The sequence below is a fragment of the Pygocentrus nattereri genome, chromosome 2, assembly GCF_015220715.1.
Source record: "Pygocentrus nattereri isolate fPygNat1 chromosome 2, fPygNat1.pri, whole genome shotgun sequence".
Taxonomy (NCBI): Eukaryota; Metazoa; Chordata; class Actinopteri; order Characiformes; family Serrasalmidae; genus Pygocentrus; species Pygocentrus nattereri.
The window spans coordinates 47,930,850-48,002,750 of NC_051212.1; the positions used below are offsets into that span (position 1 = coordinate 47,930,850).

The 71,901-nt window shown below is 40.7% G+C and overlaps 4 protein-coding genes across 6 annotated transcripts in view; 3 read left to right on the forward strand and 1 right to left on the reverse strand.

Moving 5' to 3' along the window:
• Positions 1-4,953, forward strand: part of znf622 (zinc finger protein 622) — an 11,000-nt gene extending 6,047 nt beyond the window's left edge. For both annotated transcript variants that reach the window (XM_017700278.2, XM_017700279.2), the window contains exons 4-7: positions 141-303; positions 1,591-1,703; positions 2,809-2,952; positions 4,475-4,953. In XM_017700278.2, coding sequence (XP_017555767.1) covers positions 141-303; positions 1,591-1,703; positions 2,809-2,952; positions 4,475-4,608 — 554 coding nt within the window. In that variant the 3' untranslated portion in view covers positions 4,609-4,953. The remainder of the gene's footprint in view (positions 1-140; positions 304-1,590; positions 1,704-2,808; positions 2,953-4,474) is intronic.
• A 1,238-nt stretch (positions 4,954-6,191) lies between these two features.
• d2hgdh (D-2-hydroxyglutarate dehydrogenase) lies at positions 6,192-19,569 on the forward strand. The gene is made up of 10 exons (XM_017700280.2): positions 6,192-6,588; positions 8,211-8,522; positions 9,745-9,802; positions 9,878-10,017; positions 13,001-13,194; positions 13,634-13,802; positions 13,968-14,111; positions 17,383-17,525; positions 17,766-17,931; positions 18,966-19,569. Exons 2-10 carry the CDS (start codon positions 8,213-8,215, stop codon positions 19,226-19,228), a joined length of 1,587 nt encoding a protein of 528 aa, XP_017555769.1. The 5' UTR covers positions 6,192-6,588; positions 8,211-8,212; the 3' UTR covers positions 19,229-19,569.
• A 54-nt stretch (positions 19,570-19,623) lies between these two features.
• On the reverse strand, positions 19,624-34,245 carry acvr1l (activin A receptor, type 1 like). 2 transcript variants are annotated; one of them, XM_017700281.2, is made up of 11 exons: positions 34,108-34,245; positions 31,712-31,788; positions 30,051-30,130; positions 29,483-29,734; positions 28,857-29,068; positions 27,604-27,703; positions 27,316-27,462; positions 26,020-26,295; positions 25,285-25,482; positions 24,973-25,103; positions 19,624-24,383 (listed from the first exon to the last, which is right to left on the reverse strand). In XM_017700281.2, the coding sequence occupies exons 3-11, from the start codon at positions 30,115-30,117 to the stop codon at positions 24,249-24,251; spliced, it is 1,518 nt and encodes a 505-aa protein (XP_017555770.1). In that variant the 5' UTR covers positions 30,118-30,130; positions 31,712-31,788; positions 34,108-34,245; the 3' UTR covers positions 19,624-24,248. The 2 variants fall into 2 exon arrangements, with proteins under 2 accessions (XP_017555770.1, XP_037401074.1); XM_037545177.1 differs by lacking the exon at positions 34,108-34,245 and adding an exon at positions 33,873-34,053.
• A 1,657-nt stretch (positions 34,246-35,902) lies between these two features.
• otomp (otolith matrix protein) lies at positions 35,903-51,281 on the forward strand. The gene is made up of 10 exons (XM_017700207.2): positions 35,903-35,985; positions 37,343-37,473; positions 37,956-38,092; positions 38,381-38,483; positions 39,653-39,838; positions 40,424-40,598; positions 42,458-42,525; positions 44,555-44,739; positions 47,787-47,958; positions 50,359-51,281. Exons 2-10 carry the CDS (start codon positions 37,392-37,394, stop codon positions 50,367-50,369), a joined length of 1,119 nt encoding a protein of 372 aa, XP_017555696.1. The 5' UTR covers positions 35,903-35,985; positions 37,343-37,391; the 3' UTR covers positions 50,370-51,281.
• The last annotated feature ends 20,620 nt before the right edge of the window (positions 51,282-71,901 follow it).

The following is a 71,901-nucleotide window of genomic DNA, read 5'->3' on the forward strand; positions in this document are numbered from 1 at the left end:
GAAAACTATAGATTATATTGATGGATGGTGGACTTGAGTGATGCTCAACTCCTCCCCACCAGCTGTTGTTCATTGATACCCATGTTTGAATAACTTGGCTGGAGGATTCCTGCCTAATTCATTATATTTTCTCTTTGTAGGAGAGAAGGTCGGTTTTGGGAAAGTGTGTTTATGGTGTAACGAAAAAGGCAAATCATTCTACTCCACCGAGGCAGTGCAGGCGCACATGAACGACAAGAGCCACTGCAAACTCTACACCGACGGAGATGCAGCGCTGGAGTTCGCGGATTTCTACGACTTCAGGTGCCCAGAAGAGTTTAACACCCAAACGTTTGCTCTGGAGAGATACAGTAACCCAAAATTAGCACATTAACATGGTCCAGATGAGTTGTTTCACAGTGTGTTCTACGTTGTATTGAGACCCGTCGTGAAGATGGGTTTTAAAACATTTGGAATTAATTGGCTCTCGCACTGAATGTATGAGAGGAATCTTTACTTGAAGTAAATTTAGTCTAGAAATTCTTATTAAGACATAATTTTAACAAAACATACAGAACAATGTGCATCTAAGGAAGCACTCTGAGGAAAAATACATGTTTCAAAAAAAAAAATATATATGTTAAATTACTTTTTAATTTAGCTTCCATTCTTTTCAGGATACCTTTCATTCAACAAATCTGCAGGGATTTTCTAAGTTCAGTCTTAAAAGTTGGTTGCATTTTCTGCTTCTCACCATCCACAATCCAAGTAATTCAGGACACTAACTTTACAACTAACATAACGTTACATTATGACCACCACCTTGTTTCTATGCTCATTGTCCATCTTATCTCTAGTCCTTCATCAGTGCCCACAGGACGCTTTTGGCTGGATATTTTTGGTTGGTGGACTATTCTCAGCAGTGACACGGAGGTGTTTAAAAACTCCAGCACCTCTGCTGTGTCTGATCCACTCAGGCCAGCACAACACACACTAACACACCACCACCCCATCAGTGTCACTGCGGTGTTGAGAATGACCCACCACCCAACTAATACGTGCTCTGAGGTGGTCCTGACCACTGAAGAACAGGGTAAAAGGGGGCTAACAAAGTATCAGAGAAGCAGATGGACTACAGTCTGTAACTGTAGAACTTCAAAGTTCATCTGTAGAGTAAGTGGAGCTGATAAAATGGACAGTGAGTGTAGAAACAAGGAGGTGGTCATAACGTTATGCTTGTTTGGTGTGTGTCACAATTATCAGCACCTTTGAATGCAGTACTTGTAGCACTACCTGTGCTACCACACTGGGTTGTCTCCTGTAATGCTTCATGAGATTCAAGAATACAGAGCGAGGAATTTGAGACCAGGCCTAGGCAGAGAATCCCTCTTTTGTTTTTCCTTGCTCAGGCTATCACAGTGCTGGAATCGTAAGTTGGTGACCTGGTTAGTGACCAACTTGATGCTCTGGTAGAACATGGTGCTACCTTAACTGAACCCAAAATGAGCTCTGTGATATAAGACTCTAGTTTTGTAGAACAGGAAAGATTTATTAGTGGTATGAGTAATGCAGCTTGTTCTGAGACGGCTCTGTATTTGTGTTGGTGATTAGGAGCAGCTACCCAGACGCGAAAGAGGGAGACGTTGAGATGAAGGACGGAGAGCTGCCTGAAGGGAAGACGGTGGAGTTTGATGATGAAACACTAGAGCTCACGCTGCCCTCAGGTAAAACATGGGCTCTCATAAAAACGTATGGTTTTTTTAGCACTTGAGTAAATGTTGTACTGTTTGAGGATCTGTTTATAACTCATTTAAAAGCATTAAAATCATCTTGTTTCTACGCTCACTGTCCATTTTATCAGCTCCACTGACCATATAGGAGCATTTCGTAGTTCCAGACAGTTACAGACTGTAGTCCGTCTGTTTCTTTGTTACCCTGTTCTTCAGTGGTAGGACCCCCACAGAGCTGGTATTAGTTGAGTGGTGGGTCATTCTCAACACCGCAGTGACACTGACATGCTGGTGGTGTGTTAGTGTGTGTTGTGCTGGTCTGAGTGGATCAGACACAGCGGTGCTGCTGGACTGAAAACCAAAAATATCCAGCCAACAGCGTCCTGTGTCCACAGATGAAGGACTAGAGGATGACCAGCACAAACTGTGCAGCAGCAGATGAGCTATCGTCTCTGGCATTACATCTACCAGCTGGACCAACAAGATGGGAGTGTCTAATAGAGCGGACAGTGAGCGGACACAGTGTTTAAAAACAGATGGACTACAGTCTGTAACTGTAGAACTACAAAGTGCAGCTATACAGTAAGTGGAGCTGATAAAATGGACAAATGTAGAAATAAGGAGGTGGTTTCGTGCTATGGCTGGTCAGGGTAGGTACACTTGTATGCAAATGTCAGATCACACAGTTTGTTCATTTTTTAGGTGAAAAGTAAATTGACAAATCTTCAGCAAACAAACTTGAAGTGCCCATATTATAATTCTTTAACTACTGCTCTTGTGTATTAGTGACTAAAGGAACCTGCATTTTACATTTTTGCCATTTTTATTTAGTTACTAATTCCTTGTTTCATTTCATTGGCTTGTTGGTGACATTTGCTCTGTATGTTACATAGTAGTTAAGCAGTTTTTGGACCTGATCCTTTTGTACTTCTACTCAAGTGTTGATGTGTTTTTATTTTTTGTTTTGTTTTTTTTTTTGGGAAGGTACGTGTCACCTTAGTGCCCAGTACTTTTACCTGACTATTGATTTTAAGCAGCTCTACACATCTCTGATTTTATCATGCCTGGTTTCTGTTCTCAAGCTTGTTTCTGTTTGCAGGGGCCAAGATCGGCCATCGTTCACTGATGCGCTACTATAAGCAGCGTTTCGGGGCGCAGAGGGCCGTGGCTGTGGCCCACAACCAGCGGGCGGTGGGGCGAGTCCTGAAACAGTACCGGGCCCTGGGCTGGGGAGGAGAATCTGGTAAGAAACTCGATGCTTGGCTGAGGACATCATGATGAGGACACCACTTTGCCCAGTCTCACAAGGCCCTCTGATCTCGTAATGAGAAGATCTGGAGACGGGCAGGAGAAAACGAGTGGGAACGTACACGTATTAGGGTGGGAACAAACTGAGTGGGGAAATTTCTAAACCGGTCATAGAGCTCAACGTAGGTGGTGATGATGAGCTTGTCTGTCGTTAGCTCGTGGACGTAACGTGTGTTAGCTTTGGCTAAAAAGTCTCTCAAAAAAAGTCTAGAGTGTAGACGTGCGTCATGTGTGCAGAAAGAACATTAAATGAGAAAACCAAAAACATCTTGCATAAAGGGCAGTCGTGGGCTGGAGCTTAGGGAGCCAGCCTTGACACCGGTAGGTCGTCGGTTCGATCCCCTGAGCCGACAGAATGTGGCTGAGGTGTCCTTGAGCAAGACACCTAACCCCCAACTGCTCCCCGGGTGCTGTGGATAGGGCTGCTCACTGCCCCCCAGTGTGTATGTGGTGTTTCGCTTGCTCCACCTGTGTTATCTTGTGATAACTTTAACAGGTTGTCTCTGGATGTGATTTCTCATTACAAGACCACATCTGGCCCAGCAAAACTACACTTCACCTAAAACATGTAGACGGGACTAACAGTGAATGGAGCTAATATAGTTAGTGTGGTTCGCTTGCCCAGAGCTCACTGACGCCCACAGATGTTTTGGTTATTAGAAGAAGTAGCGCATTGGGAGATTTTGGGCAAATCACCTGCTATTTTTTTATTATAGCTAAAAATGTTTAGCTTTACTGCTTGGCTAAGACCCATTTAAAGATGTACTTGATTATTTGGACCGCTGTAGAAAATGTTCTGGCTCGTATTGGACGTAGTGCTTCTCTGCTGTTACATTTTTTTTTAGGGGAAATCTGTTCAGTACCTTTTCAGTAGTTTAGACTGACCGAATCAGAGTGGTTTGATGTGAAATGGTTCATCATATGGAACCTTGCAGACTCTGATTCTTCACAGTGGTGGTCATAGGAACCAGGAGTCACGGTATCTACGCTACTCAGCTCAAGTTTTTACATGTTGATGGTAAAATAGTGGTAAATTTGAAAAGTTTTCTTTGGGGACTGTTTTGCCTCACAACAGCCTCCATGCACCTCGCCGCTATGAATGAATTAAAAAAATATGTGCTTCAGACCAAAACTGCGTCTCAGAGGTGTCGTGAAACAGTGTCGCCGGGATCCGGCAACGAATTTCACAGCATTTTGTCTAATAGCTTTAAGTGAAGGAAGTTTCAGAGGCATTAAGCTCTTCAGACGTCTGGTTCCTATCACCACCACTGTTGAACGGTTCTGACTCCGTTTCTCTAGAACAGAGCAGTTCACACCAAACGGCTCTGGACGATTCTTACATCTTGATGAGTTAATTATGCAGAAATTTTGAATTCTGCTTTATTGTGTAACACAAACATCTGCTTCTTACTTGTTAACGTAGCTCTTTAAAGGTCCTGTTGCTTTGTGTATTTCAGGTAAAGGCTTTGTGAGCCAGCAGCAGAAGGACATGCAGTACGTGCAGAGGATGAAGTCCAAGTGGATGTTAAAGATGGGCGTGAACAACAACGTCACCAAGCAGGCCCACTTCAGAGCCCAAGTCATGTTCTGAAGACCTCCTTAAAGAACCCCACAGACGTGAAACCTGTATAACCCACAGGGTTTGGGCTCATCTGCTCCAGTTCTGTTGAAGGACCTCCTGAAGTTCTACATCGGGGCGAACTCTGATCACACTGAGGTGGAAATGCTGCTGCTGAAGATATAATGAGGACTTTGAGATTAAAATGGCTTTGATAAATGGAGAATGTACCAGTGATATTGTAAATCATAACCCTAATGATGTTCATGAAGTACAGCAGGTACAAAGTTAGAGAACAGCTTGTTGGCCAGCTGTTCCCAGACTAGATCATATGAACAGGAAACTGCTTCTGATTAAACGCTGGATCGAGGATTTTCTCAGTTTGTCTGCATATTTAAGTTTTTAAGATGTAAACAGTCATCCAGTGTGGGTTTGGTGTGAAATGCTCCTTTCTAGAGCAGCTTTGTCAGAACTGTTCACAGGGGTGGTGGTAGGAACCAGACGTCTGAAGAGCTTAATGCCCCTAAAAGCTCCCTCACAGGAGGTTATTCGTTTTTCAGTTTTTGAATAATTTGGGAACACCTGTCGCTCTTTACATTGTATTTACATTTCATGAATAATGGACCAAAAGAAACGGTCCAAAATTACTTGGAAAGACGTCTGGTTCCATTGACTTACATTATAAGTAAGGTAGGCTTCTTCTTTCTCCTGTAAAGTTACTATTTTGGAGGTATGAGGTTTTGTTCCAACATGTTCATAATAGTTTTGAAAAAGGATTTTGGCCTAAATCACATTTCTAAAAGCCGTGCATGATGAAGGAATACGGCTTGTATTTGTATTTGTGCAGATTAACTGCGCTCTAAACTGCGCTTAGAGAAAATGTACCACTTTTCTAATGAAGCTTAACTAATAAAACAGAATTTTGATCCGATTCTATTGTTTCTATTGTTGTTTGATGCTTTTATGCAAAAAGACTAATGAAGTGATGATAATGAAGCCAAATGACTTCAGCCAGTTAGAGGAGAACTCCACCAAATATTTAAAGTTTGCCTTATTCAGTGGTCGAGATGTAAGTCCTTTAGAGTGGTTTGTTGCTAAAAGGCTTTAGAGACTCAGATTTCTTTACTGTGGTGGTGATGGGAACCAGGGGACACCATATCTACCACACAAATACAGCCATTTCATTTACTGTCCAGAACCACCAGCTTGAGCCTACATGGGTTTAATGTTGATGATGGTAATAGTGGAATATCTTTAAATTGATTCAGGCCAAAATGTTACCACAAAACCCGGACTGAGTGTTCACAACCGTTTTGTGTAAAAAAACTTTGTGAGGGAGCTTTTAGAGGTGGGTATCTGGTTCCTGTCACCAACACTGTAAACAATTCACGCTCTTTGAGTTTCTTTAGAACAGAGCATTTTCGCACCAAACCACTCTTGAGTATTATATTATTATATAGTAAATTTCGAAAAGGCGGTGGAGTTCCCCTTTAAACGAGGTTGGTCCGCTACGGCAGGTGGCGATGTTCACGTTCAGTAACAAAAAGAGCGCGTTAAAGAAGAAACATTGCTTGTGTTCCAATTGTCGGTAAATTCCTTGCTACACTAGTTAGGGTACACTTCACCGCGGTTCACTACTGCAGCCAGGCCGCATGTCGTCTTCCTTGTGGGCCGCCAGCTAGCGTTAGTCATCTGGGCTACGGTAAACATTACACGAAAACGACAGGCCGCGTTTTATATTCCGCAACAATGGCCTTAAACACTTTTAAAAACGCACAACACCGAAATCGCAGCTTTCGTTTCTGAACCAGTGCGGGTCATTTCGGTAACGCTGAGCCCAAAATTCGGTCAAGTTCACTGGCGCACTAGCTAAACGCCCTAGTTAGAACACACGTGTGTGAATTGGAACGCAGCCACTGGTTTGTTGTCAGAGTGCCGGAGGAGCCTCGGGGTCTCGGCGGCGGAGGCTGGCGGTCAGTGTGTGTCCAAGATAATGGAAGATCAGTTTTGACAGTAAGTCACTCGCTCTTCACACCCCGATACGGTTCTCGTCAGAGCTAAAGTCCGTTTCTTATTCGCCTGATTCGTTATTAATTACTACACTCTTAAAAATGGTTCTTCAAGGGTTTAGTAAAGGGAATGGTTCTGTTTATAGAGTTCAGAACCATTTCATGCTTAAATGGCTATTTGCACGGGGAAGTGGTTCTTCAGTTTGACGGACAATGTGTTGTACATGGTTCTATATAGAACCTTTTACGAAAGCGTATATGCATTTTGGCACTGTATAGAACCTACTGCACATTCCCAATCTCAGTATACAGGGTTTACAGGACTGTCTTTTTAAAAGACTATATATATATATATATATATACACACACACACACACACACACACACACACACACACACACATCCAAATCACTGAATTCAGGTGTTCCAATCACTTCCATGGCCACAGGTGTATAAAGCCGAGCCCCTAGGCCTGCAGACTGCTTCTACAGACATTAGTGAAAGAATGGGTCGCTCTCAGGAGCTCAGTGAATTCCAGCATGGTACCGTGATCAGATGCCACCTGTGCAACAAGTCCAGTCGTGAAATTTCCTCACTACTAAATATTCCACAGTCAACTGTCAGTGGTATTATAACAAAGTGGAAGCGATTGGGAACGACAGCAACTCAGCCACGAAGTGGTCGGCCACGTAAAATGACAGAGCGGGGTCAGCAGATGCTGAGGGGCACAGAGCGCAGAGGTCACCAACTTTCTGCAGAGTCAGTCACTACAGACCTCCAAACTTTATGTGGCCTTCAGATTAACTCAAGAACAGCGTAGAGCGCTTCATGGAATGGGTTTCCATGACCGAGCAGCTGCATCCAAGCCTTACATCACCAAGCGCCGTGCAAAGCGTGGAATGCAGTGGTGTAAAGCGCCACCACTGGACTCTAGAGCTGTGGAGACGAGTTCTCTGGAGTGACGAATCACACTTCTACGTCTGGGAATCTGATGGACGAGTCTGGGTTTGGTGGTTGCCAGGAGAACGGTACTTGTTTGACTGTATTGTGCCAAGTGTAAAGTTTGGTGGAGGGGGGATCATGGTGAGGGGTTGATTTTCAGCAGTTGGGCTCGGCCCCTTAGTTCCAGTGAAAGGAACTCTTAAAGCTCCAGCACCAAGAGATTTTGGACAATTTCATGCTCCCAACTTTGTGGGAACAGTTTAGGGATGGCCCCTTCCTGTTCCAACATGACTGCGCTCCAGTGCACAAATCAAGGTCCATAAAGACGTGGATGAGCGAGTTTGGTGTGGAAGACCTTGACTGGCCTGCGCAGAGTCCTGACCTCAACCCGATAGAACACCTTTGGGATGAATTAGAGTGCAGACTGTGAGCCAGACCTTCTCGTCCAACATCAGTGTCTGACCTCACAAATGTGCTCCTGGAAGAACATCTCAAAAATTCCTGTAAAAACACATCACAAACACATACAGGAATTCTGGAATACTGTGGAATATACTTTAGTAGAAAATGAAATTTTCCTGTAGAATTGTACTCAGTTTCATGTGACTGAGTGAATTGATGTGTAAGACATTTGTGTCTTAAATGTATCTCCTGACCTGATTTCTTCACCTTCATCCCTCACAGTCATGGCCATCTTTGAGAGATTCACTCGACTGAAGTCTGCGTCCAGATTTCTGCAGTACACCACAGCTCTGTGTCCAGCACACTCATGGGCACCTACGAGAGGACCACTGCTGCGGCCAGCAGGGTGGATCCAGCATAGATGTGTCCATGGTGAAAGATCTGAGGCCTCAAGTGCTGCACCCCCTCGGAGGCCTTTTTCTCAGGTGACCCCAGCTGACCTGGACTTCTTCAGACAGCTGCTGCCAGGGAGGGCCATCACGGACCCAGACGTGCTGGAGTCCAGCAATGTCGACTGGCTGAAGTCAGTGAAAGGTGGGTCTGAGTGTGTCTGTGTGACGTTAAAAGAGAACAGGGTTATCTATTAATAATAATATGCTTAGCACTCCTACCAGTATGTACTTAAAACTGCACTATGTCTGTTTTGGGGATTTGGAGACATCTCTGGTGGATTTGTGTAATTGCACATAACATTTAGTACTGTGGATTGTGCTTCGGCCCCCTTCCCCAAGTGGATGAATCTGATGATTGCGAGGATGCTAAAAGAGATCTCAGTCAAAACAGGACCGAAGCGATATATATCAATATAATGTTCATTTTGCATTTGAGGCCTAAACACAGAGCTAAAACCTCTTTTTGAGCCTATGCCTGTGACATCACCATGTAAAACAGTATTGTTTTATGGAAAGTTCCCAATCCGACGACTCTGACTTTAAAATGGTCATTGCAAGCTTTTAGCGCATGCACACCATGATTTAGCGTGTCTTTTTCTATCTTGACTCAGAAATGCTACTTCTTTCAAATATTTATAAAACCGTCTTGCATCTTGAAATCGTTTAAAAAAAAAAAAAAGCCCCTTTCGCACTTAAAAAAGGTTTCTGAGATTGTATGACATACGATTTCCATTTTTATAGATGGGTGTTGGTTGCATTGCTAACAAAATAATAATAGCAGCCATCTGGTGGCCTGAGTTTTGTCTGGTAACTGGTGGGGTATAAGCTTTCATTACTTGTTAGGTAGATTAGCTTCATAGATCCAGTGCAAACTAAATAAAGAGGCCAACTTCCGACACCAAACACGTTTGGACTGGTACACATGCGTTTGGTGTAAGTGGGCAGTTGTGCTGAGCGATCAAAATTCAAAAGTTCTGCATCATTAAATGGTTAAAGATGTAAACAAAGTCATCCGAAAGTCATTGAAATTCTACAGAAAACAGAATTGCTCACAGTGGTGGTGATAGGAACCAGACGTCTGAGGAATTTAATGTCTTTAAAGGCTCAATCACAGAAAGTTATACAGTTGCCTGACGTCCGATATGATGTGAGTTTTTGGACCATGAATGACATTACATAGAAAAACACCCAGGTATAGGTTCACTGGCTATTTTGGATAATAAATAAAAGGCATTTACATGGTTGATGAATACAATGGCTGTGGTGTGGTTGTCTATCACAAATACCTGATTCTTGTCACCTTTGCTTACATCTCAAGGAATGAATTATGCAGGATGAAATAGTTTTTTTTAATTTATGTACAGGTAACAGTGAAGTTCTGTTAAGGCCCAAAACTACAGACGAGGTCTCTCGGATCCTCAGGTATTATTTGCTTTGCTGTTTTTTCCATAAACACTAGCTGTCAGTTGTATTTCAGTTTGGTTGTACTCACTCCAGCTACTGTAACCAGCGGAACCTGGCAGTGAGTCCTCAGGGTGGTAACACCGGGCTGGTAGGAGGCAGCGTTCCTGTGTTTGATGAGATCATCCTGTCCACCGCCCTCATGAACCAGATCCTGACCTTCGACAGCATCTCTGGTATGTCTCTATGTTTATGCTTCACTTTCATCAACGATGCAAATCACCTCCATTTACTTTATATTTTTAACCCAATTTTTTCCCAATTTAGTCGTTCCTGCTTGCTAGATCCTCCTCTACCACATGGTCCTGCCAAGCTAGGAGGGTGAAGGCTAGCATGTGCTTTCTTCAAGTCATGTCAAGCCAGACACCACATCCTTTTAAACATCATTAGCTCATCATGCTTGGTGGAGAATGATAACTGCTTATTCTCTCATCTGAGCTAGCAGATATCTATCTATCTACATTACTCTGAGTGATGGGGGTAGGGGTGAGCATCCTCTCTTGGACAGACGGCTGAGGCATTTGGGGTTCAAACGAGTGCTTAGATAGTTGCACCATGACATTTTAATTAGCAGTCGGGGCTGAAAGCGTAATGCACAATAACAACAGACCTAATGTTGTTTTTAAAAATAAAATTTTTCAGCCAGTGCTATATCTACTGGTAAATATTTGTATGCATTTTGAATACATTATTTTTAATATTTTCAACACTGATTTACATACCATGGCCATAGAAACATGAAGAAAACACTTACTGTGCCTCATTGGCCACTAGCAAATTTACACAAACTTAAAGCTGCACTGTGTAAGACTTGGGGATTTGGAGACCCCTCTGGTGGAAATGTGTAATTGCACGCATTGTACAGAACAACGCTTCCACAAGCAGATGAGACTTGATGATTGCGCAGGTGTTGAAAGCATATTCAACGAGAGCTTGGTCAAAACTTGGTGAAGGACTTTCTTCCAAGGAAGTGAGTGAATTATCTACTACCTTCATCACGTCTTCATCAGTATAATGCTGGTATTGCATTCGAGACCTAAACAACGAGCCAGACCTTCTTTTTGAGCCTGAGCATGTGGCGTTTATACGTAAAGATGTATGACATATTTGGAAAAAGATTTCATTTATTATTCCAGGCGTTACAGGTCGATTCGCAGCACATCACGTTAGCGTTTTTTTGTCTCCTGATGTAGTAATGCTACACCATTCAACAATCTTCGTAGTACTGCTTTAAGAATTTGCATAAACTGAAGAATTCTTTCTTAAAAGTAGCGTAATTCCCAAGAGAACAAACTGGCTTCACTACACTGCCATTCAGACAATCCTTTACACTTCCACTTGTCTCCATTAAAAATGAACCCATGTCAATAACAGTAAACTGAACGCTTGCCAAGCAGTGTAGTTTGGTAGCGTTAGGCTTTAGTTAGCAAAATAACGAGCAAAGGTTACTCTAGGAACACAATACAGTTTGTGAGTATATTGAGTTTTTTTACGATAGGTCTAAGTCTGGCTCAGCCAATCAGATTTTAGAACTGGATTTGTTTTACAATATGAATTGTTCAACAGTGGTGGACGAAGTACACGAATCATGTACTTGAGTTAAAGTAGGTAAAATATCACTCCAGTGAAAAAAGTTCCTCCCTTTAGACCTCCACTTGAGTAAAAGTACTAAAGTATTTGCCTTCAAATGTACTTAAGTATAAAGTAAAAGTACTAAAAGAGTAATTCTGGCTCTGATGTCCTGTTATCATTTTTATATGAACTCATTTCAGGTGAAAGTCCTCCAGCGTCTCTCTTGGTAAACCAGTCTTTTAATAGAACATCATTAATTAGTGATACTGATGTCTATTAAAATGATCAGAAGCACAAAACACTGAAGGTAAACAGTTTCCATCAGGGAGAACCGAGTGGCTCTGAAATCACTTTTTACACACAAGCAAAGTTTCAGTTTCAGATTTATTTACAACTTAGTTCCAAGTTTAAGTTGAATAAAAACTGGCTTTAAACTCAGGATCACAGATGAGCTCCTTTACTATGTTGATCTGTAGGCGTCTGTTCATAAACATAAACCAGCCCAAACTCATTTACTATAAAATGAAATGGTGTTTGTAGAAATTCAGAAAAAAGCCGCGTCAGTCTCGACTGCATATGTGGACATATTTCTATATTGTGCTCTATTTACACAAAGTTAGGTTAGTTCATCATTTATGTTGAACAGACTCTCCCAAAGTTTTACGCTGCTGCGCTGACATTGAACCGTGTGCTGCACTGGGTCGGTATGACCAACAGGTCAAAACAAGCTCAAAACAAAGTGACCGCCGGGCCCTAATTGGTGCTCTGGCTTTGCGCTTCTTTCGTTTTGTTGACGTTTTCGTTTCGTTTTTATACACACAGAAACCAAAAGGAACGACAGATTTCACAAAATATAGCAGAGTAAAAAGTAAGATATTTGACTTTGAAATGTAGTGGAGTGAAAGTAAAAAGTCGCTCAAAATAGAAAAACTTCAGTTTTTCTTTACTGTCTTTACTGTCCACCACTGTCAGTATCCACTATGAAACTGCTATGGAAGATCTAGTGTGACTTACGGTTCTTCAGAGTTTAATGAAAGAGTTCTGTGAAAAATCAAATTCACCCAATTTTCCACTTAACCCAGATACTGTTGATCAGCCAATGCATGCCATTATTGCTAACAATACACTAGAAGTCAAACTCCTCTCAACTTCACATCCAGGTCTTGGTTAATGTTGTGCAGACTTGCCAAAGTGGTTTAGAGCACAGTATGACTTCAGCAATGACAGTGGCCTATAAATATGAACAATACTCCACTGCTATGGGCAACCATTTCAATTTCTGGTATATTTACAAATCAGGACTGATCTTGGATCAGGTTCCTCCATATTTAAGATGGTCATCATCACAAATACTGATTCTAGATCAGCGTACCTACTCCTTAATACAGAACCTGTTGTCTGAGGTGGCTGCCTGCAGTTTTGTTCATTTTTATAGGTCACAGCAAGTCGTACTCAGGCCTAAACCACATCGACAAGTCTGCATGACCTTAATGAAGACCTGGGTGCAGTTGGAGCAGGTTGAAGTTTGGGAAAGTACTTGGGCTATTTGGGTGACTGAACTGTTGCGTTGCCTGTGTGCTTTAATAGGTATTCTGACCTGTCAGGCTGGCTGCGTGTTGGAGAGCCTGTCTCAGTATCTGGAGGAGCAAGACTTCATCATGCCACTGGACCTCGGGGCAAAGGGCAGCTGCCACATCGGGGGGAACGTGTCCACCAACGCAGGTGGCCTTCGGCTTCTGCGCTACGGCTCCCTCAGAGGCACAGTTCTGGGCCTGGAAGTGGTGAGAGATGCAGACAAGACATGACTGAAGTTAACTCAACCCCCACTTAACCTAACCCCAACCCCTTGGTGTGGCAGATAGGGCTGCCCCCACTGCTCTGGCCAAGTGTGCTCACTGCCACCTAGTGTATGTGCGTTCGCTACTGTGTATGTGGGTGTTTCACTGCACAGGCGGCTTACATTCATCCATTACTCAAACACAGTGTGGTGTATGACAGTATGCTTAAAATTCCTTAACATTTCATTGGGAAATTTAGTAATATTAATTAGGCTAATTATAATAATAAACAGTTGATTTCAGCTGTTAGGCTGCTAACTCACCCTGCTTGCTGACACACCATTTTAGCCCCATATCAAACAACCCACCGACACCTGGAGGTTGGGAACCTCTGCCCTGGACCAGAATGTCCATTAATAACACTGCTATGTCCTGTCTCTAGGTGCTGGCTGATGGCAGGGTATTGAACTGTCTGGCTACATTACGTAAGGACAACACTGGCTATGACCTGAAGCAGCTCTTCATCGGTTCTGAGGGAACACTTGGGGTCATCACTGCTGTGTCCATCCTGTGCCCTCGCAAACCAAAATCGGTCAACGTAGCCTTTTTAGGTGCTTTATCCTCTCGATGTCTCACTGAAGCATTCGGTTCTTTGTTGCAAAGGATGCTCCAATATGTATTTTTTAATATATATATTAGGAATTCCAGCATATCTTCGAGAACATTACATGTAATGCCATTCCATGAGATGTTGCAGTACTTCTTGGTTCCTGCAGGGTGCTCCAGCTTCCAGAACCTGTTGGAGACGTTTCAGGCCTGCAGGGGGATGCTGGGAGAAATCCTCTCTGCTTTTGAGTTCCTGGACGCTTCCTGCATGAACCTGCTGGAGAAACATCTCAAGCTCACCAACCCCATCACTGGTACAGGAGTAAAGCGAAAGCTCATGTTACATAATTAATGGGCTTATGATACTATTATGCTTTATACAGTTTTTTTCTCTTTTGTTGCAACGAAACAATAGAAGATGTGTCGCCCCCTGTGCTTCCCATAGTGTATCTGTAGTGTAGTCCGTCATAATTCTGAACATTAAAGAAAATTATAAAGTGCTTTTGTTTTTAAGTAAATTACGTGAAGCCTTTGTTTATTCATAATTCACATTGATAACCAAACTGTGTAACTACTCTACTCTTATCACAAACAGCGCCGAACGTTGATCATTACAGCCACAGCTAGGGCTGAAAGTTTGATCATTTTTATATCAAAATTCGTAATTAGAGCTACAATTTTCTTTAATTATTGCCTAAAGTCTTTAAAAAAACGTGGCTCTTCAAGGTTCTTAAAGATGGTTCTTTCATAAAGACAGTCATTCTACAAAGAATGTGAACACTCAGACCCATTTGCACGTTCTTTGCATGGTGAAATGGTTCTTCAGATTGGAGAATGTGTTGTATGCGGTTCTGTATAGCATCAAAAAGGGTTGGTACTGTTACTTTGTTGCTTGATGTCAAGCTTATAACAACAGAAGAACATTTTGGTCCTACAGAGAACTCTTTTCAAAAAGGTTCTCTATAGAACCATATACATCACATTCTCTGTCAATCTGAAGAACCATTTCACCACACAGAGAACTTTCTATGCATGCAACTGGGTTGCTGAGTCCTACATAGAACCATTGTCTTTATTAAAGGACCCTTGGAGAACCGTCTTTATTATGTGGGTACATTAGCAAAAACATTGTTTTAAGTTTTAAGAGGGGAAACAGAACCTACTTCGTGAACTGCCTGTAGGTGAGTTAGACCAATCAGAGGCAACAACACCTCCATGTGTTATGACATCACAACCACAACTTACTGGCAGTTTGATACACTACGTTCAGGGGTCGCGCCTCAGAATCTCAATTTAAAAAAAAACAAAAAAAAATCAATAGCAATACTTGTCGGAAAAATCTCAGACATTTTCCAGAAATCGTTCAGCCCTAGCTACAGCTGGGTTTTCACACAGGACATAAATGAGAAAAAGTTGTTTACAAATTGAGAAAAAAACCTATGACAACGCTAATTTCTACTAGCTCCTCTATAGGATATCTGATAATATGTTAGCACTAAGCTAACACTGGAGCACATAAACGTTTTGTGGTCATTGTAGATTAAACACCGATATCTGAAACTTGTAAAATACAGCAAACAGCCACTTTATTAGGTACACCCTGCTAGTAAAAGGTTGGACCCCCTTTTGCCTTCAGAACTGCCTTAATTCTTCATGGCAGGCTTTCAACAAGGTGTTGGAAACGTTCCTCAGAGATTCTGGTTGGTTATTTGAGTTCCTGTTGCCTTTCTATCATCTGGAACCAGTCTGCCCATTCTCCTCTGATCTCTCACATCAACAAGGCATTTTCGTCCACACAACTGACCGCTCACTGGATATTTCCTCTTATTTGGACCGTTCTCTGTAAACCCTAGAGATGGTTGTGTGTGAAAATCCCAGTAGATCAGCAGTTTCTGAAATACTCAGACCAGCCCGTCTGGCACCAACAACCACGCCACGTTCAAAGCCCCTTAAATCCCCTTTCTTCCCCGTTCTGATGCTCGGTCTGCACTTCAGCAAGTTGTCTTGACCACCTCTACATGCCTAAATGCATTGATTTGCAGCCATGTGTTTGGCTGATTGGCTATTTGTGTTAACAAGCAATTGGACAGGTGTACCTAATAAAGTGGCCGGTGAGTGTATATCTCATGTTTTATTTGAACATCATGTAACAGATGTTAACATATATTCTACCTTTACCGTTTTGCAGTGAATTCTTCAGTAAAGAGTCCTGGCTGATCTGACGAAACAGCTGTTTAACAATTAATATAGCAAGGAAAACACTAAAATCTATGGTATTTACTGTATTTACATACTTACTGAATTTACCATAATGCAGAATAATGCAAGGAAACCTGGTTACACTTGTATTCAGTCATTGACATATCTAGAACTGTGAAATCGCTCCCACCTATTGTAAATCAAAACTGCTTGATTCCACTGTCTAATTATGTTGGCAGTTAATCTAATGTACAAGACCTTCAGTTTAGCCTCTGGGGTTCCAACCAATGGGGAAGTTTGCTTGGCTGTCTACCAAGATACCACAAAGAAAAAAATTCTGATTAGATAATTTACTGTAGGGCATTTCAAATGACCTCTGTTCCCAAGCCAAAGCGTAACAGTCAAATAAGACTATCACTACAATACTAGAAGCTGATTCAATTAAATAAATACAAGCTGCACTATAGACATGCATTTCTGAGTTCCCAGAGATCAGTAGGCTTGCTCTGAAAGCCTGGAAGGCCCCGAGGGGTCCACATTGCTTATATGTAAGGCTAGACAGCTAAGACTGGACAAATATTCACGCAACTGCCCTTTCGCTTCCTTCCTTGCATCGTTCTACATTATGGTAAATACAGTCTCATTCCTGGTTCTGTACATTTTAGTGTTTTCCTTGCTCTATTATATCAATTTCAGTACAGCAAGGACTTGTTAATCAGCTGTTTAGTCAGATCAGCCAACCAGCTGATACAGGTATTCAGTTTTTACTGTCCAGTCAAAACTAAGATATTGTCACTTTCAATTCCAGACATCTTTCTTCAGTAGCTTTCGAATCGTGAGCAACAAAAAGATTAATGTGTAAGTTATCATTATTAGCAACCAAGACAGAGCATTTATCTGTCCATCTGAAATTGATAGGACACATGTACTTCTGTAGACGTGGTGTAACTGCTCTGAGAGCTAAACGACCGCCTGTATTGCAAGTGGCAATCTTCGGGGTCCAAGCACTGTGCACCTAATGGAGCCAATAGAACACATTGTTTTTTAGAATTACCTTCTTTTATAATACATGTACTCACTTCTGTACACACTGACAGTCTGACCTTGCAACTTTTTATTAACCACTAAAACACCTATAAAACAGTACAGTATTTGAACATGATGTTGTTGAACTCAATGAACTGATAAACCCACATCAATTACCTCTGTATTTCAGTCTCAGAACATAGAAGAATTTCATGTTAAATCACTAAAAAACTGACCTAGGAACACTGCTGCTGGACTCTGCTGAAGGTGGTTCCTGAAATTGCCACCTTTTTCGTTGCTCATGAGTTTTTGCATGTGTGAGGAAAACGAATGGGATTCATAACAGGTTTTGTTTTTCAGAGAGTCCCTTCTACATCGTCATTGAGACGGCTGGATCCAATGCTGCCCACGACGAAGAGAAACTTCACAACTTCTTAGAAAAAGTCATGACGTCGTCGCTGGTTACGGACGGCACGGTTGCGACAGAAGAGGCAAAAATAAAGGTAATGTCTCTAATTCTGAGCTGGTGAGTCAATATTACAGTCCAGTTTGGAAGTTTGGAAGCAACACTAACTTTGTAAAAATAAAAGAAAAGAAACAATGAAGTTGATAAGCTAAAACACCATTCTGTTTTTTTATTAATTAAGCTAAATAAGTATTTATTATTATTATTAATTATTTGTATGTATTTTGTATTAGACTGTGGCGCTTATCGAGATTTCCTTCTGTCCGACTGACTGCAGGCCCTTTGGTCTATGAGGGAGAGGATCACCGAGGCTCTGAGGCACGATGGATACACCTACAAGTACGACATCTCCCTGTCTGTGGAGAAGATCTATGACTTGGTCACTCACATGAGGGAACGTCTGGGAGACAGGGCGCAAAATGTGGTCGGCTATGGACACATCGGTATGATTACTTCTCTATTGCTTTCATGCAGTTCCGTAGATCTAACGTCAGAGAATGTGTAGTGAGGAGAATTGCCACTATATAATGTCTTCTAGGTTTGATGCTAGAAGGTTCTCATGAGCAAGTCCACAATTAATGTGTTCCTATGGAGCTTTTGTGCAAAATGATAATTTAGAGACGCTTCATCACAGACCCCCCCATCACTCAGCGCGATGCCAGTCAGCGTAACAGATCTGGTGGTGGGCACTTTCCTCCAAGCTTGTTCGGCTGTCCAGTGACATCGTGTTGACATCGTCGAGAGGAAGCCTGTGCTAGCCTTTGCCCTGCCAGTAGTGCTGATAGTATCGTGTGACTGGGGGAGTCCTAACTAGTGGGTCGAATTGGAAATGACTAAACGGGGGCAAAATCCCAAAATTCAGCAAAATTTATGCGGAACAGCATAAAATATTTCACTGCCGTTACATTTTTGAGTGCTTTTGAATTCCATTTAGGGAATGTGTAACAGTGTTTGATGAGGTCATTGAGGTCGAACTGCTTCGGTTAGCCACTGAGCTGACCAGCTCACCAACCAGCCACCACTCCATGGAAAACTTTGAAGATCAAATAATGTCAAATATTTTGCAACTTTGGTGTATAGAAAGTCCCGGAAATATTAGGGTATTCCAAATGTTTAGCCCACAGTGTGAACTTTAAATTTTGAAAACGGCCCAATAAACGGCTGTAATAAAACTGGATCCATAACTAGTGAAGACAGGTCACTATTATTATTATTATTATTAACAGAAACCACATACGTAAGTCTTTTTTTTAGATTACTTAAGAACTGTGTGTGATTTGAGGAAAATGTGTGATCATGTAGGCATGCAGTTTGATGAGCTACAGGCTTCCGTTGCTAGTTAGCTACATAAGCCTCATAGCTCCAGTGCCAAACTAAAGAAAGTAAGGTTACTTTACGTGTCCATATTATTTTCTTGCCAAACTGCCATGTTAAAGTCAATGAAACCATCATAACTGGCATCTCTGGCTTCCTTCAGGCGATGGCAACCTTCACTTGAACATCACCTCACCCTCCAAAGACCCGGCCCTACTGGCTGCCATTGAGCCGTACGTGTACGAGTGGACGTCGCAGTACCAGGGCAGCATCAGCGCGGAGCACGGCCTGGGCCTGAAGAAGAGGAACTACATCTACTACAGCAAGACCCCTGAAGCAGTGACCCTCATGGGCAACATCAAGGCCATGCTGGACCCCAAAGGGATTCTAAACCCCTATAAGACGCTGCCGGACGACATTTGCTGAGCCTCTGAGAGCTTTTACAAATGGTTTGAGAAGCGTTTTTCTCACGTTCAATTGTAAACGTTGACGCGTCTGGTTCTCATCCCGATCCTCCACTGGTGCACGATTTGATAAACGTCTCTCTGCTGCTTTAGTGGATGGAATGCAAATGAAGAATTGAAGCACTGCTGACTGCAGAGAGCAGATGTTTTGTAATGATGGACTCCAAATGGCTTTGAATAATTCTGATTGTAAATCATGAAATGTGAGAGAGATGAACTCGCTGGATGTAACATTTCCTATTAAAACCATCCTGACATTATCCCTAATGTAGCACTGCAGTCACAATAAACATCACTTACAGAGCCTGGAGTTCATTATTTCTCCAAATAATCATTTAACAACAGCCACAGTGGGAATTACAGAAGCCGTTTTATTGACCCAGCATGACATTTTATTGTAACTCGTCATTTAAATACACTGGATTCCATTGAACAAGTTCCTTTCCTATGAATTTATTTTAATCCATGTAGGCAATGAAGCCAATTATTTTGGTAACAGTGGGCATTTCTTTTTTTCTGGCATGTAAAAATCTGCATAAATTCAAACAAGGTCCTTAAAAGAAACACAGCTAAACATAAATGCGCATCTTAAAAATAAAATAATAACATTGCTGGGGGAAAAAAAAACATAAGCACCAAACTCGCCTTCTACCGTGATATTTTTTTCTTCTTTCTAAACTGCGTAACAAGTATTGCTGAACGAAAAAAGGATTCGGACACCCTTTAACACTGGAGAGGTGGTCTGGAAAGCACGTTTGCAGATTCTGCCCACCATCCGATTTCAAGTATTTGCCATCTTAAGTCTCCTGACGGGCTTAAAGGGACACTTCTCTTTTTTTTTTGTTAAAATGTCTGCATATATAAATGATTGAGACGCAAACAGAGTCATTCAGAGTGGTTTGGTGTGAAATGCTACGTTCTGGAGAAACTTGGAGAATCAGAATTGCTCACAGTGGTGGTGATAGGAACCAGACGTCTGAATCCGTTTAAAAGCTCTATCACAGAGTACATACGCTGCCTAAAGTCTAAAATGTTATTTTTATAGTTAAAAAAAAAGATTTCAGCTATTTTTTTTTTATTCCTTCATTTCAGAGGGGTAAGTTTTTTTCAAATGTATTACTATTTTACCATCATCATTACATAGAAAAGCTCAGAAGGCCCTGTAGGTCATTTTGAGTAGTAAATAAAGTGAGTGTATTTGTATTGTAGGCATTCTGACCCCTGGTTCCTATCACCACCACTGTAAAGATCTCAGACATTCAGATCTGATTTTTAATGTGGCCTGTATTTCACTGCAGGCTGAACAGATCACTATCCTGAAAAAGGTCACCCAACACAGATTCCTCTGCAGTCATTGGCTCATAGGCTTTTGAACGGGCTCCTTACACCTTAGACCTGAAACTTACTTCACACAAGGACGCAAACACAAACGTCAACGCATTGCAAATGCTTGGTCCTGTACACTCACTGCGCGTTCTTACGTTGCTGTGGAGGTTAAAACACTCAGTACTGAAGGGGGCGATAGAGTACAGATCAGAGACAGATCTGTTATTCCAGCAGCCTCAACAACTAAACGTGGACAATAGAGGAGAGTGAGCTGCTTTACCTCTTCTCTCAGACTGGAAATACGATAGTTAATCAGATTTTTATGCCGTCTTTGTTTGGGACTTAAGTGGTCGTCTGCTGTGGCAGTTGAGAAGCACGCTGGTGATACAAGACCGCTCAGTCAGGCTTGGGTGCCATTATAGCGCCCCCTTGCTGTGACGCTTGCACTGTGTTATGAAATGTGTCGAGACACATTTTTGAATGCGACCATGAGTGAAACCCCGTCTGTGTAGCTCAAAGCGTCTGCGTCCTTGTGTGAAGTGTTTCAGGCCTTATGAAACATTTGCACAAATTAGGATGTTTCATGTAAATCATATGTAAATGAGCTGCTGGTAGGCCGGCGCTTGATTTCACGCACCAATGCAGATTTTCATTTGCGCTAAAATCTCTGCTTGTTTCAGACGTAGCGACTTCGCGCATCACTAAAGACGGGGCATTCTGTTAAACGCAGCTTTGATCACTAAGGGCCAGTGTGTCTTTTTTGTCGCTCACACTGTCACACAAAAACAAACTTGTCTCACATATGAATAAAAAGATCGGAGACCGGATTCACGAAAGCTTCAAGAAAAAAAAACGAAGATGCTTACGACCAACACTTCCTAAGTTCATAAGAACGTTTTTAAATTCTCGAAAAACAGCAAGTTCTCAAACGTTTTCTTAAGAAAATCATTGTTTTCTTATGCAGGCTATGTTGCATTTTAACGTACCATAAGCGACGTGAGATACGTTCTGACATTGTATTAAATGTTATTTGCATTGTTTAGTTTAATCTGCTCCGAGGAGCAAAACGGGGAGAAAACATCAAATCAAGTGCTTAAAAAATTTTTGCAAACCAAGAACAGGAGATAATGGTGGACGAAACAGCCAACAGGAGAAAAATCCTCATCGGAAATATAATCGTGGGGTGACGGACAGGAGGAGCAAAGACAGCATCCGTGATCAATTTAGATGCCGACTTATCAGCTCTTGTAGCCGAGTGCGAGTCGTAAGATTAAGAAAAAATTTAAGAACATAAGGTTCATAAGAAAACAAGATAATAAGATCATTCTTAAGAAGTTATTTGAAGAACAACAATTTCTCCTAACCTTTTTCTTAAGAATGAGAAATATTTTGTGAAACCAGCCCCTGAAGCCAAGCCACAGTATCCCTACAATAAACCACTTTACATCAAACCACTCAATGACTTTGCCTCAATGACTGAATCACGTGGACATTTTGAAAATGCGGTGGAGTTCCCCTTTAATAATGAGCTGAATCAGGACAGTAAACACCCTCACGTACGCTGGGGTGGGCAAAACCTGAAGCCGCTCCTGCTTTATAAGTCACTGTTTAGCTTCGTTTCGTGCGGAGGAAGACAAACGCTTCAGGGTCCTCGCAGTTCCATCAAACTGTTCAGTCCAAAGACGGATCATTCTCACAGTGCGGGTGAGCGGAAGTCGTTTTGAAGGGGAACTCCACCTGGTTTCCAACATTCCTAAAATTTCTGCATAATTAAATGGAGAGTGGTCTGATGTGAAATGACGCGTTTTGGACAAACTAGACTCAGAAATGTTCACAGTGGTGGTGACAGGAACCAGACATCCACCTCTAAATGCTCCCTCACTGAAAGTCATTACGTGAAATGGTTATGAAGACACTGCCTGATGTCCGAGACACTGTTTTCGGATATTTTTGAGACAGGATTCATGCCAAACGTGTCTTAACAGTTGTACATAGAACACGATAAGAACAACATAACATGACAGCATTATAAACACAACACAAACTCAGAAGACACATGTAGGTTCATCTGCCATCAGATAAAATGGCTATATTATTGAACGATGCCTTCTGGTTCCTATCACTACCACTGTAAAGGAATCTTGAGTGGGTCAGTTTCTCTGCAATGCACCATTCCACATTAAACCGCTCTGAATTATGCAGAAATTAAGCAAAAAGAAAGAAAATGAGTGGAACTCCCCCCCATATGCATAAAACGTGCTTGAGAAAAGTAATAAAACCAGACCAGGTGCGCCTTAACTTGGCAAAGCGAGGAAGCCTTATCCGAGCTACGTTACACTTTTAGTAATCCTATCTTTAAATACAATATATTACATTCTATTACGGTCACAGTTTACAATGCAGTGTCTAGCAGTATTCCTTCTTCTTTGTCCTCATTCATTATAAATACATCAGTGTCTTGGTGCCCACATCTAGAGCCCAAAAGCTTCTCAAACGAGACGAAATCTGCCTCCTCAACAGCCTCCAAACTCCGTCTTTTATAAAGCAGATCCTAACCAATACATGTTTCAGTTGCGCTTATTCTGCTTACTATGCAATTCAAGAGCAAAAAGCACTGGGGACACAAAACGACTACAACGTACATGATGGTGCATGTGCGTCAATGCTGACAGAAAAAGGCGTAAAGGTTAACCTACAAAGATTTGCATTAGAGCAATATGACAAAGGACGCCCAAAAAACGCAGCCTAGTAATGCAGGACTGACCGAGCAGCAAAATGATTGTCACTTAAGTTTTAGTGTGACTGCCCAGCGCAAGGGCTGTGCGAAAGATAAAGAAAGATGAAAAGAGCGCAAGAAAGGCTTTAGTGCCAGTTTGGCTTCAGTCACAGGCAAAAACTACAGCAGGGCACTAAATGCTGAACCGAACCAACATTGACCGCACTCGGCCAACGATAAGATGACGGAAAACATGAAAAAGTGTCTTTAGTGTTTCAAAGAAGGATGTTTCGCCAGGCTTACTTTCTTTCCAAAATCTACTGTGGTAGTGTGGCAGCCTGGAGGTTACCAGGATTAGTGTCTTCGAATCTATCCAGTGTTGTCTGTTCACTCTTGTGTGGTGAGACTGTCTGGAAAAATTACGTTTAAAAACGTTATCAAGAGTCCAAAAGTCCAGAATGCTGATCCAGGATCAGCTCCCCTATGACCAAGTAGTCTAATTTGAACAGCAGAACTTGATCACACTGCACTGGCTCGCCATTATGGGTAGCGACTGTGAGGCGTGTTGATGCATAATATCTTTACGCTGGCCGGGGCATCTGTAGTCTCTGAGACCAGGTACAAACCAGCCTCAGTGCAAATGTTGAGGTTTCAGTCCAATACGGCCAACAAAAATGGCTTCACTTGTATTCCACGGCCGCTGTCTGGTCTGATGCTGTCAGTCAAAGTCATAGAAGAAAGGGAGATGTAAAACATCTGGATCCAGAGAATGATCAGAAGGTCTTGGAGAAGAGCAAAGGTGCAGATCCAGGATCAGTGTTTCCTACAGAGGTGATGGGGGAGCTGTTCCTAGACCAGCATGATGAACATCCAGGGCCAGAATACAGACACCATTGTTAGGATCTGTGTGGTCCTGCTAGAAGGGCTCTGTTCCTGGGGCTCAGCAGTCCGGCTTGCCCTTCTCCAAGGAGCTGTGGATTTTGTCTAGAGTCTTTTTGATGCGCAGGGCTGTGAGGCGAGCCGACGGGTTCTGGTACCAACACTCCTTCATCAGCTTGACCAGAGCAGACAGCGTCTATGAGACACAAGCAAATATACAGGCTCTGTGAGGTTCTAACCAGTGTAACGCTGGGTTCGTAAGTTGGTGGTAGAAGGATGGCGGCAAATCAGATATTCAATTGTTCTCAATGGAGCTGTGAGGGAAAATTCGGCTAGTACCAACATTCAGATTTCCCAACACAGCAGTTTATAAAGAATATAGTGTGTATCCTAACACACTGTTAGAAATAGAGGTTCTGTGCAGGTACATTTTTCGTTTGTCAAGGTACAAACAAGGTAAATGTGTCCAGCAAGTTACAGCAGTGGTTTTAAGGTCCAGTTGTGTACCTTAAATAAGTTTCTCCTAGGTGAAAAGAACATATTTGTACCTTTTCATCATCTAATGTTTTAAAACAGAACAGTAAAATAAAAAGGCTGGAGGCGAGACGGTGGGTGTGGAGTTGATACAACTTAGAAAATATAATTTCAATAGATTATGGTACAATTATGTTTCCTGGCTAAAGGTACTGAGATGCATCATTGAGGGTACCACACCAGTGAAAAGAGAGGAACTGCCCCAAAGACAGTTTATACCTTTATTACTGAGAGTTTAAAGTGATACATACAGGATCAGAGAACCAGCGGTTGGGGATGAATGGTCTCTGCTGCTCCACACACACCACTTTACGCATATCCTCAAAGCTGGGGTCATTAGGTACCAGGTCATAGAATGGAGGCTTGTAGTCCTCCACGATCCCTACAACAGACATTGGACGGTTAATGACTAAATGAGTTCAATCACCAAAAGCCATATATTGCCAAAGCCCTGAAAATGAACAGGGTGAGGGGGTGAGCCTTTTCAATATTTTCACCAAGTGACAAGCAGCTTTAAAAGGTATACATCCCACCCAAATGCCTGTTTGTTTTATGGAGCTGACCGTTGCTATAAGTGCGCCGGGCGATCTCCCACAGCACCAGACCAAAGGCCCAGATGTCCACCCTCTTGTAGGCATCGAAGCAGTCCGTCTGAATGGACTCATCCAGCACCTCGGGGGCCATGTAGCGCTTGGTGCCCACTTTGGGGTTGTTCCCCACATTCAGCTGATTGTCTGCCTGAGAGTGAGTGACCGCCAGGCCTGGAAAGAAGAAGAGAAGTTTGAGAAACGAATGAAAGGACTGGATAAGGGCGAAAAATGTACGGGCACTGGCCAAGAGCCTCAATAAAAAGTTAACATGTTACAATGGTAGCATGATATTTTATCAGTGTCTCCCTCGCCTTCCACATACACGTGATCATAATCCATCAATGTAAAAGTCTGGAAAATGTATCCACAGTCTCTACAGAACAGACAGATCAATACTGTACAAAGAAAAAACATCTAGACCAGGGCCCAAACCTATAAGGACGATAGCAGCCAATATTGGCTATTTACTGATAATTGGTGATTTTACAAATTTGAAGAAATACAACAGTTTAGAACTGATACCTGTGTCTGCCAGTACGGCACAGTTTAACTAAATCTATTGGAGTATATATAAACATAAAATAACATAAGCTGATTCAGAATGTTTGACTGACATTGGCTAAAATCCTCAAAATCGTCAGGCACTAATGAAATTCAGATTGTTTTTATTTAAAAATGTCAAAGCGCTGGGCAAGTGGGGCCACTAACCGAGATCAGCGATGCAGCAGCGCAGGTCCTTCTTCACCAGGATGTTCTTGCTCTTCAGGTCGCGGTGGGCGATGGCCGGTTTACCCTCAGTGCCGAAAATCTCAGTGTGCAGGTGAACGAGGCCGCTGGCCACCGACGCCGCCATCTGCAGGCCGTCAGACATGTCCACGGCCACCCGCTGTAGGTAATCGTACAGCGAACCGTTCTCGTGGTAATGCGTGATGAGCCACAGCTGAGTGCTGGAGTTCCGCGAGGTCATGTCTGAGGCCATGAACCCTGAGTGTGGGACATTTACAGGACATGTTAAAATGTTAAACGCTTTACTGTCACTGTTTTAGGAATTTTTTAAAAGGGGCATTCTGGTCAAAATGAGAAATGTAACCACTGCTGCATCGTCCTACTCACCTCCTACAGTGGTGCCACAACAGCCCTGGGGTGAAATTTTCACATTTAAAAACTAGGAAAACCCACTTTTCATGATGTATGTTGAAATGAAAAACAACACATCTTTGGGGTGGATTTTTGGGATGTTTAAAAGATTTTTTCCTGCTAGATTGTTAAAGCAAGTGAAAGCAAGACAGGTAACGCTACTGCTAAGAAGTTGAACATCAAGTGTGTGTGTGTGTGTGTTAGCCGCTACGTCAGCACATTTCTTTATCGCTATGTGGGGTATTCCTAATATTTGTAGGACATATCTGCGAGTTTGCATAATGCATGCTGTGTGTTCTTCTACGACTGCTGTGTCTCACCTCGTCCCTCCGCTGTGTGTGCATCACTCACTGGAGTCTTACTGCTCATCATAATGCACAGATCTGATTGGCTGAGTAGTGTCACATGTGATATTTACACCACATGCGATTGGTCTGTGAGTCTCCCGGGCCACTAAAGTGTTACCATAAAGGCTAGAAAAGTTACGCCGAGGAAAATAGGACCACCCCGTCAAAATTAAATAATTCTCCATAGTTTATCAGTTATAGGTCCAGGTCTGCATAGGACAGCATCTGGGTCCGGTCTCCATTAGTGACCTCTGATATATGCCATGAAAATATTTCTGGCCTAAAACTGCATTTTTTAAACTTTAGACTTTTAAAATAATACTTTCAAATCTAGTCCAGCCTTAGCACTTTTAGTTTTAGCACACAACCTGAGTTGGCAGCAATTCTCCACTTAATACATTTTTTATTCTGTGCTTGGCCTGATCTATGAACTGTGCCCTGGAAACTTGATTTATTTCACCCACAATTTATGAGACACTGTGAAAGAGTAGAAAAAAGAAAAAAGGAAAATGTGCCTCACCTAATATGTTTTCATGCCGCAGTAGAACAGTGTTGTAGATCTCGGTTTCCCGAAACCAGGACTTCTCGTCTCTGGAGGAGAAGATTTTCACAGCCACATTCTCTCCCTGCCACTGTCCCCTCCACACCTCCCCGTATCGCCCTTTCCCTGGGAAAAGAAGAGAAAACAACACTGTTCATATAAAAATCAGAGAGAAAGCCTCTGACTCTAAAAGAAGCAGCTGATATTAGTGGTTGTGTATTCGGATCTAGATTTGAGATGAGAGCAACAGGAGTCTGCCCCACTTACCGACACACTCCACCAGGCTGATCTGACGGGCCACCGTCCTCTGCACCAAGAACGGCAGTCCAGACCCACTGCCAGACGTGCAGGAGTGATCAAGCAGATCCTACAAATCAAAAATGACAATACTATCGTTACAAGTCAAGAAAACAAATGAAAGGCACGGCAAGTAACACGTTTATGCCTTCATGCCAAAAGGTTGTATAAATTATAAATAGAACAGAATTAAATATTATACAATAATTATTTAACATGTCTTGAAAATGAGTGTATTCACAATAACCTTTTAGTTATGGTTTCACTATTAACGATATATTAAAGTCTGACTTATTAATGTAAAACAAACACTTTTAAAAAAAATACAGAGAGAGGTCAAAAAATACAATCTACCGCTACTGTAACTGCAGTTCATCAACCAATACATAAAACAGAGAAAAGTATGAACAAAATTCAGGCGTGAAAATGGCTGTATGACCCTTTTTACCTGTGCAATGTTTATGTACTTTCGTCCATTGTTGTAGATTGTCTAGGGCTGCCGAGAAGTGCATTTTACAGGATTTAAATACTTGGCATTTCCAAACGAGTACCCTGAACGCTCATTCTCAAAATCACCCTTAAATCCAAGTTTGAACCTTTTTTTAGTCGTTTATCTGATGAAACAGATATGTTTATATATTTAAAAGTTTTTAAAATACATGGATCCTCTTGGTGTGGTAGTTGTAGAGCAGCTCCTACGCTGTACTATGAACATCAGCTCACTTAAAATGATCACACAAGTGATTTATTAGACATATATCCTGAGGAAAACAGCACAGTTTGTTGCAATCTGAACGCGAGGCATTCAACCTAATCAGCTATAACTTACAAGAAAAAAGAAAAGATGCTTGGTGTCTAATTCAAGCAAATCGGCAGTTTCCAAAAACCTACCTTCTGGAGATATTTAAAATTCCCTGTAGCTAATGTAGCCTATTGTTTTTTATATATATATATATATATATATATATATATATATATATATATATATATATATATATATATATATAAAAAAGTATTTTTGAATAGTTTAAGTATCCAGTGTAAAAATGAAATAGAACACAGCTGGCCCACAGATTTGTTGAACACTTTAATACGGCCCTTTTAGTGGTTGAGTTTCACACCGCTGGTTTAAGGTAGGCAGAGCTTCCATTACTTTTAGCTATATTATCCTTGTGGCTGTAGTAAAAACTTTAGACACCAAACATGGAAGGCTAATCTCGTACCGCCAAGGTGCTGTCTCCCACGTTGGGAGCGATGAGGCCGTCGATGGCGCCCTGCTCCGGATCAAACTCGTGCAGTCTCTCCAAGCGGCCTGGGTGGAGCCTGCGGCAGACCAACACTGCCAGAGTGGCCAGCAGGGCCAACACTACAAAGGGTCCCAACACAAAAAGCACCAGGGTCTCCACACGGTAGCGCACAGGCTCACCCTCTGGACCTGATCACAGAAGCAAATGTAGTCAACTGGAGATTTTCTCAAGAGTACAATGTTCAATCTCTGGGATTTTCAAAAATGTATTGCTATCTACGCCAATACCGGCACTTAAACGTGGTACTGGTATCGGCAAAGGGTACCTTAACACCGTGGTGGTGTAGGTTGACAAGCAGTAGCAAAAATGTTCATGGCAAAACTGTGGTTTTCGTTGGGGTCAGAAGCACAACTGACATTACAAAATACTCTTCTGCACATTGCATGCAATTACAAATGTTCACCAGAGAGGTCGCCAAATCCCCGACACTAACTACTATATGAATTATTTGCTGCATCTGCATGGACTGGATTCCTATTAGAGCAAATTAAGGACATGCTTAGCTTGAGAAGACCATATTCTCGCACTCAAGTGATTCTTACTCTTGGGCAGCAGCTGCAGCAGTGACTCCACTGTGGCATTGAGGTTGCACATTGGCTGAGAGCAGCACTCCACTACATGACTGGCCGAGGGGGCAGCCGAGCAGGTCATCCGCCTGCTCTCTGGGCCAACCAAACACCCGCGCCGGAACGAGGGTACATCATTGCTAACGGTCACGGAGGCATAGCACTGGTCTCCCTTACACTGCTGAGACATGCAGTCGCTGCCCACGCACACACAGTCAATGGACCCATCTGGACACACAAACAAACACAGAAGAAACAAAGCAATTAATATAGGAAGAGGAACCGAATTGGATGACGCAAATACTTATAGATAAGTGTCTTCCTGCCAGATAATTGAGGCTGTTTTCTTCCTCGTTCCTGCTTCCATTTCCCTGGTTTACAGATTAGAAAGCAAAGCTGAGAAAGCCTCTAAGATACGCCTCAAGTTTTTGTTTTAATACTCTGTGTGAGGTTCTTGTGAGGCATCTGTGGGCAAATGGTAAAATACTCTACAGAAGGCACCAATTCATAGCTATGTTATGCAGTGCATGCAGTAAATACTTACCTTCAGCTAAAGTCTGCAACGCCTGGAGCAGCAGGAGGAAAAAGACTCGGGTGCAGCAATGACCCATTTGGTTCACTGCACTAGAAACGAGAGACGAAGAGTTAGAAATGCACATGCTTAGCCTAGATCCACAACCTGCGAGGGGACTGTCTGCTGAACTCAAGTGCACTGTGAGACATCCACGAACAAACGTAACTGTTAACGTCCATCTGAAATCAAAATGAACTCATATTAAACATGACTAAGCAATATCAAAACTAAGTATTATCTAAACTGCTGATTATCCGATTGTTAACACCTTTAAAGGTCAGCGGCGAGTAACGTTTGTTTATTTATATTTGTTTTTATTAACACTTAGAGGGCCGCAGTAAATAATGTGTGTTTATTTGAGCTCGAGCAGTATCTGTCGTCAGCACAGAGCTACTGCGTTGACAGCTAACTGCAATTTTTAGATGAAAATTGGTTTTAAAAAGTCAGACAGTAAATCATAATTTTTGATATGCAAATTAGCTTTTCAGAAATGTTACACATCATGGGAAACCTGAGATATTAACCACCAGAGGGCAGTGAAGAGCCTGCATGTGACGTTTTGGTCAGAGTTTCTAATTTATTTGGCCTAAGAAGGAAACATAGAAAGACTGCAGCCAGTCACTTGGATTAGCGCAATCCGATATCCTCTAAACTCGTGTCCATTTTAGCATCATTTAGCTAGAACCAAGCGTTTTCTGTGCTGTCTGGCATGTTTGACTGCTAAGTAAGCTGTAGTTAGCTTTGCCAAACACTACAGTCCCAAACGCCGCAGAACAGGTTCTATTCTGGCTTTCTGTCACTCCAACCAGTCACAGGACTTTTGCTCTCTCAGACGTTTTACAACACTCACAACACTGGAATACTTCGAGACTGTTTAAAGGTATTAAAAATGGATTTGCTTTTCATCATGCATTTGCTTTATTAGGTCAGGTAAGGATGCACTGGTGTGAAAATGATAAGTTGGGGTAGATAATTGGATTAGATAATCGATTTAAGTCCATATTTCATTTCAATTAGTGATGAGCACCCAGTAGATAATGATTCACATGCCATTAGTAATAAACATCAATCAGATGGTAGTGCAGACTGAGGATCTGAACCAAGTTTCAGGCTGTTTGGACAGAGCCAGCACAGGCTGGTACCCAGGCACAGTCTCCATGGCGACCAGGAAGCAAAGGGCCTGCTGTCGAATAACATCAAAGCGGACCGTAGTGGAGCAGTGCGTCACAAAAAGACAGAAATGGCTGATTGGGGGGGCACCATTAAGCTTTTATGTGGATAGATTTTATCATTCACTCAGATCACAGCGCAATTATTGTCCCAGTCACTCGCCAAATTGATTCCTTACACATTAGAGCCAAGTGGACTGTAATTCCTGGTGGTTTCTCAGTACGTCGGAACAAAAGCCTGAATATTTTTGGCTGGTGAGGAAGACGGACCTGCAACGTGGTCATGCTTATGAAACTGTAAAACCATCTGGGAACAATTTAAAGCACTTAAATTCTTAACACCTGGACCCACTTTTGATGCTTATTCAGTGACCGATGCTCGTGCTGAGAAGCAAATTCGGATGGCGGGGAAACAACACCTGTGCATGCAAAGATAACAAGATAATAAGCAGATCATCTTACTGGTACAAATCCTGATGTGACTCTCAACGCCTTTATATATCTGCATAACCGCCAGTCCTCGCCAGTACAGTCATCGTCTGAAACAGAAAGGTAGAGAAACGTTACTGGAGCTTCTTTCCCATGAATGTTCATCCAAATGGTCACTGCAGATGATGGTCGGGTCCCTTTGGGTGATAAAACAGCAGTCATGATTGAACTGAACCATTATTCTGCATAGTTTAATGATTAAGATGTACACAAAGGCATTCTAAGATTAGATTAGAAGTGACCCATATTAGTCCCATACCAGGGAAATTTCACCTCCGCATTTAACCCATCCATGAAGTGAAACACCACATAAACACTAGTGAGCACACACACACACACTAGGGGGCAGTGAGCACACTTGCCTGGAGCAGTGGGCAGCCCAATCCGCAGCGCCCAGGGAGCAGTTGGGGGTTAGGTGTCTTGCTCAGGGAAACCTCAGTCATGTGCTGTCAGCTCTGGGGATCGAACCATCGACCTTCCGGTCACGAGGCTGATTCCCTAACCTCCAGCCCATGACTGCCCCCGTACATACAATGTACTGTGTGCAGTACATTGTAATGGATTGAACATACAATGGTGAATGCGACCCCTGGTTCCCATCACCACCATGGAAAACTATAAATGTCTGCAAGTTTGTTTTTTATTTTCTACACAGATCCATCACATATCAAAGCAATGTGAACGATTCTGTTTAGAAATCAAAATTTTGAAAAATGGGTGGAATTCCCCTTTAAAAGTACTTGAGTCACACAGCTTTAACTTTGTTACTTAAGCCAAATCTTAATGGCCACAAATGATCCTGAGCTGATTTTACAAACGTTATCTTACTTAATCTAACCAGCAGACAAGTAATAGGCCGTAGGGTCATAAGGGTCACTCTACCTAATGAAGAACTACTAACTATAAATCTATCTAGAAAACAAACAAATAAACAAACAAACAAAAAGGAATAAAAGGACTCCTGCAACATGGTTACCGATACAGTGAACAGTTAGACGCTAAACAGTAGGCACTTTAAAAAAGACGGTCCTTCAAAGGTTCTTTCATGAAGGCAATGGTTCCATTTCTATATAGAACCATTTCATGCTTAAGTGTTTTTATGCAGGACGCAATGGTTCTTCAGATTGATGGAGCATGTGTTGTAGATGGTTCTATATAGAACCTTTTTGAAAACAGTTCTTTATAACACCAAAAAGGGTTAAAGCTTGTAAAAGTAGAGGAACCCTTTTTGGTGCGATACAGAGGTTCTATATAGAGCCATATATTCTCCATCAATCTGAAAAACCATCAATGCACGGTATCACTTAAGCATGAAATGATTCCACATAGAACTCAAGGTACTAAGCATTTTCTTTAATAAAGAACCACTAAAGAACCACCCTTTTTAAGAGTGCACATGAAATGGTTCTATATATAACAGATGGTACTAAATATAACCACTGTCCTTACTAAAGAACACTTGAAGAACCATTTTTACCCTCAATCATGAAATGGTTCTATATAGTGCTTGTGGTACAAAACAGAAACACTGCCTTTACTAAAGAACCGTTGAAGAACCAGAAGACCATGCAAAAAATAAAAATGCAGGAAATGGTTCTTATATAGAACTGAAGGTACTAAATAAATCCACTGTCTTTACTTTAGAACCCTTCAAGAACCATCATTTTTTAAGAGCATACATTTAAGCATGAAACAGTTCTATATAGAACTAAAAGGTGCTAAACAGAACCATTATCTTGACTAAAGAACCCTTGAAGAACCATCTTTTTTAATAGTGTATATTTAAGCATAAAATGGTTCTATACAGAACTCAAGATACTAAACAGATTAATTGTTTTTCATAGAGAACCCGTGAAGAACCATCTTTTTTAAGCATGTACACTTAAGTTAAGCACGAAATGGTTCTATGTAGAACTCGTGGTTCTGAACAGAACCTCTGCATTTACTAAAAACCCTAAGAGGATCTTTTTTAAGTGTAACAGTCTTTAATTTATGAATTCGTGGCTAAAAGTCACCAAAACCTCTCGGAAAGCCAAGTTATCTAGCTAGAGAAGTTAACGTTAGCTGGCGCCGCTAATCGGTCGCTGATAATGAGCGGCCCCGTTAATAAAGCTCGTTAATATCTGGGTCTCACCTCCAACACTGCCGGCTAACCCACCTCGAAGTCCAGCCCAGACACTAAACAGCCGGTAAACATCTCACCACAGCTCGGTAGCCAACTCTACTAGCCAGCTCTACTAAACCAGCCGTCGCCCTACACAGACTTAGCTAGCGTTAGCTAGCCTAGCCTACAGCTAACTGCACCCCAGTCCTGACTAGCTGCTGCCCACATTACTGCAAAAACAACAAACCCTCGAGTTTATTCTTACCTCAGCTAGTGGAACAGACACATTCTGCCCCACATTTTGTGAGGTCTGAGCCTTTTTGCGGAAAGGTTGGAGCTGCTTTGGCAGTTAGCAGATGGAGCGCCACCCACGGACACTGGACGGAGATGAGGGACAAAGACGTCACCGTAAACAACTTTAACGGAGGAGAGCATTGTGGGTATTGTAGTTTGCCAAAGTATAAGCTGCGTGAAGGAGAAACGCAAGTTTTTTTTTTGTTTGTTTTTTTTTTTTTGTTTGTTTCACCAAAGTTGAACTTCAGCAAACTGTCAAAAGTTCTAGCTAATTCAACAGCTGAAATGAAAGAGTCTGCGTTCCAGTGTAAAGCGGGTGGTATTAGGTTCGTTTATATGACGTACTGGTTCCTCCAGTTTATATTTGAGGTAAAGAAAACAAGGGGGAATCAAAATGGTTGTTGTAGCTCAATAACTAGCTAGCATTTATTGTGATCTTACAGTTTTTGCCTGTTTTACCTGTTAGCTAATTAGCTAATCGGCTACAACAAAAGCAAAACTGATAGAATGCATAAGATGCTAATGAGCATCGATCATGTGATCTTTCAGTTTTACCAGTTTTTTTAAAGAATGTTCGCTAACTAGCTAACAAGCTACAACAAAAGCTCTGATAGACCACCTTAGCTAATGAGCCAGCATCCATCATGTGATCTGTCAGTTTTGGCCTGCTTTATGGATGTTAGCAAACCAACTTATGAGCTACAACAAAAGTAAAACTGATAGAACGCATAAGATGCTAATGGACTAGCATCTATGATGTGATGTATCAGTTTGGGCCTGATGTTTTATGGATGTTAGCTAACTAGCTAATGAGCTACAGTGAAAGCGCTGATAGACCACCTGAGCTAATGAGCTAGTATCTATCGTGATCTGTCAGTTTTTGCCTGTTTTATAGATTTTAACTATTGAGACACAATGAAAGCTCTAACATAAGCTAGTGAGCCAGCATCTATCATGTGATCTATTCATTTCACCGCTTTATTAGTTTTTGAACACAACAATTGCGTTGATAGCCTGTTCAGTTGGTTCCTCCGCCGTAATGGAAATAGCGTTAATGCCACAGCTCAACGTATCTTGATATCTGACATAGAAGATGTGTTGCTACCTGGTGGGACACTCATTTTTCAGGTAAAATCAACACCACTTCAAAGTGCAATAGGGTAAAATCTCCATTAGGATTAAATGAGCTGGTTCTTAATTGGCCAGAAACATGAGGAAATGTGGTGTGTTAGGATTGTATAAGCAAAAGACAACAGCTCATTCAAACCTGTTACTTTTTTTGTCAATAGGCTTTCAATAGGCTTTATTTCTACTTTCTTGAATAATTTTCACACAACACTGTCTACACAGCTTTATGAATTCACACACACACACACACACACACACACACACACACACACACACACACACACACACACACACACACAGATGATTTAAGAAAGTAAAATGTCCTTGTAGTGATAAGACTCAAGGAGCCTGTGGCCCGACAGTTTTTGTTCTAAAATAGCCCGTTGATTAATGGCAATGTCATTTTCTGTGTGGAGAGAAAGGGAAATGATGTCAGAGGCGCAGAAGGGCAAAAAGATAAGGCCGCTGACAGGCCTCGGGTGCACCGTGGGATACCTACTGCTCCAAACAGGCCGCTTTGCTTTGTGGGATTATGAGCGCTAGCTTCGCATAGAGAGAGTTAACACTTTCTTGCAGTAAAGATAAATTTAATGTAGTCCATACTATTTTTTTTGCTATAGCTGACATAATAAGACTTATTTTACCATAAGGGGCAGGTGGCTAGTTCCAGTTCCTCAGTTCAATGTAGAGGAGATGGGAAGTTTAAAAATTTCATTGACAGGTAAAAAAACCCCTAAACCTAAATCTGTCTTTTCTTCCTAAATAGGTCAATCTTGCTCATGTGGGCACATAATATTCATGTATAAAGTGTGTCTCCTATTGTATTGAACGCTGATCCAACGTTGATTCAACAGCACTCAGTGATGGCTGAATAGCTGTTTGTCGAAGGTAGGTGTTTCTAATAATGTGGCCAAGTTTGGTGATTCCAACAAACCGGCCAGTAAGTGGACATCCAAGGTAGGTGTTTCTAATAACGTGGCCAAGGTTGGTGATTCCAACAAACCGGCCAGTATGTGGACATCCAAGGTAGGTGTTTCTAATAACGTGGCCAGTGTGTGGATGTCCAAGGCTGGCATTTGTAATAGAGTGGCCAGTGAGTAGAAATAGGACATAAGGTATGTGTTTCCAGTAAAGTGGTTAATGAGTGGAAGAGCAAGGTAGGTGTTTCCAGTTAAGCGGCCAGTAAGTGGAAGTAGAACGCAGACATTTCTAATGAAGTGGCCAGTGAGTGGAAGTATAAGGTGGGTGTTTCTAATAAAGTGGCCAGTGAGTTGAAGTTGAACATAGACATTTCTAATGAAGTGGTCAGTGAGTGGAAGCATAAAGTGGGTGTTTCTATAAACAGCCAGAGAGTGGAGGAACAAAGCCGGGGTTTCCAATAAAGTGGCCAGTGAGTGGAAGTACAATGTAGGCATTTCTAATGAAGTGGCCAGTAAGGAGAGGTAGTGTAATGAGTGTAACCACAGAAGTATAAACCTTCTCTTTCTGTCTATTTGTGTGTGTACAAATTTACACATACATGTGTTCAGCTCCTAAAACCAAACCTCTGACGATCCTCCTCTAATAATGCATTGATTATAGGGTAGGAAACAAGGGACTCAGGAAGAGATCTAGTATCAAGTGACCTATATGTTTCTTAAAGTTGGAACAAAAGCATCTCCTGTCTCTCTATCGATAATCTCAGCCATGCTTGGCCCCTGTTCCAGGCCCTCAGGTTAATCCTCCGGGGCTTTAGTGACTGTCCCACAAAAAGCCATTGTGCCTTACTTAATTATAACCTCCGCTATCTGACCTGCCATGACCAGGGGAGGTGAAGTGTGCAAGAAAGCCGCATGCCATCCAGTCCCGCTGGATGGAGGAGGAAACACTAGACCTTTAAGTGGAAAATAACCGCCGGACGTTAGAATTGGGATAAAAAATAAGGAGATAGGAGTGCCACTGGTAAGGGCCTAATGGAAGGTTCTCCTCTGATCCAACCCCTATGCCCCCCCACTTCGGCTTTCTGGTCATTGGGAGTGTAAGAGCAAGCAATGTGAGCCTGAAGAGGTTTTGTTTTTTTTCAACGTTACTTCCCACAGTACCCTTGTGGCTCTAAGAGCATTTTGGACGCTGCTGCTCAAAGGTAACATGGACCAAACAACCGGACACCTGCTGGCTCTGGCTTTCCTCTTGCTTGTAAAGGTCGGCATGTCCAGTCAGAACAACATCAGTGAGTATTCAATATTTCCATGCTCATGAGCATCTCAGTGTCATTGCTGTGTGCTGTTAATGTGGTTTTCTTTGGATTTTGTTGCGTACATTCAATAACAGTTGAAAAAGGCAATTTGAAATTGGACCTATTTCCACTATTCATAGGCGTAGGTCCACTTTATAGGTCACCTTGTACCCCGTTCATTATTGGTAAGTTTCTGACCACTGCTGACTATAATTTGAGAGGTAGTCCATTCTCTGCAAAAAGGTGACACTGGCACTGTAGTGGTAGTGGCTCGTACAAGCTGAGAGTGATCCGCCAACCAAAGATTCCAGCCAAGAGCAGCTCTGTTATCAGAACCTGACCATTGGTAAAGGGCTAGAAAATGGCTAACCAGAATTGTGCATCAACAGATGAGCTACAGCTTGTCTAATAAAGTGGCCAGTGAATGTATATGTGAATAAGTCAAATGTGAAGATGGTCCTGCTCTCCTTGCACAGTCACTTGGTGTGCAGTGTCCGATGCGGAGGAGCAGAAGTGTCTGGATCTGGCCGGGAACGCCACAGCCCAGAATATTCGTGGGAAACTGCAGTGTGTGCGCGGCCAGAGCCCTACAGACTGCATGCAGAGAATTAAGGTGGGTGGAAATCCAATTCAAAGACAAACTAAAGTCAGGAGAACTATCTGCACCATCGTTTTTTGGACATCTTTGCTTGATGTGTTTATGAATTATGGTTAATTTGGTTGAGTGTGATTGAGTCTGGTTTTAACCTGCTGCACGCCAACCAGGACATAATGTTCACATCACTCATTCATTGTTAGTTTTTCAAGGATAGAAGTGAAGTGGAGCTTGAAGGAGACGGTGAGATGTGCCTCAGCTCTGTATTAGGATAATAGTCATGACTGTGCTTTCTTCTTTTACCAGAATGGCACAGCAGATGCAGCCTCTATGTACCCTGATGAGATCTATACTGCTGGAGTTTGCTATGGGTTAGATGTTGCAGTAGGAGAGTCTTACAATGGAATGGGTAAGTGCACAGACAAAGGGATGTTCTCTCAAAAAGTACAAGTGCCTCATATTTACAATGTGGTCTGAAAGTAACCTCAATGACCATAATATCAGTTTTTAGGATTAGACCAATTTTAAAGTTTTGGGCAATATCAAGGGCTTGGGCCAATTTTATGATTTATGCCCGGTTTAAATTTGGGTTGATGTTATGTTTTGGGCCAATTTCGGTTTTTGGGAAAGTCTTCAGGTTTGGGCCAAATTAGGGTTTGGGGCTATTTTAGCAACTTGATGCCAGCACTTGGGTCAATTTAGATTTTTTGGTCCAGTTTTTAACGTTTGGGCCAATTTCTCGATTTAGATTAAGTGTAAGCTTTGGGCTGTTATTTAACAATTGTCAATTTCAGCGTTTGGGTCAGTTTAAGGTTTTGACCAATTTAACATTTTGGCCAATTTTAAGGTTTGAGACAATTTCAGCATTTGGGACAGTTTAAGGTTTGGACCAATTTAACATTTTGTTCATTTCAGCATTTGGGTCAGTTTTGTAATTTAGGCCAATTTTGACATTTGTGTTCTTTTAAGGTTTTGACCAAGCAAACATTTTGATCAATTTTAAAGTTTGTGTCTGTGTTATTTTTAAGGTTTGGGCCCATTTAACATTTTGATCAGTTTTAAGGTTTAAGACAATTTAAAGTTTGAGTAAATTTTAAAGTTTGGCCAGTTTAACATTGAGGAAATTTATATGGTTTGGGCCAGTTTCAGCACTTTGGTTAATTTTAAGATTTGGGGCAATTTCAGCATTTGGGACAGTTTAAGGTTTGGACCAATTTAACATTTTGGTCACTTCAGCTTTTTGGTCAATTTTGTAATTAGGCCAATTTTAACATTTGAGTTCTTTTAAGGTTTTGACCAAGTAAACATTTTGATCAATTTTATCTTTGTGTCTGTGTTATTTTTAAGGTTTAAATTTAACATTTTGATCAGTTTTAAGGTTTAAGACAATTTAAAGTTTGAGTAAATGTTCAAATTTGGCCAGTTTAACATTGGGGACATTTGTATGGTTTGGGCCAGTTTTAGCACTTGGGTTAATTCTTCATAGATAAAATGCATTTTCCAAATAAATAACTTTAAAAATTGAACTACTCTTCCAATTTAAATGTTAACTATGAGGGTCCGCAATCCATTCTTTAGATGGCATTAATTACTACGTAGTGGCCTTGGCCCGAAGATCATCCGGTGACCTGTCGCTGCTGGAGATGCATGAGCGGAGTTCGTGTCATCCTGGGATCCGGACCACCGTGGGTTGGACCGTGCCCATTGGCTTCCTGGTCAATACATCGCAGATTAGCGTAAACGAACAGTGTAATTTCCCCCATGGTAAGAGACCACCACAGTAAAATCAGTAGGTAGGCTTAAACTCCAAGACATGAGTGTTGTAATAAGCAAACAAAGACTACCACAATGAATAGCACTAAAAGCTTGAATATGGAACCATGCAATGAGGAATGTGTGATGATAGTGATGATGATGATGACTCTACATAGTTTTTCCACTCCCTATCAATGTTATGAGCTCCACCTACATTATAGTTTCACTATATAAGTGCACAATTCAAAACTGTAGCCCATCTGTTGATGCGCAATTTGTGAGCTGCCGTCTCCCTCATTTATCATTGGTCAGTTTCTGACCACAGGACCAATGTTGTTCAATCATTTTCACTTCTAGATTGAAGGCAAAAATACCCATCCAAGAAAGGCTCTGTACTCAGAAACTAACCATTGATGAAGGGCAAGAAGATGTTAACACAAACTTTGCATCAACAGATGAACTACAGTCTCACTTGCACCAGCAAAGTGAAGCTACAGGGTAAAAAAGAAGCTGGTCGGTGTACATGTGTGTGCATGTGATCACACACTTCATCTGCAACTTCAACACTAATTCTTGTTCTTTGATGGTCCACAGCGGTGGGAGATTTCTTTGGTTACAGCTGTGTCCCAGGAGCAAAGGACCCAGAGCACGACCCCAAAGGCACCAATCCCAGAAACCTGTGTGAAGCCTGCATAGGGGACGAGAATGACCGGCACATCTGTGCCAACAACCCTCGAGAACGACACTACGGAGAGGCAGGGGCTCTCAGGTACAGTGTGTATATGTGTGTATATGTGTGTATACAGAACAAAACCTTGTATCTCCAAAACGGTAACTTTTCAGGAGAAGGAAAAAACATACTTTACTTTTAATGTAAGTCAATGGAGCCAGACTTTTTTCAAGTCATTCCGGGCCATTTCTTTTGGTCCATTCATCATTTAATTTACACACAATATAAAGGGTAACAGGCATTGTTCAGGCAAAATGTTCCCCGGATGATGGGAAACGTGACCATTTCAACTTTATGAAGCTGTTTGTATGCTAAAATAGAAGTCAAAGAAAAGTGAAGAGCCTCCAAAAACTGGAGTTCAAAAACGTATTAAAAGCTTTTGAGAAAACGTGACCCCTAACAACCACCTGGAAGACCTGGTAGACACCAAACTGTCCCCATCAGATAAACAGCATTTGAAGATCTGAAAAAAATCCACAGGTTTTTTAGTCCATCCTTCCAATTTCTGAGGATGACTCAATGCTATGATTCTGAAAGGGTGTGTAGCTGTCAAGAACCTTACACTGAACGTCTAAGCTTTATAGGCTGATGACTCTAAATTTGGGATGGCTTAGATCCTGAGAAGAAGTACAACCAGCTTCTCAGATGGAACTTGGAAGGTGTGGGAAAATATTGTTGCAGATTTCTTTGAAAAACTCTTTTAAAAAAAAGCAATTGTTTATTATTGAGGTTATACACTTAAATCTCTTTAAAATATGGTTCTTCAAGGGTTCTTCATCAAAGAAAATGGTTCTACATAGAACCATGGACACTCACTGAACCCTTTGCATAATTAAAGGGTTCTTTGCATCATGAAAAGGTTCTTCAGACTGGTGGAAAATATGCTGTAAATTGTTCTATATAAAACCTTTTTGAAAATGGTTCTATATAGCACCCAAAAAGGGTTCTTCTATTGTTACAATGTCAAGCTTGTAACAATAGAATAACCTTTGGGTACTATATAGAATCTTTTTCCAAAAGGCTCTACATAGAACCATCTACAGCACATTCATGCACATTTTCCCTCAAAAGCTTCTTTGAGTGTTCATGATTCCATTAAGAACCATATCCTTTACTAAAGAACCTTTGATGAATCTTTTTTAAGAGTGTAAAGAAAACGGTTCTATATAGGACCATGAGCACTCAAAGAACATTTTGCATGATTAAAGGGTTCTTTGCATCAAGAAAGGGTTCTTCAGATTGATAATGTGCTGTAGATGCTTCTATACAGAACCTTTTTGAAAATGGTTCTATATAGAATCATCTATAGCACATTCATGCATATTTTCCATCAAAGTGTTCTTTGAGTGTTCATGGTTCTATAAAAAAACATATTCTTTACTAAAGAACATTTGATGAATCTTCTTTTTTAAGTGTGTAGAGAAAACGGTTCTATGTAGAACCATGTAAAGAGTTCCGTTGCATTGTGAAAGAGTTCTTCAGATTGATGAACAATGTGCTGTAACACCAAAAAGGGTTCTTGTACTGTTATAAGCTTGACATCATCACTTTAGCAGAACTGGCTTTGGTGATATGTAGAACCATTTTCAAAAAAGGTTCTATACAGAACCATCTACAGTACATTCTCACTCTATCTGAAGAACCCTTTCATGATGCAAACAACCCTAAATCATGCAAAGAGTTGTTTGAGTGTTCATTGTTCTACACAAAACCATTTTCTTCACTAAAGGGCCCTTGAAGAACCATCTTTTTAAAGAATGAATGGCTGTTTTCACTAGGAATCAAAGGGTGGTCTCTGACTTATTATGACAGTATTATGGATCTACACCAAAGAAAAAAATCGAGCCTGTTCTAGGGGTTCTAACCCCACTGTGCTGCAACTGCGCTGTGTTCTGCAGATGTGTGGCAGAAAACCTTGGAGATGTGGCCTTCGTAAAACACACCACAGTCTTCGACAACATGAACGGTAAGCTCACATTTGATCTTTCCCGTTTCAACTAAGGGTGTTGAGAGAGGAGCAGCTGCATGAGAACCTTGGAGGTTTCATGTTTGCATCTTAAGAAACTGAATATCAGAAAGCTGCAGTGAGGCCACATACTTATAATCCCTAAGATTTCAGCCAGTACAATCACTGCCAACCACCTCAAAAGCACCACGAACCATCTCCTATTACTTTCACCCACTGTCAGACACCAGGGGGCAGTATTTCACAACAGTGTAGCTGTTTATGCTCAATAGAGAGAGAGCTGATGAGACCCAGTAAATCATGTCTGACCGTATGAGGCATCAGAATTGAGTTTTTGTTGCTTGGGAATTCAGAGGTGGACCCTCCATATACTTTTGGCTGGAAATGTTCAAATAAGGATGCTGTTAAATACTTCCAGTCACATTGAAATGATATCTTCTTTTTGCTTTCCAGTATAAGAATGTATCGAAATATTTCTGGCTATATATACACACACTATGTGGCCCAAAGTATGTGGACACCTGACCCTCACACCTATATGAGCTTGTCGTATGTCTTATTCAAAATCCATGGGGACTAATATGATGTTGTCCCCACTCCTTTGTGGCTACAACAGCCTTCACTCTTCAGGGAAGGTTTTCCAAGATGATGAAGTGTGTCTGTGGGAATTTGTGTCCATTCAGTGGAGAGAACATTGAGAATTAAGGTTATACACCTAATACAACCCTGAATATAACTATTATTCGAAAAATAGCAGTATGCTATTTATAATTGAATAACTTCTATTTGTTACCCAAAAAAACATACCATTGGAATATTGAATGTAAAATATATTCAGGTTAATAATAGGGTTGAAAGATTAATCGTTTTTATGTCAAAATTGCATTTTGAAAGAGTGCTATTTTCAAATCAAGAGCTATAGGCTATAATTATAGTCTGTTTTTCAAAGAACACTGTCAATTGTCACCGTCTTAAGTTGTGAAGTTCACCTGATAACACTGAGCTGGTGAGATAAGAAGTAACCAAACACTCATGTATTGTGACATTACAACCATTACCTGGTGACTAACCGGTAGTCTGGCAGACTACCTTACGTTTAAGCCTTACACTAGAAAAAGTGAATATGCTGGTGGATATTCTTGGCCAGAACGAGAAGCCTGGACCTTAGTTTGTAGAAAATGACCGCAATTGAAATCACAACCACAATATTGGCCAAAAATATTGCATTGAGATATTTTCCTGATTGTTCAGCCCTTTGTTTTATTTAGATTTTTCTTGTAAAAGTTATTGACATATAACATCACAGCAGTTATTAATATGAGAAGTAATTGCAGAAGGTAACCATCACTATAACGTAAAATGTTAGACAGCAGATAAAAATCATTCTGCCAAATTGGTTCAAAGTCAGAGTTGAAAACGCAAAACACTTTCAACTGACTTGGACTTTAGACTAAAATCCTCTTGTTTCAATGACCTTTTACTTTAATCGTGTTCATTTTATTAAAACAAATGATTGAACATTCCATTTTTCCTAATAAAACAATCATATTACATTTAGTAGCGACTGTTTCTGTAGTGATTGTTTCAGTAGTGACAGTTTTATGGTATCTAACTGCTCACCATGTGGCCATGAGGGACAGGGATGCAGTCCTACTTGCTGTTCTAAAATGCTGGGATGTAGCTAAAACAACTCTTTGTGTATCAGTGGTGACATGAAAATGCGGGACATCATATTTTGATTATAAAATTTTGTTAAATAAAAATTAAACTTACAATATACATACATCTTTCACCTTCACTTTATTTAAAAGAAATTTTAAAAGATCTAAAAAAAAAAAGCAACATTGATACAATTGCAAAAAAAATGTAGGGGTTAGGGTTTGGGACAGCTGCCGCCAAATAGAAAGTACGCTGTAAGTGGTAGTTTTGTACATATTTAGCTTTTTACCATCCCCTTTAATGCTTTGGGTTTAAACAGGTCATAACATAACACTGCAAACAGTTTGTGACACCATGTTGTAACTGTAAGGTAAAAATCAGGAGTCGTGGGCTCTGGACCTGGAGCTGGAGGACCTGAAGCTGCTTTGCCCGGATGGAGGCGAGGCCTCGCCCTCCCAGCACAAGCACTGCCACCTGGCCGTGGTGCCCGCCAACGCTGTGGTGGTGCGTCTGGAGGATAAGTGCCGCGTTTACAAGTTCCTGGAACGTGTGCAGGTCAGCCAAGACACGGGCAGCGCTGGACACTGTATGCCAGCTGGCAGATACACTAAGTGACCTGCTGGAATGAGCACACACTCGTGCACACACACACACACACACACACACACACACACACACACACACACACACACACACAAATACATTTACACTGAAATGCACACTATCTAACTGTAATGAAACGTCTTAGTCTGCTATTAGCAGTTCAATGTCATGCCCTTTGGAATAGGAGAGGTCACTGGCAGTGGAGGAGAGCATGCAGTAGAGCAAGAGAACAGTTAAACTCGCACTGCTATAGTCTACGTTAACCTTTCTAGGAGTAGTGCAGACCGAGTCTTGCCACGGTCTCTAATGATGCTTTGAAATTGCAGTGAAAGCAAAATGTGGCCTTATTTCAATCCAGCAATCAACACCACATTTGTGTCTATAAGCGGAAGGATACATACTTTATTATGATCTGAATTTGATGGAAATTTACTGTGTACAGTAATCCTTTATGTTGGGGATCTCAAAATCAGATTATCCTGGGGGCCGCTAGCCACGCAGTCTTCACTAAGGGGGGCTGGTTGAAAAAATGCAGAAAAAAGAAAAATCGTCGCTGTCCAAAGAAAAAAAAGCATCTCCAAAATGGTAAATTTACAGGACTTTATTAACGTAACTTTTAACTTAAGTTAATGTAAAAAGATTCGAATTGATTTTGGGGTGTTTTCATTGGTCCAATCATCATGAACGTTTCACACAATGCAAAGGAGAACTGACGTGTTCAAAAGGCGAAGATGAAATAGATGTAATATATAGTTTGAGTGCATCTTACTCAGCGTTTACTAGCAGTTCTTCAGTCACCACAAACTATAGTAACTGTAATCATAGTAGGAGCAGCAGCAGCAGCAGCAGCAGTGTAGGTTCAAAGTCTAATTTGTGTCCAATTAAACGAAGTAAACTTACATTTAATGTTAAATTTATATAACACTCTTAACCTCTTATGCTCCAGGGTATATTTTGGTTTGTTCACCTGAATTTACATGACCAAACATTCAGATGTTTAAATTATTATTATCAAATTATTCAATAACTGCATGAAATAAATACAAATACTTTTATTTATTTATTTATTATTTTTTTGTAAAAGCTCCCCTGAAATGAACAGAAAACATGTTTTATCATCACACACATTGCTATATTCTTACAATTTACTGCTGAGGGTCAAAAATCTAGGACGCTCTTTCTATTATTTAATAAAAATCATTTTTACAAAGCAGATCACTGAAGAGACGCCGTCTGTTTATAGTTCATAGCCCAGATTTGTGGAAAAATGGGTCGACTTTCAGTAGAAAAACAAATTTGTGAGTTCAGCTTCTTTTATTATAAGGGTGTAAAATGACATCACCATCTATTTGACTGGAAAGAACAGTTACAGACTCATACGACGCCCAGCTTCTGAATGTAGCTTATTAAAAATGAAAGTTATGAAGAACATGATGAAGTGCACTTTGGAACCACCGGTGGGTCTAAGGAGCATAAGAGGCTACTGAGGTAGCCCTGGCGTTCCTGCTGAATGTGAGTGAAGTTATTGTGAGTGAAGTGCTGTCAAAGTGAGCAGTTAAAGGCCTTTCACACTGTGGGACGTAGTCTGATGCGGTTCTTAGCTCAACACTCTAAAAATGCGAGAAGGTGTCAGAAATTGTTCCTTAACTAGCAGCAATAATGAATTCATCTTGTTTTTTTTATCACTGCAACTAAAGGATGCATACACTAGTGCAGAGGTCACTAATAGGCAGACTGCGGTCCGAGTCCAGACCCAGAAGGTGGACCTGGACCTATAGCCAATAAACTATGGAGATGGTCCTATTTTAATCGGCTTAAATTCAGACTCTGAAAGATGGCATTAATTTACATATCGTCGCTGTCCAGAGAAAATGTTTCATTTTCTACATCATTTTAGCACACCAGCTGTCATTCGTGTTGTGTAAAAAATTTCATGATGCATTGACCAAAACATTGATAAAAACACTCTAAAATCACATGGAATAAAATCTCTTTACACTGACTTACATTGAAAGGTAAAGGTGTTTTTGCCTTCTCCTGTAAAGTTACTATTTTAGCAATATTTGTTTTTCATTGGACAGCGACGACATGTCTTTTTCCATCTGTAAAAATCTTGGTGTGAATAAACCTTAATTCTGGGTTCTTACTGGATCGTTTGGTACTTAATTTCTTAATTCTGTTCTTGCTACATCTATCATATCATGAATGAATCCTCGAGGGCAGATTAAACTAACTATCAGTATAAATAGGAATAGTAGTGAAGTCAGTTACAGTTAAATTACTGCCATTCCTGCTAAGTGTACAGCATTCCTGCTCATCTTTTTGTTTGACTTGATCCTCCTGCATGAGCATCAGCCACAGCTAATTTTATATAGCATATGTTGGGTAACCAGCTGCAGTGGATTTAAGGAAAAATTGCAAATATAGTGTTTTATTCATTATGTATCTAACTGTGTAATGACATTTTAAAAAGTTAAACAATAGGTTGGAAAAATAGCAAAATGAATCTAGACTTCAAATGTTGTTAAGGCCTGCACTCAAAGATACAACAGCGGCTAAAGAGACATTATGCTAACATGTTCAGAAGTGTGTGGGTGTTTGTATGAGCATCTCCTCACTGGTTTCTCACCTCTAAGGCTTATATCATAGCTCCTTATATCATCTTTCTCAAGCTATGGTGCACAGTTAGCTTAGATTTTAGTTCTTAGCTCAGTGGTCTCCATCCCTGGTCCTGGAGAGCTACCGTCCTGCAATGTTTAGTTCCAACCTGTACCCAATAAGCTTCCCAGCCCCTTACTTAACTCTAATACATCTGATCCCGCCGATCAGGGACTTAGTAGAGGTTGATTAGCTGGAGCATGCATGGCAAATTGTGGTTGGAACTAGGCTCTGCTGGAAGGTAGCTCATCAAGACCAAGGTTGGAGACCACTGTTTACACTGCAAATGACTAAATGACATCCATCTCAATCTTAACCAATCTTTGTTGCATTTTTTCCAGAATGTGTTTGCCAACAGCACGCAGGGTTTCTCCCTCTTCAGTTCGGCAGGGTACGGTCAGCCAGATGTAATGTTCAGTGACTCCACTCAGAAGCTGCTGAGGGTCATGGGCACCTACCCATCCTGGCTGGGGCCCAGCTACACCACTATGCTTCAGGCATTTGAATGCGAAGGTAAACGATCATGTTTGAGCACAAAGCCAACCAACACCACCAATTTGATGTGATTTGAGTTTGATTACAATGGTATAGCAATACCAACAACCTTCAGTCAGTTTGAATACTGGTGGCAGAGCAACATCACCTCACTTTGGGTCAGTGGTTCCCAGTCCTGGTCCTAGAGAACCCCCTTTCCTGCACATTTAAGCTTCATCCCTGCTTCCAAAACACCTGATCCAACTATCATTGTGAAAAAGAAGCATTCGCATGTACATGAATAATATATTATCTGCATAGTATACTATTTAGTACAGTATCCATGAATAGTATACTATTTAAAATGTTTTACTTAAATATTAGTTTAGAAATATTATTTAAAAATATGCTTTAAAACAATAGCTTTTAAAGTAGGCTTTAGTACATTATAGTTGCATTTTAGTTGCTATATGTGACTCACTTACTAGCAATCAAATATAAATATCGATGCTCCTAAGAGTTTACATTTAAGAGATGTTTCAATCGTAACAGAATTTGTGTCAATTTTCCCAAAACTCACTTCATTGCATGTTTCAATTTTAAACATAAAAGCATTTTTAAGCATGAAAGATTTATTTTAACATGACTTTATAAGCCTTAAGTATATATAAGTTGTATTTAGTTACTCCTAATAATGTACATTATTGTGCTTTATAAATGTGTTTTGTTTGTTGAAAGTCTTTTATTTACGTTCATTGTATTTTATTTAAATTATTTAGTGATACAGTAAATCTAACTTCTTTCTAACTTCATTGCTACTTCTTGATTTACTTCTTGACAACATAGCAATTAAGCGTATCAGTATCTTCAGCAGTATATTCATTATATGTACCAGTTATTCTAACAAATAACACACGTAAATCTATTTAAGTGCAAGTAAAGTCATAAAAAGGAACAACTATTGGCATTTAACATATTTATATAATTGTTTTTGAAAGATTTTTTTCAGTTTATTAACCATTTTCAACTGCAATTTGAGCAAACTGGGTAGGATATAAGGTCCATATAAGTCTATATAACATTTATATGCCGACTTTATGCCAAGCAGGCCTAGCAACCCTTGGGCAAGATACTTTGCTGGTGATGCTGTGCTGCTCCCAGACTGGGCATAATTGGGCAGCAAAATCACACATTTCCCTTATAGAAACAATGACGTAGCCCCCTCTGGCCCACCCACAATGGCTATATTTACATGCAAAGTTTTTTGCCAATCAGATTTAATACTATCGGATTAGAGATTCAGACTGAGGTGTTTATGCACACTATATTCAACAATCTGATGGAAAAATCTTTGTTTACATGCTCATTACAAGTAATCAATGCAAAATGATGTGCATGCGTGGAGTAGCACTTAGAGTAAACGTTACCATGACAGCAAACATCATGTGAGTTCCAGTCAGACTGAGATGAGCAGCAGTGAGCAGTGCTTGAGTTTGTAATTGCTTTAAACTGATGTCAGACTCATGTCCTTATTAAAGAAGACCGAGAGGAAGACGTGTTCTGAGACACATAAACTGGATGTCCGTCCCACCGCTGACTTTTAAAGATCAGAGCATAAACTCCTCTGCAGACCAGGTTCTGCTCCCGCCATGTTGAACATTAAAAACCTTTCACTATGAAGCGAGGCACATGGGCAGAACGTACTTACGCATTCCGATAAGAATGTAATCGGATTCAGGCATTTACACGGATATTATTCTTCTATTTAATGGATTATTAAGAGGAATACCCACCTCATTCAATCGGATGGAAATTGTATTGCGAATGGCCTCAATAGACTAGACTATTCTGCTTGAAGTGTTTAAATGGATGTATTCTATTCCGATTGAGCTATCAGTCGGATTTTTAGGCTGCATGTAAACATGGCTAATGACAGGCCTGAATCCAGGTCCAGAGTTGGGAACCTGTGCTTTTAGGGGTTTGACAATGAAGGTTGAACAACCCAACTCCAGGAAACCATTACACTCTAGCAAAACATCAGCCAATGCAAGAAATCTTCAATGCACTGCTTCCAACTGAAGATCATAGCTCAGTTCAGAATGCCGCACCAGCTGTAAGAATGAATAAAATGTATTTGTGTGAGTTGAATGATGAAGTAGGTTGGAGCATCTCAAACATCTAAATGCTATGTACTCATCCCACTCATGCATATGCACTTGACTATATTTCCAATATGGCTGGCTTTATGACTGCTGTGCTTTGGCAAGCAGACTGAAGCTGAAGCTTTTCTCCACCCTTTGAGAAATGCTTTGTGATGCATTGTGTACTTTGCAAGGTCTTTACTCAAGCGTGCCATTATTTGCCCATACATTAAGCTAACCTACTGTAAGATGATTCATTAAATAGCACACTGCGCTGACCTTCTCCTCTCATTCACAGGTTTGTGCTGATGTGATCGAAAGCCTGCACACCTCCGCACTGTCATTCTCTCCCACCTCCCATATCTCCTGTATTTTCCCTCTGTCTTACACCGACCCCTCCAACCAGCTTAAAGAGTGCCGCAGGCTGTACCTATGCCAAAGGCCAGTTAGCTCCCATGCTTCATAGCCTCCCTCCTTTCTTCTCTCTTCTGCTAGTGACTAAACACAGCACATTAGCTATACTGTTGCCAATCTAGGCCACTTGATCTGCTATTTCATGATGGAAGAAGGTCGACGCCAGCAGGCCATGATTTCCAGGGAGGGGGAGCAGCCACCACATTATGAAGGGATTCATTCTTTTGAGCCAAGACTGTGTTACATGTGCTTCAAATCCATGCAATTCAATATCGGCTAATACTAATGGTGGCCTGCTGATCTAATGGTTCTCGACTCTGGTCCTGGGGGCCCACTGCTGAGTCTAAAGCCTTATTCGAGCTGGATTAGTTTTGCCTGGGGGGATACTATAATTTCAGTGATTACCAAAGATTTTAATTTAATATTAATCTGCAATGCATGTAGTTGTTACATTCAGATAGTAATAATTGCAGAGTGAATGGGCTTCTGCCCCCTCATCAGCCCCTGTAGCAGAGCCCCCTCAGCAGGCATGTTCCACTTTGTAGTAATGGAAAAACAAGGCCCGCTAATAGACCCACAATTTGGCAGATGGAAGACTAGCATGTGCGTAGCATGACTTTATGCAGTTCCTCTATTCAAACACCAAGCCATTTTTATACCATGTTTTTCATGCACCGTGTTGTTATTGTCATTGAGTGTGGTGTCAATTGCTTAATGCTAATGTTAGCATAAAAATTCAGGTAATATCACCATTCAGATTATATATCACCTAAAATAGTGATTTGGATTGGGTGTAGCCCTTCTTCTTGGAACCAATCTGTACTTTTTTGCAATTTAATGCAATTTATTTGGACTTTAAAAGGAAATCTACATATACATCTTGTTTGGAAATCAGTAACAGTAAATAAAAATAAAATTGTTTTTCTTTTAGTAAATCCAACATATCTCTAAAAGGATACCTTCAATTAATTCTATTTAACATCTATTCAAAACAGTCAAAGTATACTAGCTAAATATACTAGCTAAAGCTAGCTAGGTACAGAGGCTTGTTTGAGGGGCAGATGCTCCATGCAGTCGTATAAGTCAGACTATTGATCATCTTCAGAGTGGAATCTGATTGGAAGCAATAGGAGCCATTGGTCCCAATCAGATACAAGCCTGTCGATTCCAAAAGTCTTCCCACCCAACTTCCTTGCAGAACTCCTTTTAAAACTTTAAATTTTATGACCTTTCAACCTGGGATACCTGTAAAAAGTCTCTTACAAAACTTTAACACAACTAATCCAGCATGAAAAGGACTTTCTACACCTCATTTGGCCTAGTAGCTGATACGTTTAATTAGGTGTGTTAGAATGTGGCAAACACTAAACTGTGCTAGGCAGTGGGTCTCCAGCACTGAACTATGTTATTGAAAGTGTTAAACAAAAGCAAGTCTAGAATTGAGCTTATTTAAGTGATTATGGCACCTGGCTTAGTTTGTAAAGAATGCTTGATATCTACTAACTTGAAGAATTTAGATTTGAAGATAATTGCCACTTTGAATTGCTATACCCCGTTTGAGCCTCTGATGTGAAAGTAAGGCAGGAGCAGTTGACTGACCTTGGCTTGTTTAAGAGAATTCTTAACTTGAATACGTCTTCTAGAACCCAACGCTAGTCCTTTGTTTAATCAAAAACGATTAAAATACTCATCAACTTCTCTGGAAAATGTTCTCCATGTCGACCCATTTTTACATGGATGGAACTCAACACAGGTGCTCGTATGGTGCAGTATCCTGGCTTGTCTCCAGGATAACACTATACTGACTTGAACAATATTTCATGTAAATAGTCTTGTGTCGCTATTTGTAGAACAATCTCTTATTATCAATAAACCCCCCCCAACAAAAGTGTGGTCTTGTGTACTGTTTTGTATGACACAATGTTAAGGATAACAGCAGTGAGAATGGGTTAATGAATCATCTACAACACTCGCAAGCACATCTAATTCCCAGGACGCTCAAGCATATGTGCTTCCCTGAACATACGCTAATGTATTATAAATGATAATGGCATCTAATACAGGCTCATAATGGATTGGTTTCAGCGTGCTGACACAGCTAATGAACATTAGTGATTTTGATTACGGGTTAATTAAGCATTTACGGGCACATGTTCAAATGACCTTCAGAAAGTTGGCACACACTCGTGAAGCTGCACATAGACACAAAGCCATATATGTAATTACCATTTGACCGTGCGTTTTCATGCACAGTCTATTTTTCACAATTTAGCAGCTCAGCATTAATTACACACTTGTTCGGTGCGTTGGAGCTGCTTTTGTAATGGCGCAATTAACTTTTGCTCTCCGAGATGTCGGAAAGATCTCAGCTTATTGCTATTTGAATAAAAGGCCCTGTTGTTCGAACAGTACTGGACTTGGTTACCTATGGATGTATTATCACTCAGACCAGTTTGTCTGGGAGTGCTAAAGAGGAAAAAAGGCTTTTCTAGAAATTTCCTGGGGAGGTGTTCAGCAGCAGATGGCCTCTCTGGTGCCACACTGCAGAATCTGTGTGCATGTGTGTGTCTGTGTCTGAGAGGCACCAGGCTTCATTAATCTGAGCTTTATATAACACACTCCCCAGTGACAACACATGAAGTGTCAGCCTTCAGTACTGGTGTGGCTGAAGGCTGTTGCATGCTAATAACTACACAATATTGGGGGAAAAGTTACTTTGCCATATTTTACAGGTGCATTTCAGTCTAAAACTAGAGTTTAATGATATTCTTTGTGTTAAGCAGTACACTGTAACCCTCGGCCTTATTCATTTGACAATATTTACCGTTTAATCATCATCATCATCATCTTAAACCGCTTAATCCAGACTAGGATCATGGTAGCAGTTGGGAGACCAAAGAATCCCAGATGACCCTGTTCCCTGCAACTTCCTCCAACTCATTCCAGGAGACCCTGAGCTGCTCCCATGCCAACTTGGAGATACAATCCCTCCAGTGGTTCCTAGGATGACTCCGGGGTCTCGTCCCAATAGGCCATGCCTGGTAAACTTCCACCGAGAGGTGGCCAGGGGGCATCCTGATCAGATGCCCGAACCACCTCAACTGGCTTTTGATGGTTTAATATCATCTACTCATGGGTTCTCATCTACAATTCCCAGCATGCATTACACAAAAAACATCATTCAACTATTGAAAATCCCTGTATTGCCAACAAATCCAAGTTGTGTCAAATCTATAATTGCTAGCTAGCTAATTGAGGACCAAAATCAGTGTGCGGTTGTTTCTGAAAGCTGTGTATGTTCCTTGTTTCAGTAGTAAAATATTACTCCTGTAAAAGTAGAAGTTCCTCCCTTTAGACCTCAACTTGAGTAAAAGTACTAAAGTATTTGCCTTCAAATGTACTTAAGTATTGAAAGTAAAAGTACTAAAAGATTAATAATGGCTCTGATGTCCTGTTATCATTTTTATAACAAGACTGGCTTCATGAACTCATTTCAGGTGAAAGTCCTCCAGCGTCTCTCTTGGTAAATCAGTCTTTTAATAGAACGTCATTAATTAGTGACGCTGACGTCTATTAAAATGATCATAAGCACAAAACACTGAAGGTAAACAGTTTCCATCATGGAGAACCGAGTGGCTCTGAAATCACTTTTTACACACAAGCAAAGTTTCAGTTTCAGATTTATTTACAACTTAGTTCCAAGTTTAAGTTGAATAAAAACTGGCTTTAAACTCAGGATCACAAATGAGCTCCTTTACTATGTTGATCTGTAGGCGTCTGTTCATAAACATAAACCAGCCCAAACTCATTTACTATAAAATGAAATGGTGTTTGTAGAAATTCAGAAAAAAGCCGCGTCAGTCTCGACTGCATATGTGGACATATTTCTATATTGAGCTCTATTTACACAAAGTTAGGTTAGTTCATCATTTATGTTGAACAGACTCTCCCAAAGTTTTACGCTGCTGCGCTGACGCTGAACCGTGTGCTGCACTGGGTCGGTATGACCAACAGGCCAACACAAGCTCTAAACCAAGTGACCGCTGGGCCCTGATTGGTGTTCTTGCTTTGTGCTTCTCTTGTTTTGACATGTTATGTTTTTATACGCACATAAACCATAAGGAACAACAGATTTCTCAAAATGTAGGAGGAAAAAGTCAGATATTAGACTCTGAAATGTAGTGGAGTGAAAGTAAAAAGTTGCCAAAATGGAAAAACTTCAGTACAGATACACAAAAAAACTACTTAAGTACAGAAACCAATTACATTTACTTAGTTACTGTCCACCACTGTGTTTCAGTGACTCAGTATGAGCAACCTTTTGCCCTTTGGCAGAAGTAAAATAACCTACATACACAGCATGTTATGCTCTCTCATGTTCTGGCTGGCAGACCCGCAGATAAAGGATTGGCAGAACCATTCATTCCTTGGGATAATCTTTCCCTTTCTGATGCTGCAGAGGTCTGTGGGCCACACATAAGCTGCGGGCGTCAGTCCGAGTCCCTCTCAGCCTCTGTGATCACGTTTCACGGGCTTATCGGAGTGGGCTGGGGTGCTTTGGCAAGCGCGGGTCACAGCGGGCAAGTCCAATACAATGCAGGTATACAGAAAGGCTGTGGGCAGTGGAGCGTGGACCACACAAAGTCACGTCCAGTCCCGCTGGAAACGTCCAAAGCTCATATTGACCCCACCTTTGGGAGACTTGCTCCATTCATAATGACAAAAAGTGAGAAGGCTGTAAACCCAGAAACAAGGCAGAGGATTTATCTGCTTCTTGTACCATTTTGGTATTTTGTATTTGGTACTGACTTTCAATTTTATTCAATAGAATTATGTTAGTATTTAATTCATGCAGGTAATGCAGTACTCTTATTTCATTGTTAAGTTATGGATGTAAACAAAATGGTTAAACTCTTAATCTTTGTAATGCTGGGGAGCGATGATGAGGCACACATGATAAGAGAAGCAAAATTTATTAGGGGCAAATCTAGAATCAGGGTCTAAACAGTCCAGGGTCAAAGAGCCAACATGTAGAGAACGAGGGACAGACATGACAAAAAAGGAATACAGACTAAGCACAATAACAGAGACAAGGAAATATAACGGAGGCCAGTAGAAACAACACCAAATAATACAAAGACCAGCCAACTAACAGGGCTTAAATATAGGAACAGGTTAGCAAGACACAGGTGGTTAACAAGAGGGTTAACAAGACACAGGTGAGAACAATCAAGAACAAGTTATGGAAACAAGGGGGCAGAACAGGGAAGAATCAAAACAAGGAAGCACATGGACAAGGTCCAAAAGGTAAACAAAAGCACATGGAAGACTGGGAGGGGCCAATCGTGATTATCTTAATCAAAAATTGGCCAATCAAGAATTGTTTTCTCACTACTAAAAAAGTCACTATAAAACTGCTACAAGGCAAAATATATATGCTAATACATATTTCTCAAGCTTCAAATAAAACATGAAACGTATTTGAGAAGTTTCAAATATATTCAATCAAGAACAACAAAAAAGTTCATGCATATCACTTTTAACTTAGCGCTGACAAACTACTAGAAGCCATGGAGAAGCATTATCATAGAGATCATGGATTTGTTATAAAGATCAAGGGGGTGCATTTTTCCTTATGTTTTAACGTTTTTGACCTGAATTGAAGGTCTAGCACTAATAATCATGGTTTGACCCTGATGTAAATGTAGCAAGGATAAGACTGAACTCCTGTATGACTTTTGCTTTTCTTTAAACAATTACCGCTACAAGCTATGTTTCTGATCACGAATTCAAGAATCCAGACAATGCTTTATCCTTATAACACTTGAACCTTACAGTTTTTAAGAATGAGAAAGTACAGTAATGTAATGTAATTAAACATTTCCAGGATATTTGTTTCCTTAGTGATGTTACAGAATTTACTGTTCTTTCCTGTTTGTTTTATTTTTGTACTTCTTGTTTCTAAGTGAAAAGCCTCTTATGGACCTGACTCATTCACTTACTCATTCACATTTAGCAGGTTGACGATTCTCCACAAAGGGCCACTCAAGTGCAATCAAATGCAAAGGTTTGAACATCCCGGTGAAACGTGTTTTCTTAATTCTTTAAGTGAAAAATAACTTGACACCTTCTCTACAGGGGGCACACTTCTGCACATTTTAGTGCAGAATTGTATTTATTTGCTGAGGTTAGTATATTGGATTTATTTTTACAAAGTGCCAAATTCAGTAAATAAACAGTATGTATAGAAGTGGGTTAGAGGATGTGTTAATGTTTTTTCACTTAGAAAACCAAAAAAAGATGTCATTGCACATTTGCATAGGACTATAGCTTTTTGTGCTTAACAAGAATGGCACATCACAACAATGAGAAGCTTCTTGACAAATTAACTATAAAAACTATCTATAAAAAGCTACAAACTATATGCAAAAAATCTGCATGAATGAACAGTCCAAAAGTTTGAGAGCATGAATCAATGCACAATTGCAAGGAATTCAGGGATTTGACCTATTTACAACCCATAACATTTTTAAAAGATTCAGTGATCCTGGAGAAATCTCGTAAAGGGTGTAAAGGGAAACACTGAATATTATAACAGCAATATTGAAAGTCTGTGACCATCAAGACCAGTATGATTCCATAATGAATATAACCACATGACCTCAGGAATGCTTCTGAAAACCCATCCCAGTAAACAAATGTGGGTGCATTTATAAAGTTAAGACTCTACTGTGCAAAGAAAAAGCCATATATCAACAACATGTAGAACGCCGCTGACTTCTCTGGGTTGAACCTCATCTGAGATGGATTTATGGAAAGTGGAAACATGTGCTGTGGTGTAACGAGTCTAACTTTCAAATTATTTTGGAAATAATTGATGTCATACCTTCCTGGCCAAAAAGGAAAAGGACATATTGATTGTTACCAACCTAAAGTTTAAAAGCTAGCATGTGTAATGGTATGGGGTGTGTTAGTGGATAACTTGAACATCTGTGAAAGCAACATTAAGGATGAGAGGTACATATGCATTTTGGGGCAACATATGCTGCCATCTAGATGATGTCTTTTTTAGGGACGTCTCTGCAAGACAAAGCCAAGCCACATTCTGCACATGTTACAGTTGCATGGCTTCATTATAAGAGAGTGTGGATGCTAGACTGGCCTTCCCGCAGTCCAGATCTGTCTTCCATTGAAAATGTGTGGCATATTCTGAAGTGCAATATACAACAATGGAAACCCTGGACTGTTCAGCAGCTGAAGTGTTATATCAAGGAAGAACAACTACACCAATTGGTGCCCTCAGTTGGTGCCAAACAACTACTGAAAATTATTGTAAGGAAAGGCAAAGTAACACAGTGGTATACATGCCCCTGTCCCAGCTTTTTTGGAACATGTTACAGGCATCAAATTTAGAATAAACCTATACATATATATAAAAAAACTATTCATTTAATAGTTTGAAACATTAAATAGCTTGTCTTTTTATTCCTTTCAAAGGAATACAGGTCAAAAAGCATTTGCAAATCATTACTGTCATACTGATGTGAACTATTATGATCCACCACTGTGTCTGTGAATTGTATGCCATTTGTCAGGTTTTCCAGTGAATATATGGCTTGACAGTAGTGGGAGAGCGAGCGCCAGAGATGACATGCAGTAATGATGGTATCTTTGACTGCAGTGTGACAGAAGCTGGCGCTGTAGTGAGAGCTCTGATGGACAGCAAAGGCATGGTAACCTATAATAAATTGCACTCCAGAATTGTTAACGCCCATGTTTCCCCGCATATGTCTGTCTGACAGCTGACGTTACCTTTGAAGTCACCAATTATTACAAGACTTCCAGTGTATAGCATCCAATGATCCATGATGGACTCAGGTTTTCAAGTACATTGAAATGCAAGCGCTGATACAAATACATTTCAATACCTAATTTCCACAGAAACAAAACATCCATCCATCCATCCATTTTCCAAGCCGCTTCTCCGTCAGGGTCGCGGCGGGATGCTGGAGCCTATCCCAGCAGTCTTTGGGCGGAAGGCAGGATACACCCTGGACAGGTTGCCAATCCATCGGAGGGCCAGAAACAAAACAATGTGTAATAAATAAATAAGAAGACTCCTCAATTATACTCATCTGCTGTATGCAATGTATATTTTGCAAACTATAAATATGCACAAAAGATATATATTTGTAAGGATAAACAAAGATATATTTTAAAACCTTTATTCTTTAGGAAAAGCTTGCAGACATTTTTTTGGCAATCACAGCTTTGAGACATCAATGGTGAGAAGTAATTAGCTTTTTGCAGCATTGTGGTTGAATTTTGGCCTCTTAGCTATGGCAAACGGTCTTCAGTTCCCAAAGGTAACGAGGATCCTTCCGGTGGAAGCACAATTTAAATGTCCTCCATAAATTTTCTGAGGTATTCAAGCCAAGAGAGCTAAGCTGTACAACCACCTACACTTTCTTTAGAAACATGCCTTGAGGTATTTAGGCTGGATATTTGGGGTTGTTATCTTGCTGAAATGTCCCCTTTCATGGCTGATTAGTTTATATTCTTCTGTAATATCTCCTGGTACATCTTTTACTTTGTGTTTTCTTTGATGGCTTGTAATGCTCCAGTACCATTTGCAGAGAGGCAGCCCACACTATAATGCTCCCACCTTTATTCTTCAGTGTGGGCAGCATGTTCTTTCAACTCTTTTTCTACAAACATAACAAGATATTATGAATTATTATTATGTGAACCGTGACATAATTTAAGGGCTTAGATTCCTTTCTATTTCGTTTAGAATAAGATTGTTTATGCATATTAAATCAGGGTTCTTAATCTTATTTAATTTCAATTTTTGTAGTTTCTTTATTTCAATCCCAAAACATGGGCAATAATACAGAGTGGCCCGCTTTAACAGCCTTCTGTCTTCTGGGGAGCTTTCCACAAGATTTTGGAGTGTGTCTGCACTGGTGTCCATTCAGTCAAAAGAGCATTTGTAAGGTCAGGCACTGATGTTGGACAAGAAGGCCCGGCTCACAATCGATATTCCAATTCATCCCAATGGTGTTCAATGTGCACAGATGCACAGTCATGCTGGAACAGGATAGGATCCTTCCCTAAACCGTTGCAAAAAAGTTGGAAGCATATAATTATCTAAAGTGTCTTTGTATGCTGTAGCATTAACATCACCCATCACTGGAACTAAGGGCCCCAAACCCTGAAAAACAGTCCCAGCCCATTATGCCTCCTCCACCAAACTTTATTGTTTGCACTTTTCATTACAGTAGGTAGTGTTCTGCTGGCAACTGTGTCATGGTCTTAGTCTTGTGTGCAGCTGTTTGGCAATGGAAGCTCTTTCATGAAACTCCTGATCCACAGCTCTTGTGCTGATTTTGCTTCCATGACCAGTTTGGAACTTTGTAGCAAGCAACGCAATGGAAGATGGGTGATGTTTAAGTTCTATCTACTTCAGCACTCGCCAGCTCTGCTCAGGTTTTTGCATGGTCTATCCATTCATGGTTGAGATGTTGTTGCTCATAGATTCCATTTCACAAGAATAGTACTTACAGTTGACCAGGGCAGATCTAGTAGAGCAGAAATTTGGTGACATGTAGAAAGGTGGCATCCTATGAGAATGCCACATTTAAAGTACTCTTCAGTATCATCCATTCTACTGCCAATGTTTATCTATTAGGATTGCTTAATTTTATACACTTTTTACTGCATCTGAACACCTGAATTAGTGTGCAGCCGTTCGGCCATGTATACCCGTTTCATGAAGCTCTTGATGCACAGTTCTTATGCTGATGTTGCTCCCAGAGGCAGTTTGGAGCTAAGTTAGTGATGCAACAGAGGGTAGGCCAATTTTATGTGCTATGCCTATTAGCGCTCAGCCACCCTACGCTATGAAGTTGCATGGACTAGCACTTGTGGCTAAGCTGTTGTTGCTTCTAGATGCTTCCATTTCACAATAATAGCACTTACAGTTGATTGAGGCAGACCTAGAAGGGCATACGTTTCATGAACTGACCTGTGGCAGAGGTGGCATCCTATGACAAAGCCTTGTTTAAAGTCACTGAGCTCATCAGTACAACCTGTTCTACTGCCAGTGTTTGTCAGTGGAGATTGCATGGCTATGTGCTTGATTTCATACACCTGTTTTCAGTGAGTGTCACTGAACCACCTGAACTCAATAACTAGAAGGAGTGTCCACATACTTTTGGCCATATGATGTATCTCTAATCTTTTTCTTCCTGTTGCTAAACATATTTATCAAAGATGTCCTCTGTTCACTTGCACAAACAGTCATCTCTTGAAAGATGCCTAGCATAGACGATGCAGCTCTCATTTCTTTTCCTTGAAGTCCATGCTCTTCGAGAATATTTGCTTGTCCTAATATGTCTTTCTGTCACCTGTTCTTAGGTAATGTCAGCATAGTGACAGCACTGTGGGAAGGGGAGAGGGATTCGTTTTTAACAGGGATTAAAACTTGACTCATGCTGCTCTGAGGCAGGTTTTAAATGTGGACTGACCTCCATCTTCTTCCAAATCTCTGCAAATTTGAATAGATTTATGAATCCTTAGCAGACGCTGGCACATTCCTCACCTTTATTGCAGGAGAGTCTCAATGTTGACGTTCCCCAAGGGTAGGAGACATACTTCAAAAGAATCTTTCAACCAGAAATTCTTACATTGGTAGCAAGAAGTGAAAGTCAGTGGAGGCCATTCATCATCGTGAGATCATGCTGTCCGGGGGCCACCAGCTTTTGCTCATTTTTAGTCATGTTAGCATTTTGTAGTGAAGTATTCTTCAATACTGGCTATGGAAATTTCATTGTTTTTTGGTACCAACTGAATTATTTATGTAATGTGGAATATGGAACATTGCAGTGCCATTCAGTACCAAATTTAAGTCCCTAAATAGTCAATATTATGAGCATCTGTGAAGCAAAAGCATGCATCTTCCAAAATCTAGGCTGAGTGGCTGTCTACATTACATGCTGTAGGTTTGGTTTAATTTCAGCGTTTTCTAAGTTTATGTGGTAACCCCCATGATTACTATTAAAATCTGTTGTTACAGTGGCAGCCATAAACAATTAGGCACTTACAATTCATACTCCCTATTGTCTGGGCTTTTTCTAGAAAATGACTTATTATCTGATGAGAATCTAAAGCATTTTCACTGAAGCATTAAGTGTCCCATTGGTTGGGATCAGTGAAGTTGTGCAAATAAAATTCATTTGCATCTAATTCAGCAAAGCATGTGGACCGTGATTTATAACTTGCTTATATTTAGCAGGCTGAAGATTCTCCACAAGGGGCGTTATAGGCAGGTTATAAGGGGCGTTTTTTTCCTAGTAAATCTAGTTTTTACATATAAATTTGCATCACAAATTCAGTACTTCTTCATGATATTGTCACTAGACACCAACTAAAATTTACAGGAATTGGGTTCTACCAACTACATAATAAGAAGATGCATAAAAACTGCTTTGCAAATAATGATGCAATTATTAGCAACTGAAATATGAAATAGCTCCAGTTATGAGCTAATACAAGTTATAATAAATAATGCTTGAAGGTTCTACCTGTTTTTTTTTTGGCTAACTGGGACATCAACATTTTTTATTACCTAAAGAAATTGAACTTCACTATTTTAAAAGATTATTAAATATATGAGTGGCTAGAATGTCTGTGTTTGTGGGTGGTGGGTCATATAGGTGATGATGTAATTGATAACTTTTTAACAGGAAAATCATACTTTGACAACCTTGACAAGGGCTGCATCAGTTTACTGAAACTTTCCCTTTATGATCTGCTTTGTTTGATTTTGCCTGATTTGGTAGCCCAGCCAGCTCTGCCCATAACTGTGAGATCATGAGCTACAGATCAGCCAAAATTAAGGAAAACAGATCGAAAAGGAAGCTTTATTCAGCTCCTCAGATGTAGCCAGTAACATGAACAATGTATGTTAAGAACTTGTTGGAGAGTCAGGGACAGTAGCCAAAACACAGTGACTAACAGTCAAGACTATTTCTGAAGCACTGGCATAGCCTAATGGACTCTCCTATCTATAGCAGGAACTTCTGTTGAGTTGCTAAAGGCTTGTAATTTATCGTATACAGATCATTCAATTGGTTTAAAGCCAGAAACAAACACATTTCAAGCTTTTAATTCTTTTGGACTTCAGACTAAAATCAACATGTGAGCAACAACTAATTAGGTTGTAAATATGAGACTAGCTGTCATGTCTATATTCAAGCTCCACTCACATATCTAGCGGAATATTATTACAATGTTTGATGTTTACGTTTCAGACCCACAAAAAGCCTGCAACTTCAGTCAGGGAAGAGATTCACTTCACTCTTTTTTGGTGTTATTTTCGGTTGCAGTTGAACATTTCTGCAACTCTAGAGTTCCTCTTGATAACAGTGCTCCAGATGGCAAAGCCAATCCCATCTCAAAACTCAAATTACAATCAAATATAATTACTTGCCATATAATTTGGAGGCTTAACAACACTTGCCCCATAAATTCAGAAATAACCCATACCAAGTCTCATGAAAGAAAAATGATCAATGTCAACAAAACTGGGCCACACTGCAACTACAGATAAAGACATACATGGTAAGCAGAGTTGTTGCACGAGAGTCGCAACAAGCTGACAGTGACAGAGAACACAAGGACAGTGGAGTGACAAGCAATCCATCTGAGGTCTGTGCTCTCATTATTCAGTGCCTCTTTGATAGAGCAGAGGCCTAACGTTGAAAGAAACATGCTGAACTGTGCTCACGCAACCGAGCTGAAACTCCCTGAAAGGTGTAACCATCTGAAACTCTACTTTGCGGTTGATTGTTGTGCCCTGGAGCTCTCAATCCCTGTTGTGTCTTGTGCAGTCCATAGCCAGGAGTCCATGAAAACACATTTGACCATGGTCTCTTTGGGTAGGAAGGACAGCAAGGGCATGCTTTTACCTTTCTTGTTGCATATCCAAAGGTAAAAGCAGGGCCATTTGTGAAGTTTTTAAGAATCTTCACATAAAATAAAACTGGGGTGCCCAATCCTGATCTTGGAGATCTATCACCATGGAGAATTCAGATCCGGTACATCTGTCTCTGATAATCTGATGATTCTGAAGGCCTTTGATATTTGGATCAGGTTTGTTTGATTAGGTGTAAACTAAACTTTACAGAGCTTGGATTTCCAGGACCAGGATTGGGCAATATTATAAAGTGTTATAAAGGTTTTAGGAAAAACTGTTAAATTGGCATTGAACCTTTACCTTTTGTGAAGGTTCTTTAAACTTCTCATGAATTCTTTTTGTGAGATATGGTTCTTTATGCAGCCAAAATATGTCATTCTGTGGCATCACTTAAAAAACCCTTTGTGGCACCTTTTTGTTTAAGAGTGTCTACAAGGAACTATCCAGAACTAGATCCAGAACTAACTCACTTTGCATGTTTTATCAATTTCTTGTCATATTCAATACATTAAAAATACTTTTTTGCTTGAATTGATGTGAACATTAAAAAGGTTTGGGGGGAAATGGAGATTATCTGTAATATTTTATGAACATAACAAATGATCATTATGTCATTACTCCACTGTCTTATGTAAAATTTATCCTGTCCAAATAGTACTTCTGTCAACTATTTATTGCAGTCCCAGTTTACAATGGAAAAATATATTGTGGCTTTGCAATGGTCAGGACAAAAATAAACCATAAAATGTTACACTACTAAAAGCTAGGATGCTTATTCTCAATTCTAATTCTAGTCCCAAGGTCATTGCTGTCTTTCACTTTCTTACAGAAGCAACCTCTTGAGCTTGTAGATTTGCATTTAAGTCCCTCATGGTTGGACGGGTTACAATGACACAAAGCCATCTCTGTGTAGAAGGGATTGTGGTGGCAGGGGTGGTCCTCTCATTGGCACCTCACACCCTAAACCACTCTGCTCAGTACACCTATGAGACCTACTTCTCCCATCTCTGTGGGAGAAAAGTCTTGCCCTACTGGCTTACCGGGCTTTCAGTTACCTCTACCAGGCTGCAGTTCCATGTATAACCCTCAGCCGAGTCTTACACTCTGATAACAGGCTCAGAGCTATCATGTACAGCATGTTACATAAGAGAACGGGTGATAGGTCTGTCTCTCACACATCCATCCAGCAGAAGTACATGGCTTGATAAGGGATATATGCGCTGGGAAAATGACTGGCACGGGAATTCGCTTCATCCGGCAGCTTATCAAAGGGCTCTTGTTGGACCTGAAGGGTATCAGTTACGGCACAAAGAGTCTGTACACGTGACTGCACCTGACCCTGAGAACATACTCACACTGCATATCAGCTATACGGCCCACACACAGTTTGGTTAAAGCAGAACTGATGTTTTTTTCAAAGATTCTGCATAATTTAATGGTTATAATATAAACAGTCATTCAGAGTGGTTATATGTTAAATGTACCATTATGATGAGATAGCAGTGGCAGGGAAATGATGACTGAAGCCTGTGAAAGCTACCTCACAGGAAGTTGAATCTGCTGAATGATGTTTCAGACATTGTTTTATGATCCTTTTGCAGTAAATAGTTGGCCTATTTTTGCAATACTGTGGTCTCTTTTTTAAGTAGGCCCCCGTGCTCCACTTGCTTTGATCCTTGTTGCTTGTACCAACACCAAACCTTAGAGCTTGATAGAGAAAGCCCTGGGCTTTAAAACAAGACCAACCTGACCCTCGATTCCCTGGGGAACCTGACATAAAGGGCCTCCTACCTTGGCCAGGGAAGCTTGTACCATCACCAAACTTTGGGGTTGGGTACAGGAGGCCCTGGCCTGTCCAATGACAGAATGGAAACCAACCCATTTAATCAATCATAATCATAACCAGTTAAAACATTTTCCCCATGAACTCTGTTGTTAGATAAATTAGGATAGTATTTGCTCTCATTGGCGTTTATTCTTCAAAGTTGTATACGGTCAAATCTGACATGTAAAAATGAGCGTATGTCTTTGTCACCAGTCTTTGGTGTATTTGAATAACCAAACTTAAGTCTGGTGTAAATTCAAGCATAATAGTTTAGGAACCTTGAAAAATGATTGATTTGTGGTTAACTAACCAGAATGATTATCAATATTGTCTATAATACCAATAACATATTATACTGTGCTTTTGTTTTGTACTACTGACTCTGCCCAAAAAATAAACAATACAAAATACAGCTAGAGCATTAATGCCAGATAACATGCGAGCTAGCCACTTCAGCTAGATTTTATGAACATAAAAAATGGTCATTATTTCATTACTCCACTGTCTCATGTAAAACTTATCCTGTACAACTAGTACTTCTGTCAACTATTTATTGCAGTCCTAGTTTAAAATGGAAAAATATATTGTGGATTTGCAACGGTCAGGGCAAAAATAAGCCATAAAATGTTACATTTGTAAAAGCTAGGATATTTATTCTCAATTCTCAACGCTACTGCAGCTAGCTAAAGCGCTATTTTAACTAGATAATAAGCTACTGCAGCTAGCTAAAGCGCTACTTTAGCTAGATAATAAGCTACTGTAGCTAGCTAAAGCGCTATTTTAGCTAGATAATAAGCTACTGCAGCTAGCTAAAGCGCTATTTTAGCTAGATAATAAGCTACTGCAGCTAGCTAAGGCGCTATTTTAACTAGATAATAAGCTGCTGCAGCTAGATAAAGTACTATTTTAAGTAGACAATGAGCTACTGCAGCTAGCTAAAGCGCTATTTTAGCTAGATAATAAGCTACTGCAGCTAGCTAAAGCGCTATTTTAGCTAGATAATAAGCTACTGTAGCTAGCTAAAGCGCTATTTTAACTAGATAATAAGCTACTGCAGCTAGCTAAAGCGCTACTTTAGCTAGATAATAAGCTACTGTAGCTAGCTAAAGCGCTATTTTAGCTAGATAATAAGCTACTGCAGCTAGCTAAAGCGCTATTTTAGCTAGATAATAAGCTACTGCAGCTAGCTAAGGCGCTATTTTAACTAGATAATAAGCTGCTGCAGCTAGATAAAGTACTATTTTAAGTAGACAATGAACTACTGCAGCTAGCTAAAGCGCTATTTTAGCTAGATAATAAGCTACTGCAGCTAGCTAAAGCGCTATTTTAGCTAGATAATAAGCTACTGTAGCTAGCTAAAGCGCTATTTTAGCTAGATAATGAGCTACTGCAGTTAGCTAAGGCGCTATTTTAACTAGATAATAAGCTGCTGCAGCTAGATAAAGTACTATTTTAAGTAGACAATGAGCTACTGCAGGTAGCTAAAGTGCTATTTTAGCTAGATAATAAGCTACTGTAGCTAGCTAAAGCGCTATTTTAACTAGATAATAAGCTACTGCCGCTAGCTAAAGCGCTACTTTAGCTAGATAATAAGCTACTGTAGCTAGCTAAAGCGCTATTTTAGCTAGATAATAAGCTACTGCAGCTAGCTAAAGCACTATTTTAGCTAGATAATAAGCTACTGCAGCTAGCTAAGGCGCTATTTTAACTAGATAATAAGCTGCTGCAGCTAGATAAAGTACTATTTTAAGTAGACAATGCGCTACTGCAGGTAGCTAAAGTGCTATTTTAGCTAGATAATAAGCTACTGCAGCTAGATAAAGCACTATTTAATCTAGATAATAAGCTACTGCAGCTAGCTAAAGCGCTATTTTAGCTAGATAATAAGCTACTGCAGCTAGCTAAAGCGCTATTTTAGCTAGATAATAAGCTACTGCAGCTAGCTAAAGCGCTATTTTAGCTAGATAATAAGCTACTGCAGCTAGCTAAGGCGCTATTTTAACTAGATAATAAGCTGCTGCAGCTAGATAAAGTACTATTTTAAGTAGACAATGAGCTGCTGCAACTAGCTAATATACTACTTTGATTAGATAATCAATGCTATTACAGCAGGCTAATTCACCACTTTACCTAGATAATGTACTACTACAGCTCATATATCACCATAGCTAATATACTACTACAGTTAGTTTATGTAGTACTACACGTAGGCAATGAACTTTTATGGCTATATCTTATTTACTATGACAGTTAGCTAATATACTCTTCCAGCTAAATAATGTACTACTTTAGCTATATACTGCTACAGTTTACTACATGTTATGACAGTTTTAACTGCCTGTGCAGATACAGTCTAAGTACCCTCAAAGTGTAGGTAATCTAACCTTTTACAGTCAGAAAATTCTTAATGTGTAATTACACTAGACTAAATATGCATACTTGTGTAAATACATGAGTTAAAACTGAATTTGATACACATGCATGCATCCGTAACCTGTACTACTGTAATCCCCATGTAACACTGAATACAGCACCTGTAACTACATTATTGCATGATTTGTTAATGTGTAACTACACAGTTATTACAGGTGTTTACTATAAGTTGGCACCAAGGAAATTATGACCAATTATGAGCTCAGATGTGGAGCAGTGATGCAACACTCTATAGTTCTTCTGCTTTGTAATGCATTAATTCTGTATTATGCGTCGTCCTTATCTGTCCATTGAAATAAACATGACAAGGGTATCCATTTGATACCCAAGTGCATGAAAGAATGAACAAGATAAGGATCAGGAGAGCAAAATGGGTGCTGTGTGTTCTGAATGGACTACCGAGGGAAGAATAAAGATGGGAACCGCGTCCCAACTTGGTGATACAGATTGCCTTTGACTAAAAGTGACAAATCCCGTCATGAATCGCGCTGCGCTATAAAAAATAAGGCAAGGTACACAACTTCTTTCAGAGCTATTACCCGCTCCCAGAGATGCCAATTGGCAGATGACAGCTCCTGGCGGTGATGCCATCCATCAAACGTTCCTACGTCCAAGCAGTTTGGAGGGGTGAATGCTGGCATTAACGGTGCACTGTTGTGTCTCAAAGTGCTAAAAGGCACAGCTTCTAGTAATCTGGTGTGAGTCCTGCCCACAATAAGTCATCCAATTGGCTCATGTGACTTACAGCCTTAAATTGGTGATATTATATTGCCTTAATTTATGGAAGCACCACTGTGGAATCAACCATTCTTCTTGAGCTACATCGACTGTTTTTGCCCCATTTTTGCCCCAGTGAATTACAGTGTTTACACAGCAGGTAAAAGTGGCCCAAATCCAATCTTTTTCCTCATATGTGACACAGATGTGTGTCAGTGTAAAGAGCAAAAAACGCACTGAATCTGACATTTTCAATTCCAATTTGAGAAGCTTTCATATGTGGAACTCAAATCCGATCCGTATCCGATCTGCAGCAAAGCGACTCGGTCCGAACAGCCAGATCGTAATTCATGCGACTTTTACGTCAGTCCAACTTGCCATTCGTCATAATTTCGCGCTGCTGAGACTCAGAAACGTTTAGGCTGATGTTTCTGCACCAAAAATTAGAAGAGACTCATCGTAGCCGCTCTGTGTTTGAAGAGGTTTCGAGGTTTCGGACGAAATGGCTGAACGCGGCCGGAGGAGACGGAGGCTGCAGTGTCAGGGAACAGTTTAACAATCTGAGGACACGAACCAAAGAAGTGGCCATGGCCAAATAACGTGCCCTTTTTTACGACCCAGCTGTCAAAAACTGGAATTTCATAATCTCTCCTATGATGCTGGCGAAGACGAAACCGGGAGCAACTAGTGTTCGCTAGCTGTCATGACTGTTTACCTCTGGATGAACCACGTAGGGAGCTGATCTGTTCAGACTGATGTTGCATATGAATCACATCTAAAGGATAATGTGAACAGCCAAAAAAATTGGATTTGGTGACAAAATCAGATTTGGGCCACTTTTCCCTGCTGGGTAAACATAGCCATAGAGCTGAAGCATGGATTATATCTTTGCAGTTCAACAGTTTCAATTGGTCCTCAGTAACAGATACCAGGGGGCTCAAGATGGTGACTCCAGTCAATGGCCACTTTATTAGGAACCCCTACTGTGTGGCTCAACCTTTCTAGTGCAGAGTTAGAGACTGTAGCCCGTGTTGGTGCACAGTTTGTGTTAGCGTTTCACTGGAACTAACTTCTGAAAAAAACAACTCCACACCATAATCCCCCCTCCACCAAACATTACACGTGGCACAATGCAGTCAGACAAGGACTGTTCTCCTGGCAACCATCAAACTCAGACTCATCCATCGGATTGCCGGACGGAGAAGCGTGATTCATCACTCCAGAGAACTCGTCTTCACTGCTCTAGAGTCCAGTGGTGGTGCTTTACACCACTGCATTCAACGCTTTGCATTACACTTGGTGATGTAAGACTTGGATGCAGCTGCTCGGCCATGGAAATCCATTTCATGAAACTCTCTACGCTGTTCTTGAGCTGATCTGAAGGCCACATGAAGTTTGGAGGTCTGTAGTGATTGACTCTGCAGAAAGTTGGCGACCTCTGCGCACTATGGCCCTCAGCATCTGCTGACCCCGCTCTGTCATTTTACATCACCGACCACTTCGTGGCTGAGTTGCTGTCGTTCCCAATCGCTACCACTTTGTTATAATACCACTCACAGTTGACTGTGGAATATTTAGTAGTGAGGAAATTACACGACTGGACTTGTTGCACAGGTGGCGTCCGATCACGGTACCACGCTGGAATTCACTGAGCTCCTGAGAGTGACCCATTCTTTCACTAATGTTTGTAGCAGTCTGCAGGCCTAGGGGCTCGGCTTTATACACCTGTGGCCATAGAAGTAATTGGAACACCGGAATTCAATGACTTGGATGGGTGAGTGAAAACTTTTGGCAATATAGTGTATGAGTCTTATAAGGTTTATAACAGAATTTAAAAGGCCCATATATTTCATTTTTCTTGCATTTTATTTTTCCGTATAGTCCACTCATAACAATTATGTTGGTTTATGGTCCAAAAAGTCATAATTCAATTTTACATGACCATTTTCCAACCTCTCTTTGTCCCTTAGAATTAAACAGGCTGTGTCTTTGAAACAGAAATATGTAAATAAGCTCTGTTCTGATTGGAAGTCCTATATTGTGTGGCTCATTCAAGAAGGTTTCCAGCCTGAAACACTCCTTGTAAATTCAGTGTGAATGGACGGAGTTAAACTATTGCAGGTTAAATAAGTGAGTATATGCAAATGCATGGTTTTTACGACATCACAAAAACAGGGAATTCAACACAGGCTTTTTTGGCAGCTTAATTTCCATGTATGGCCTGTTTGGAGTGGGGAGTGAATGGTACATTTTGAGGGAATTGAGGAGAATATGTTTTTCCATTATTTGGGCCCTTTGAGCACTCAACTGCAGCATATTTGTGGACTGAATATACACACAAAGGAGTTTCAATCAGTAATAAATATGATTCTGTGAAGTGAAGCTAATTCAGGTTGGGAATTTTGAACTCTGAACCAGAAAAACCCCCAAAATAAATTGTTTATAAATGATGAAATACTGAAGAGTGGACTGGACATCATTCAGAAAGAGCTGCCAGGGGAAGAATAGAGGGGATAGTATCTTAATTTGACCACACACACCCCACAGCTGACTACTGGTCTGTACCACTTGTTAGATGGATCACTATCATTTCACTCCAACTAACATCTGTATATTAGAAAACAGCCCAAAATGACTACTATAGTAACAGTATTCGTAGTGTTCATTATAAAAACAGTCACATGCCTGTGTCAAACCGATTAGCCAGTGTTCTGTCCATCATTTCACTGCATGTTCCTTCAGTAGATGGCGCTAGCTTGCCATTTTGCTTCATAGCAGGAGTCTGGCTCACCTCTCCAGCAGACTTTCAGGGCTACATGCCTCAGACAATCAAAGACAAATCGGTGTGTCCAATCAGTCAGCTTGTAGACCATCCCTCTGTTCTGTCTGGTGTCAGGCAGTCCCTAACCACATGGCCACCAGCGTCGTCCTGCAGGGAAATCAGTCAAATGTCAGACAGACAGTGTAATATTGCCTCTGTATTGACTACAGGAAAGGAGATGAAAGAGGACCTCAACTTTCCCCTTCCTACAAATGTAGTTCATCAGCCGAAACATGCTTGCTGTCTACAGTTTAAAGGGCCCATATGATGAAAAAACTATAAAGAGGGTTTCATTTCATCCCCCAGTACATACAGACCATATGTGGGAGCGAAGAACCCCATTTGAATCTATCTGATGTCAAAACTGGAATATTGACATACACCAATCAGGCATAACATTATGATCACCTCCTTGTTTCTACGCTCATTGTCCATTTTATCAGCTCCACTTATTATATAGGTGCAATAGTTCTGCAGTTACAGACTGTAGTCCATCTGTTAGTGTGCTGCGCTGGTCTGAGTGGATCAGACACAGCAGTGCTGCTGGAGTTTTTAAACACCTCAGTGTCACTGCTGGACTGAGAGTAGCCTACCAACCAAAAATATCCAGCCAACAGTGTCCTGTGACCACTGATGAAGGACTAAGGGATGA

Coding starts and splice junctions, on each gene's coding strand:
- d2hgdh (XM_017700280.2), top strand. CDS start 8,213: ATGGCCATCTTTGAGAGATTCACTCGACTGAAGTCTGCGTCCAGATTT. Junction 9,803..9,877: donor GAGGTCTCTCGGATCCTCAG/GTATTATTTGCT, acceptor TACTCACTCCAG/CTACTGTAACCAGCGGAACC. Junction 17,526..17,765: donor CAGAAGAGGCAAAAATAAAG/GTAATGTCTCTA, acceptor GACTGACTGCAG/GCCCTTTGGTCTATGAGGGA.
- otomp (XM_017700207.2), top strand. CDS start 37,392: ATGGACCAAACAACCGGACACCTGCTGGCTCTGGCTTTCCTCTTGCTT. Junction 40,599..42,457: donor GGAGAGGCAGGGGCTCTCAG/GTACAGTGTGTA, acceptor TGTGTTCTGCAG/ATGTGTGGCAGAAAACCTTG. Junction 44,740..47,786: donor AGTTCCTGGAACGTGTGCAG/GTCAGCCAAGAC, acceptor CATTTTTTCCAG/AATGTGTTTGCCAACAGCAC.
- acvr1l (XM_017700281.2), bottom strand. CDS start 30,117: ATGGGTCATTGCTGCACCCGAGTCTTTTTCCTCCTGCTGCTCCAGGCG. Junction 29,735..30,050: donor GTTGCAGACTTTAGCTGAAG/GTAAGTATTTAC, acceptor TTGTGTGTCCAG/ATGGGTCCATTGACTGTGTG. Junction 25,104..25,284: donor CCGGCGCACTTATAGCAACG/GTCAGCTCCATA, acceptor TGTCTGTTGTAG/GGATCGTGGAGGACTACAAG.